Source organism: Solanum verrucosum, unplaced genomic scaffold, assembly GCF_900185275.1.
Source record: "Solanum verrucosum unplaced genomic scaffold, falcon-dt-bn FXZP01000102.1, whole genome shotgun sequence".
Taxonomy (NCBI): domain Eukaryota; kingdom Viridiplantae; phylum Streptophyta; class Magnoliopsida; order Solanales; family Solanaceae; genus Solanum; species Solanum verrucosum.
The window spans coordinates 1,001,766-1,062,710 of NW_026019930.1; the positions used below are offsets into that span (position 1 = coordinate 1,001,766).

The 60,945-nt window shown below is 30.9% G+C and overlaps 6 protein-coding genes across 8 annotated transcripts; 3 read left to right on the plus strand and 3 right to left on the minus strand.

Annotated features, from left to right (window-relative positions):
* Positions 1 to 511: 511 nt before the first annotated feature.
* Positions 512 to 6,197, minus strand: LOC125828349 (uncharacterized protein C23H3.12c). The gene is made up of 8 exons (XM_049507664.1): positions 5,825 to 6,197; positions 5,663 to 5,727; positions 5,489 to 5,587; positions 4,184 to 4,231; positions 2,639 to 2,708; positions 2,404 to 2,475; positions 1,681 to 1,812; positions 512 to 1,074 (listed from the first exon to the last, which is right to left on the minus strand). Exons 1-8 carry the CDS (start codon positions 6,023 to 6,025, stop codon positions 931 to 933), a joined length of 831 nt encoding a protein of 276 aa, XP_049363621.1. The 5' UTR covers positions 6,026 to 6,197; the 3' UTR covers positions 512 to 930.
* Positions 6,198 to 7,640: 1,443 nt separating this feature from the next.
* On the minus strand, positions 7,641 to 11,089 carry LOC125828192 (O-fucosyltransferase 36-like). The gene is made up of 3 exons (XM_049507517.1): positions 9,650 to 11,089; positions 9,327 to 9,576; positions 7,641 to 7,817 (listed from the first exon to the last, which is right to left on the minus strand). Exons 1-3 carry the CDS (start codon positions 10,918 to 10,920, stop codon positions 7,641 to 7,643), a joined length of 1,698 nt encoding a protein of 565 aa, XP_049363474.1. The 5' UTR covers positions 10,921 to 11,089.
* Positions 11,090 to 26,094: 15,005 nt separating this feature from the next.
* On the plus strand, positions 26,095 to 26,985 carry LOC125831516 (RING-H2 finger protein ATL3-like). Its single transcript, XM_049510693.1, has one exon. It carries the CDS (start codon positions 26,095 to 26,097, stop codon positions 26,983 to 26,985), a length of 891 nt encoding a protein of 296 aa, XP_049366650.1.
* A 5,441-nt stretch (positions 26,986 to 32,426) lies between these two features.
* LOC125830392 (ubiquitin-conjugating enzyme E2 34-like) lies at positions 32,427 to 38,395 on the minus strand. 2 transcript variants are annotated; one of them, XM_049509590.1, is made up of 10 exons: positions 38,242 to 38,395; positions 35,893 to 36,007; positions 35,402 to 35,456; positions 34,957 to 34,995; positions 34,700 to 34,763; positions 34,514 to 34,575; positions 34,380 to 34,419; positions 34,038 to 34,065; positions 33,036 to 33,127; positions 32,427 to 32,849 (listed from the first exon to the last, which is right to left on the minus strand). In XM_049509590.1, exons 2-10 carry the CDS (start codon positions 35,947 to 35,949, stop codon positions 32,591 to 32,593), a joined length of 696 nt encoding a protein of 231 aa, XP_049365547.1. In that variant the 5' UTR covers positions 35,950 to 36,007; positions 38,242 to 38,395; the 3' UTR covers positions 32,427 to 32,590. The 2 variants fall into 2 exon arrangements, with proteins under 2 accessions (XP_049365547.1, XP_049365540.1); XM_049509583.1 differs by having other exon boundaries at positions 38,201 to 38,382.
* Positions 38,396 to 45,459: 7,064 nt separating this feature from the next.
* Positions 45,460 to 49,952, plus strand: LOC125830100 (alanine aminotransferase 2-like). The gene is made up of 15 exons (XM_049509315.1): positions 45,460 to 45,682; positions 46,133 to 46,183; positions 46,311 to 46,361; positions 46,598 to 46,663; positions 46,747 to 46,808; positions 46,941 to 47,019; positions 47,112 to 47,216; positions 47,320 to 47,430; positions 47,676 to 47,813; positions 48,039 to 48,113; positions 48,311 to 48,431; positions 48,568 to 48,722; positions 48,942 to 49,016; positions 49,199 to 49,402; positions 49,586 to 49,952. The coding sequence occupies exons 1-15, from the start codon at positions 45,461 to 45,463 to the stop codon at positions 49,700 to 49,702; spliced, it is 1,632 nt and encodes a 543-aa protein (XP_049365272.1). The 5' UTR covers position 45,460; the 3' UTR covers positions 49,703 to 49,952.
* A 3,040-nt stretch (positions 49,953 to 52,992) lies between these two features.
* LOC125830455 (uncharacterized) lies at positions 52,993 to 60,681 on the plus strand. 2 transcript variants are annotated; one of them, XM_049509661.1, is made up of 2 exons: positions 52,993 to 53,325; positions 60,311 to 60,681. In XM_049509661.1, exons 1-2 carry the CDS (start codon positions 53,048 to 53,050, stop codon positions 60,516 to 60,518), a joined length of 486 nt encoding a protein of 161 aa, XP_049365618.1. In that variant the 5' UTR covers positions 52,993 to 53,047; the 3' UTR covers positions 60,519 to 60,681. The 2 variants fall into 2 exon arrangements, with proteins under 2 accessions (XP_049365618.1, XP_049365613.1); XM_049509656.1 differs by lacking the exon at positions 60,311 to 60,681 and adding an exon at positions 54,262 to 54,469 and having other exon boundaries at positions 53,048 to 53,325.
* The last annotated feature ends 264 nt before the right edge of the window (positions 60,682 to 60,945 follow it).

A 60,945-nucleotide genomic window follows, 5' to 3' on the forward strand; every position in this document is an offset into this window, starting at 1 on the left:
AGAACAATATTGCTTGTCTTGATATTTGTTGGCTGCTATAGAAAAATATGGTTATAAAGAACATATAATCCATCATAACATGAAATTTGATTTCAAAGAAAAAACTTGATTGTTATAATAAGATGTTTTACGAGGATAGTTGTTATGAAAGAGAACTGGTTGTGCTTAGTTGAAGTTCAACTTGTAGTGCATCCCTTACTTGTGATTATAATTATTTTACTAATCCTCCCCCTTTCAAGTTTTTGATTTGAAAATTTGGGAACAACACTGGACTAGTTTTGAACCATATGCATTAACTTATTCTTCTGTTCGAAACTGTGTACTTCTTCTGCTTCCTTTCTGCGGCTAACAAAACAAGATATCTTATGAGACAGTTTAAAAGATGCTCAAGCATGCACATCTGAAGTCTGAACTTGAAAACTATCAATTACATCCAACATTCAGAGTCAAGAGCCTAAACGCTCTAATACAGATTTGGTTAATATGAAGCCACAATTTTGAAACTAAGCTTCTTCACAACCACTAAAACAAAATGAAGAGTTATAGCTTTCAAGTTCACTGCACTAAGCTATAATTCTACGAAGATATTATTGCAGGAAATGTCATAACTGAATCAAAGAAACCTACAGGTAACATGTATGTTAGTGACGGTGGATGCAGATTCCTAATTTTTGTCTTGCCGATTCCAAGATATGTAGCAACTCACAAGGGAACAAATGTATTGAACCAGGGCAGCTTTGAGCTTCCCAGCATCTATAGAAAATACAGAAGAAAAACATTTTGTTGAGTACTCCTGAAACAGTAGTGAAGATTAATATGAATCTCTTGGTTCCCCATAGTCTTATAGGGGTCTGGGAAGCTGCTAAAATTCTCATGACCAGTTCTTTCAAGATTGATATGGAATGACTTGCGGCACTTGGGAAAAGTCAGCTACAGTGAGTGCTTGTATTTGATAACATCCATTGTGTTCAAGTTAAATCTCTGGCAGATATCAGATATGGTCGACTCACTTAAACCATCATTAGATTCTCCAGATTGAATAAGCTTTTGAAGGTCTTCTGATGGCAATAATACCTGTGAATACCACCAAGTGCAAGACTCCAGTTAATATGGATTACTCCAGTTAATATGCATAAATAAACCAATGACTCCAACCATTAGCTACAACATGATCCATCAATACATGCTTTGCAAACATGGAAGCAAGTATAGAACGTTAAGTGTCACAGAATAGAACAACTCAATAAGCAGAATGCGCGAGAGAGAGAGAGAGAGGAAGTGGTACAAAGAGATACCTAGACTGAAAGTAAGATCAGGTTTAAAGAGCAAAAGTGTGTAACTGAAACACTATTAATTTGATGATGCATGGATCTGCCAAACTTCTTTTACATGCATCTATCTAAATAAAGGTATACATGCAGACTTAAGGACCAATCATACTACCATTATATCCAACAAGAGGGTGACTAAAGAAAAACTGCTGAAAAGGAAGTAGCAAAGAAAGGAAGACGAGAAAATTTTGGTGATTGTCCTAATTGGGTTCCATAAAGACGGACAAATTTGAATACGATGTACGAAAGATTAATGATGCATGCATCCACCTGCAGAAAGGAAGCAGAAACAAAGGAAGACAAGAAAATTTTAATAATAGTCTCAGCTAAGTTCCAAGTGATATTCTACCCATGGTGGACTAATGCAGTTGTTCGTTCTCTGAGGGTCATCTTTTACATTTGTACTCTTGTCTGTTGTTCCCTTATCTGACTTCTGTTGATGGGAGCTGTTTGTAACTAATCGAAGAAGATTTTCACTTCCCTGAAGATCCAAAAAATGTAAAGGTAATTAGCAACCTAAGCAGCAGGAGCTCTTACAAAGAGAAGATAAAATATCGAAGCAACATAGTAAATACAAAAATCAATAACAAGACTGTCTTGTAAGCTATATGCACATATCAATTTTCTTTTTATTTTTTGATGAAGCAAGCACATATCGAATTTTGGGGGCACACATTAAACATCTAGTACCTTTCAGCTATATTTTTATTTTGTATAGTGTCGACCTGGGATGAATTTCAAATGGGGAATAACATGGTCTATGAGGATCATAGAGCCGACCCCCACTTGTTTGTAACTGAGAGCACAATTGTTCATATAGAACACATTAAACTTCGCGGTTAAATGATTTGAAGAGTGGAAGGATGGGAAGAAATGTAACTGGACAAATACACAGAGAGCTGTGCAATGAAATGGAATCACATGGACTCTATAATTGTGATCCCAGTATATGAGAGCATGCACGTGTATGTATGTCTAGTTTTGCTACCAAAAAGAGAAACTATTTACAACTTTCCACTATAAAGGCATGCGGCAATTCTCAACATTTTAATCAGTTCAAAATATTAGTCACCTGAAGAGCTCTCCAGTGAGAGTACGTCCGAAATAAGACCCAAAAGAAAGGTATATTAGGCAAGGGTAGCACCTGCATGACATGAAAATAAATTGAGAAAAGCAAGAGAATCACAACACTATAAATCAAGAGGATCACATAAAAAGAGGCGCAAGTAAGAAAATGGTACATCTCAATATGATCAGAAAGAGAACTAAATATAAGACTTGACATTTCATAAATAGTGTATCAATACCATGAAAAATGATGTCAGTGGAAGCAATGTAGCTGATCCATACAAGTACTTCTTGTGGATGATAGCCCCCCTGGTAATAAAATCATACATTAATATGAAATGTACAGGAGGAAAGAGTTTTTGAATTATGTTATATTACAACACCAAACAACATAGGAAACTATCATCCTTAAAATAGCAAAATACTAATTCAGGGTTCAAAAAGAGAAAAGTTGACTGGGTGACTTTGGTCAATGTTAAAAGGATTTTTTCGATCGTCCCTTGACATAACTTCAATTAGATTCAAGCCAATGATATGGTCATTAAGAAAACAGATAGTCATTTATGATATTCATGCCCCAGTGACACTAGGAAGTTCTTTTCTGCAAAATAAAATGCATTGTCAAGGATTAGTATCTCAAATAGTGAAATAAGGTTCAGGATCTATTTTGAGATATAGAATCCAGATTCACACAACAAAAATATGAGCTACACGTGTTTACTGGCAGGAGGCTGAATCTGCTCACATTATTGTTCATATCCAAATCTGAGATGAAAGGAAGTGCCTAAAAGCACTTTCTAACCATCTGACAAGGGTAAATGATTTTGCCTGGCCACCAGAATTAAATTATCGTGTGTTATTTTATATCCATCTTCATTTGTCCTAGTAGATTATGAATGCACAAAACTCTCACCTTAATTAGAATATGTTCTTCCACAGAAGAAAGAGATTTTAAATCCCCCAACCAAGTGTGGTCGGGATATTAACTCTTTGGCTGACTTTCAAGCATCTGGTTTGTTCTGCAGTGAATATTTACTAGAAAAGTTGCAGTAGTGCAGAAACCACCACATAGAAAGAAAGGCAACTTATAGGAAAACATATGAGTAAACAGAATAGGCTAAAAGAATTGTTTACTGGTAAAAACATTCAGAAAAAGGATCACAAATGGAAGATCAAAACGAAATTGTTAATTATTGGCAGTGGTGACACAGAGCAAAGCATCTAGGAAGAATTCTCAAAAAAAAAGTTGAAAAGGTAAAATATAATAGAAATCAAAGCAGGAAGATTATATTGAAGTATTAATAACAAAGTTAGTGAATCATAATTTTGAAGTTAAACTTGACTTCTTGGATTTTATTAAGAGAGGTAAGGAGTAGCTTTATTGGTATTAACTATTAAGTGTGTCAAACATTTGGGAAGGCCCATAGTGCAATTGGAATAGGAGGATTAAAGTTGTTTTCTTTTCTAAGTGGACAATCATGATCTTACGGTTCATAGCTTATTGGCTTCTCAATCCCGTAATTATAAATGGTAGAAAACAATGGTAAATCTTCTGTTACATTGGGATAGATGCCAGCCGAAACAAGAGATATATTCCTTAGGCTTAAAATATATGACATCCTAACTAAAATTAGAAACTTTTATAGAGTGGTTAAGAAATCACGAAAGAGGAAGAAATATGCAACGAATTGCAGGACTACAAGACCTCATGAGAAAGTGAAAATATGATGTTTTAAAAAGAAGAAAAAAAAAAACAATAAATAAATAAGCATTGTATACCCTACCTCGAGGCGATATGACGTAGCCTCCGCCGAACAAGCTGTCCATTTAAACTGTGCAGAAAAAAAAAAGACAAGATTGGTGCAAACAGCCAGATAACATACAATCTAAAGGTAGAGGTGCTCATGTAATGTGCCTTTCCCCTTTCTTTTCTTTTAAGCACATGTACACTCAGAGGCAAAAAGGTAAAACATGGTACATAAACTGAAGAAATTCAAACGACCCTATGGATAGAAAATGTAAAGGATCTTTTGAATGTGGATAGAAATTTATTCTTTTTAAAAAAGCTTTTCTCCTGGATAAAAAGTGCACCTTGACATCAACTTATCAAAGTCCAAACAGAGATATTGAAGCGAAATTAATTGTTTCCAATTTTATTCAGCAAAAGCACGTGAAACCATTGCTTTCTCTAAGCAACTCTGATTCTATAAAGCCATGACATGTCATGAGAACTTGGAAATAAGATCACATTCATCTGACTATATGACTTACTTAGAGATATTGAAGCGAAATTAATTGTTTCCAATTTTATTCAGCAAAAGCACGTGAAGCCATTGCTTTCTCTAAGCAACTCTGATTCTATAAAGCCATGACATGTCATGAGAACACGAATAAGATCACATTCATCTGACTATATGACTTACTCTAAATCCAATAATTTTTTATTCTCATTACTGATGAAAACTACCATTTTCATTTTCTGCTGATCCACTTCGACCAATTAGACTGTTAAATTTACCAGCTCTTGTCAAGCTTAGATGAGTTAAAATTATTTGTCTAATAATTTTTTTCTTAAAAAGTTGGATCTCTATCAAACATTTGTTTAAAATCATGTATCAACACCACGTTTTTATACACTCATCAGTTCATAAAATAGGATCTATAATCATTCAGATTTGTACAACTAAAAGGAACACTTGCATTACACAGAAACAATCCTGCACCACATATATCAATCTCAATGATGTAGAGAGGTCGATTGGTAGGATGTATTAGTCATAATACTATCTAATCCTTTGTTTGATAAGATTTTCAGCCTATGTGTATTAGTTATACACTCTATTCAGTACTATAGGGTATAAACTTAATACTACATAGCAAATCATGGTATTCGCAATATAAGAACTATTAGTACATGGATAGGCATGGTTAAAGACAAAACTGCCCTTGATACACCAAACCAAGCACTGAATAACAAAACAATTCCACCATAACTGATCACAGCATTACTACAGGAAATTCAGTATTATTCTCATACACTCTACCAAATACCTCTAAAAGACAAAAAGAGAGAGAGAAGGGGTCCATACCTTGAGGGATAGGTGATGTCGACACGCGTTACCTCCTTAGAAATGGATTTCAAAAAGATCTCCGAAGGCTTAACACGAGAAAGAAGCGTCAACCCTAGCCTAACATCACAAATCGTTAATTCGTTTCAGTATCATTAGCTACATTGTAGTATTCGAAGAAAAACTAAAGATTACCCGTGAAGTCTGTTCTTTAAACTTCCTGCAGGCGCTTTTTCCAAACTAGTCCAAGCTTTGTTCATCTGATTATTATAACAAACACAACAGCAATTCCTCATTCCATTACCTCAATATTAGAACGTAAATTCAACCAAAGCACAAAAAAAAATGAAAAAAAACCTTATCGGAGGCAAAATCAACGACGACTTCGATATTCGCGGCGGGTGAATCATGACTAGATTTGGAGGAAATCTTCTTCCAGAGGTCTTTCAATGTAGAAGGAGTATTAGAAGATTGAGCTTCAGATTGCGATGATTCAATCGATCGACTGAAACACCAATTCCTTCCCCTGATTGGGAACACTACCAATCTCGCCTTCATGATTCGTTTTCAGTACACAAATTTCAACGAAATGAAGAAGGAAGATTGTTCGATTCGGAAGAAGAGTGCAGATTGATTTGAGGGAAATGGAGGCGGTGAGAGTAGTAATAAGGAGCTTAAAAAACTGCCAAGTTGTAACGGTTTTCGGAGAAATGAAAAGCACACCGAAAGTGAATGAAGCGCTGAAATATAAATGAAGGAAGGAAGCAGCGGCAGCACAGACCATTCACCAGACCTAAGGGATCATTTTAGTTCATCGGAAGGTTCGGCAGGTTATTTTTAACGAATTAATTTATTCATTTTTGATTACTTTATGATATGTATGATTAAAATATTTTATTGGCAATCGTGTCAAAGGTATCATTTTCTAAAAAAATTTGGTACGATTTGATCAATTTTTGAGTTTTTAAATGTTATTTATCTGTTATCGTAATTGATAAAATTCTATAGAAGTAAATATTCAAAAATTGGAATATAACATTGAATGAAAATATTTTTTCCTTTATAATATCCTACCGTACAAATAACAGAATCTATAATTAAATATACAAAATAAATATTACGAAAATCTAGCTTTAAAGTATAGTAGCTTATAAGCTAGAAACATCGCCGATGGATTGAGCATGCATTTTATTGCTATATTGGAATTTAAAATTTAAATAATCACGAAAAATAAACTAGTGTTGAGTACTTTTTTGGTGTAGCTTCAACAATACATTTTGGATATCATATTATACTTCTTTTTCACAAAATGTCAAGTGTCATCGTCCAAAATTTTAATACTTACTATTTAATGTTTAACATATTATATATATAATTTGATATACGGTTTTGTTCGAAAAAATTTCAATTATTTTTGAAGAAATAAAGAATCTAGTCTAATTAGATATAGTTATAGAGTTAAATTGAAACCTTTGACTTATTTAAAAATCCTAAAAATCGATTTGATACATTGCGATTCAATTGGTTCAATTGTTTTTAAAATAATCATTAACACTACTAGTTAGTTAGTGGGATAAATATAGTAGTTTCAAAATATTCATAAGATTATTTTATCTTGTATTTGTAATGAGTACTCCATAGTTAGTCCAAAATTATTTTATCATATCATTTTAATATAAATAAAAAAATAATTCCATAAGGTATCCCAATGCATAGGCTATCTTGAAAAAATAATCATCTTTCTAAATTTGGAAATACTTCAATTTAAATTTGTATCTTATCAAATTGTATTCTAAATCACCAAAAGAAGACCTGGTTTTGTAGCCATTTTTTCACAAAAAGGAAAAATTCGCCACTTGGTTAAATATTTGAAGGATTGAACATGTGAGGTAATGTTAAGTATATAGATTTTGTACACTGGTAAACTACAATGCATAAGATCAAACGAAATCAATCTATCTCAACTAATAAAACAGCATGGTCAACTTGAATGGTTATTTCCCCTAGACTAATGTAGATACACTAGATCACATATCAAAAGAATCAGGCCAATATGCCTTCTGGGGTAATTAACTCAGGCATGGTAACTTGTTAAGAAGACCTCCTAAATCTTCCAGCTTCAGTAGCAGAATGTGTTACCTGATAACAAGAAAAACTCCACAATTAATCAGATTCATTCATCGTCTGCAATGAAACTGGGAACTTCACCCCGGCATAAATACTCATCACAAAGTGATGATGTTCCCCAGTCCTTCCTAAGACGTAAGATGTCCTCCGTGAAAGTAGAGCCCATTGATCCAATAAACACCTCAGACATAGCACAAATGGTCTTGTCCAGCATAGCTTCCACCTTCACGAAGATTAAAAAAACATATAAGGGAATGCAACAAGAAAAGCAAAAAGGGAATGTTCTAATGACTTATGACCCTCTGTTAATATTTACAACAATATTTGTCAAGGTATTGTCTGCTTTGTTCTGACCTCTCTGGCCTCCTCAAGGCTTTTGTGAGTCACTGGTATGTCCCTTTGCATTTGAACTCAAAAGGCGTCTCAACTGAATCCTAAACTCGTCCTTATATGACTATCCTAACTCTTCCCTCCAATTCTAATGTGAGATTTGCCTAAGGCAAGTTCCACAGCAAATCCAATCAACACGACAAATTTCACAGCAAAGGAGGTGTAACAGCCAGCTGGCTATGATATAACCTGTCATTGCCTATTCTCAATTGTCAAAGCATTGTCAACTTTAGACTTTGCCGCCTCAAGGCTTGGGCCTCACGCTTTTATCTACTTAGACTTTGACCCAAAAGGCTCCTCGATAGTTGAATCATGACCTCACTCTTATATTACCCTAACATTTTCCTCCCATTTCAATTAAAACCCTTTTCAAGTTCAACCGTCAACAGTCCGTAGGGTAAAACATATTTGGAACTCCCGTAAGATCCAAGGAATAGAGTTGAATGAATCATCTCCGTTTAGTTCTGATTTGGAGGTAAAATTAAGCCTTTTAATGGATGTTCAGTCGATTAAGATTTTATTTTACAAACATAAACGACCTAGTAAAAACAACTCACCTATTTATATAATACTACTTGGGTCCCAATTCAAATGTCCTAGCTTCCTTTCTCGTCCATCACACAGTTCTATCATTTTCCAAAAATGAAATTCCTTTCTTTTAAAGGTGGCACAAAGTGACAATACTACTTCCATTTCATAGAACAGGGAAGAGGGAGTTAAGTAACCATGAATGGACAATGAACGATGGCTAGCAAATAAATGAAATCAAAAGAATCAGATTGGGTCTACTCTCATTTTTGGATTGATTAGTGTATGGCTTACTTGAAACTTACTTTCACCTTCTAGGTTTTAGCTAAACCCAAACTACCGCTGAAACTAACTTGATCTGTCTAAAGTTGAAGCCAATGCAATAACAATGTGGAGTTGATTTCATGTTTGAAGCAACTTTGTTTTTAGTTGTAACCATTGCATCTTCTTGATGTCTTTCTAATGCAATCTAATTACTTCACCAAAAAAAAATAACAATGTGGAGTTGATCAATCATTTTCCAATTTTAGGCTGAAACAACTCAAGAAAATTAGATCAGACTCACTGTAGCCTTCCCTACGTTTAATAGGATGTCTATTTAACTTCAATCAAGACCAAGGTCGATTCCAATGAGTCAATTTGCTACTTGATAAATAAAGATTAAGAGAAAAGGCAGGGTCAGATTAATAGTGCAAAGAAGTTCCAGTATTAAAGTGATCAACTGGTTTTCTCCAGCAATTGATATATAAACTGGTATCAGTATTTTGCATGAATATCAACCAGATGCATTTCCAGGGGCTAGACTCTAACTCACCTGACGATCTCCTTCGAGACCATGTCTGTACAATAAAGCATCCCATTTCTCAGCTGAATTCTGAGCAGGCCTTCTAACAAGTGGCACAGTTTTGCCATTGACAGCAACAAGTGATTGAAGTATACCAGTTTCACTTTCTGCAGCATCTGTGGAAAGATAAATTACTGGGGCAGTGGCCCTTTCAACCACACGATTAATACAATCTGCAGCTTGAGGAACAGGGTAGAAGCAACTAGGTTTTTTGGCATTGCTGTCAAATAGATAAGTAAAGTCAGGCAAGGAACTATGTCACAATAAATCACACAGATGAGAAACAAACATACCAGAACTTTAAGAAACCATGTCTGCGGAAATGAAGAGCAATAAAGTTCTTTCCCAAGAACGTTTGGATGAAACGCTGGGCAGTGAGCAATATAAGACGACTTGGTTCAACGAGTGTCTTGCATTTGTGCGAAATGGGGCCACCAGGTTGCATTACCCATTTCTTTTCCACATTGGCAAAAAATACATCACCAATTGCAATAACATCATCATCCAAAGAAAACTTTGTCATAATGTCTTGAACAGTCTTTGGCTTCGGGTTCTTAATATCCTCATCCCAAGCAGATTCGAGCTTATTCATGGAAACCCCTAATGACTTCAACTTCTTAACATGCTCGTCATCCAGAAAACAAGGCTGTGGTTGAGAGAAATAGCAAATGAACTTATCTATGTGCATATGACCCTTTTGACTTTTTGCAAATTCCTCAAAAGTTACAACCACTTTCCTCCCCAAGCATTTGTTGATATGATCAATATCTAACACTCGACGAAATTCATAATCTACTCGTGAGCTAGGAATGATCAAAATGCGGTTAAGCAGAGCAGCAAAAAACATATGCTTTTCCAAACAAATTAAATGGTTTGACATCTGTCCTGATGCACATATTGCAAACAGATACTTATCCGACCTCGGTTCCCACTCAATTGTTCTCCTGTCAGATAATTTATAATCCATCTTCCTACACCTATGCAAACCACCATAATCGTCCAGACTAGGATCGGTAGCATTATCGGATGCATTTAATAAGTTACCTAATTGATGAGACGACAAGAGTGCTTGCTGAATTTGCTTATTCAGTGAAATCTGACTGATCAACTCCAATTTCAATTCTTCAGAAAGCACAGAAGAAAATAAGGACGTTGAAACAAAATTACTATTGTTAGCGACAGTAGCATTCAAGGAATTATCAATCAGTGTGTTGTTCCACAGCTTGAAGAGCCCTAATTGTTGCTGTCTAAGCAGATACAGAGCCCGCAATTCGGACTCTCGCATAAGATTGACGGAGTCATTATTCATAACGCCGGTTTTAGAGACGTTATCAACGTCGGTGGTGTAGAAACGGATGAATATGAAGACTGTAACAACAATAATTGTTAAGAAATAGCAGCACTTACTGCAGCTGGAATTGAAGGGGCGAGTATCCGCAATTTCGTCGTCAATTTGAAATGCCGTACGCACCGGAGATTCGGAAAGGTTGTTTCCCCGTTCTCTCTGCGCGATCAGGTTCTCTTGATCCTCTTCTTCGTTGGAGGGATCTCTCTCCATCATCATGACGGGAAATCAAATGCGCATTAGCAATATTTGAGAATTTTCCTTGACAATCCTGCCGTACAGAAAAGTGCGAAGTGTGTATCTAACAGTTGTAGCAGCTTTTCGATGGAACTGAGACTGCCGGAATGTGATCGGAGAAGAAGAAAAGGAGTCGGAGCAACGTGTGTGTGGTTAGAGTGCAAGTGTAAAGTGAACAATAGGCATCTTCGTGATTCGTGAAGCTAGGAGGAGGTGTTTGGTTACCAGTCGTTTGGTTCATGCAATTAATACTCTACTAAAAATCAAATTTCAGTACCAAATATAGTGTCATATCCATTTAATTAAAAAAAAAAAATAGTCATATAATTTAGGAAAATAGTCGAAAATACCTTCAAGTATAGGAAATTGAATAAAAATGTAATCTAAAAATATACTCCTTCCATTCAATAATATTTATCCACTATAACTTTACATACTATTAAGAAATTATAAATAAAAAGGTAATTTTACTATATATAATAAATACAGTATCTTGAAGAATGTAATAGAGAAATAACTATAATTAATGATAATGATAAATTAGGAATTAAATATAAAATTATCTATTGATTTCATAAAGTGGACAAATATTGTTGGACATCCCAAAATAATATAGTGGACAATTATTGTTGGACGGAGAGAATGTTTCTTAATAATTGTCATTTCACAAAATCAACACATAATTGACATTATTCTTCTTATTTTTATCCTTGAGAATTATTAGTCTTATCTTGAAAGTATGAATTTGACAAAGAAAAACTAAATGATTAATACATATTCATTGGTCAATTTAATTAATTGAAATAAATTAATTTATGTTCATTTATTGAAAATTTGACTTGAAGAGATCACTAGATAAGGGTACAAGGGTAAACTTACCTAGTTTTTTTCCAAGAGTAGTGAAATCTAAAATAATGACATAGAAATAGGAATGGAGAGAGGAATAATTGGTCCAAAAATATTTCTATTATTACTTAATGGATCTAAAAAACATTTTTTCTAAATAAATAAATTCTTTTTTTAATATTCAAAAGACTAATAAAAAAATTAAGACAAAAAAAGTTTATACATATTATATAAATCAGGAAACTTATCCGCACTTCGTGCGATATAACAACAATTTAAAATGTAATTTTTATAAATTAAGTAGAAATAAAAAAGACAAATTATGTTTTGATTAGAGCAAAAATTTGAGTTTTTTCTTAAATAAAATATTTAAGAAGAAAATAGTATCTTTACATTAAGTTGACATCAGATAAAACGATTATTTTTATAAAAAAAAAATTTGACATGATAATGTTATAACATTTTTAAAAGTGGAATTACCAAATTAAGATTTTAATACAATATCATATCCACTCCCAGTTAACTTTAATTCAAACACGATATCATTCATTCATTAAAGTAATTAACTTTTATTTAAAAATCAATCGAAGAATTAAATAGACAATATATAAGTATTCACGAATTTTAATCAATTTCGTGTAGATAAGGAAATTGTGAATACATTATTTATGATTGCTCCCATAATAATTTATTGAAAATTATACTTCTAATAATTTCATATTTATTATTTCATTTTAAAAAAAAAATACAAAAATTCTTAACCTAAAGCCGTCTAAGAAGAGAAAATAGATCTTATTTTTCACTTAAAAAAATGAATTTATATAATCAATTATTTTCTTTAAATTGGGCATAATTCAAAATTTTATTTTATAGAAATGCAAAATAATACTCAAAACCAATATACCAATAACTAAAATTTTAAAATAAATAAATAAAAGAAAGTTAAAAAGAACAAAGAAAGGAAAAAAGTGATTTAAGGAAATAATATAAATAACATTAATGATGAAATGATTTAAATTTTGAAAAAATGCACAATAGATTAACTTCCAAGACAATTTTTTAAGCAATTATATTTAAAATATATATATATATATATATATATATATATATATATAAGAGAAAATGTCAAAAAAAAAAAAATTTGATGAGATTAAATAAATATCTTAAGTAAGAAGTGTGTCATTATTTTCTATTTTTAACTTTATTATTTGGTATGGGTATAGTTGTATAGATATTTAGCATAAGAATCTAATTTTTTAATAAAAAATAAAACCAAAATACGTTAATATATATATATTTACAAAGTTATAGTAACTAATTTCTTGTAATAAATAAATAAATAAAGTAAAAAAAAAAAAAATTAAAAAAAGTGATTTCAGAAAATGATATAAATGACATTAATTATCAGATTAAGGTAAGAAAGTAAGAAAATTAATATAATTGTTGATGAACAAAATTTTTAAAAAAATATAGTCACCTTTGATATTTTGTAAAATTTTAAAGTGAGACTTTTGGTCTTTTAAAATAAAAAATAATGTCAAAAGAACTAAAATAGTTATATATATATATATATATATATACTAGTTATTAGGTTCCTGCGCCAGCGCGGGCCCAATGTATATTACTTCCTCCGTCTCATTTTATGTGAGGTAGTTTGATTCGCCACGGAGTTTAAAAAAGAAATGAAGACTTTTAAAATTTGTGGTCCAAAATGAATGATATAAATTTGTATGACTGTAAATTATTTCATTAAGGGTAAAAAAAATATTTTATAATCAAATTGTTACTTAATATAGAAATGTGACATTCTTTTGGGACTGACTAAAAAGGAGAGTAAATAACATAAATTGGGAGTAGTTCTTTGTTTCAATTTATGTGACACCGATGAAATTTGGAGAGTTATATAATTTTTTGTATGTGATTTTGTTAAATATATTTTGAAGTTGTTAATTTATTGTGATTTATAGCACTTCTTATATCATTTTCAAATAATATATATTACTCTTTCTGTTCCATTTTATGTGAAGTAGGTACTTTTACGAAACTCAACTAAATTTCTTATATGATTCTTAAATATTTTTAGTTGTTATTTTACTTTAATTTACGTTACTTTTTATGTTATTTTCAAACAAACTTCTTTTGTTTCAATATGGAATTAAAGAGTCAATAAAATTTCTTTTATGATTTTTAATTATGTTTTTTTAATATCTTATATTATTACATTGTGATTTTTAAGTACTTTTTATGTAACTTTTAAATCTAGAACAAATTAAAAGAAAAACAAGGAAAAATTTAAATGAAGAAAGTACTAAAATTTTCAAATAATCATATTTCTATATTAAATGTTAAAAACTTTAAAACTCCACATATATGCAGAAAATCATATACGGAAGACAAAATAATTTTTAAAATATATATTAAAGCTCTTTCTAATAATATCACATATTTATTCTATTTTTCAAATAATATATATTTCTCACTCAATCTCAATTACGCAGTACATATGAAATTTCGAGAGTTAATCAAATTCTTAGTACTATTTTAAACTATATTTTAGTACTATTTATATAATTTTCAAATAATATATGTTACTCACTTTATTATATTATGCAATACATGTGAAATTTCAAGAATTAACCAAAATTTTAATATTTTAAATTGATTTTTAGTACTATTTTTGTAGTAAATAGAGGAAGTTGAAGAAGAAGGGCAAATCGGTCAATTGACTGACTAACCCTAAGCTCCTAAACATTCTTACTTCTAAATGGAAGCACGGGCACAATATCCGTTAAATTGTTAATTATTATGATTTATAATTTTTTTTACATTATTTTCAAATAATATATGTTATGTATTTTTAAATACTTTAAGTTGTGATTAATAATATTCTTAACGTAATTTCAAATAATATATGTTACTCCATTTGTCCCAATTTATGTGACACATGTGAAATTTTGAGAGTTAATATGTTTTTCAAATATTGTAAGTTGTTAACTATTGTGGTTTATGGTATTCCTAATGTAATTTTTGAAATAATATATGTTATTCCCTTCGTCTTAATTATACAATTCGCGTAAAATTTTGAGAGTTAATCGAATCTGTAATATTTTAAATTTATTTTTTAGTACTATTTAAAAAGGAAAAAATTAAAATATTACTATATAAGAAGAGTAGTAATTATATAGTAATTTTTCAAATAATATATGTTATTCCCTTCGTCTTAATTATAGAAATTATAGAATTCGCGTAAAATTTTGAGAGTTAATCGAATTTGTGATATTTTAAATTTTTTTTTTAGTACTATTTAAAAAGGAAAAAATTAAAATATAATGAAAGAGGAGTGTATAAAAGTAGGTGGGCCATCTTTGTGATAGGTGGGCCATCTTCAAAAACCAAATATAAAAGTAGGTGGGCCATCTTGGTGCCACGTGTCGAAGGAATTGTCCAAATGCTACAATTATTTGGTGGCCCAAATTCAAGCCCAAGATGAGGAATTTTAAGGTCCAATTTCGTGCAAAAAAGGTCAAGAAGAGTCCAAGAATCAGCCACAACAAGAGTTGCTTTCTGCCCAAGTTTTGAGAGAAGACTAGTCAAACTTTCCAAGATTGTCAAGATTCTTTTCCTAGTTGGGATTTACCTTATTTATTTATTTATATATAGGTTATTAATATTTTCCTTAGTCTATTTATGGTCTCCTAAGTACCATTTAATGCTTTCCTAGAAGTACTAAATTTGTTCCTAGTTAGGTTACTTTATTTCCTTTCTAGAGTAGGATTCCTTGTAATTGTTTTTTTAGGGTTTGGCTTCTTGGACGTTTTTCCCTTCTCCTATATATAGGAGTCCTTTTCATTCATTAAAGACAATTTAGATTGATATTAAGAATATTTGAGAGAGTTCTTTGAACCTTTGTGACTTGTTCTTTGAGAATTTATCTTTAAACCTTTACTAGTTTCATAGTTTAAGGTATAAAGTAACTTCTTCTTGTGATATCTTTGGTTTCTTTTTGGTATTCTTTAGAAGGTGATTAGTTTCTACATACTAATTATTGTCTTTAGTTACTCATAAAGCGGTCAAGATCCGAATCTATCGTTTTGATTCGTTTTCTCAAGTAAAGGCGTTAGATTTCTTCCATAAATCTATACGTTGTTACTTGGATCTTTTCAAGGCCTTAGAACATCTAATCTTTGGAAATTCGTGGATCTTTCCTTCGAATTTTCCATATCTTTATTTAGTTTTTTTTGTTTCTTTTCTTTGTGCTTCCGCATTCTAATATTTAATTCTCTATTTGTGATCTCCCTTAACCTTGTTGTTATCAAGTGGTATATTCACTCTTCTTATATAGTAATTCTTTATTTTAAGAATATAAAGTATAATTAAAGATAAATAAAAGAAAATAAAACAAACATTAATTAAATGTTGTACATGAGAAAAAAACGGAAAAAAATAAATTATAAAACGGAATTAGAAGAGTAAAAAATTTAAAGAAATAATCCAAGCACTAATTTAGGATCCTTTGAAATCACAATAAAGAAAAAATTACTGTGCAACAACCTTTTAAGAAAAAATTCTTTTTGAAGAGAAACATTTGTTACATTGCCTTTCTCTTTATATCAATATCTTGAAGAATCATGAGATACTATCTCGTTCTCTTTTCATAAAGAAATCATATTCTATCATCATAAGAAGATGACAAAGTTAAGGTGTCCATTTTTGTTGATCTTAATTATTTATTATTTATAGGCTAAATGTAAAACATTTTGGGAATTTCTTTTTATATGTATATATATTTGTATTGTAGAATGATTTTGAAAAATAAAATTCTTAACATCTTCAGATTCCTAATAATTTTATTTTTGCACTGTTTTAGTCTTGATTATTAATTTTGTATTTCTTTTATCCTTAAGCTTTAAACACATAATTTAGATTATTAATTTTTAGGATAATGGTTTGAAAAATACCTCAACTTTGATCAAATTTGTTGTTGTGATACTAAACTTTCATGAGGACCTATTACCTCCCTAGACTATTTAATAGTGTATTTTTTACCCCCTGAATTATTTAATAGTGTATTTTAAAGGTATATATGTGCCCACGTGGACACATTACTATTTCTAATTTTGCATTATTTTTTATGTCCACGTGGGCAAATATATATGTTTAAAATATGATATTAAATGGTCTAGGGAGGTAATAGGTCCTCATGAAAGTTTAGTATCGCAACAACAAATTCGACCAAAGTTGGATATTTTTAGACCCTTATCCCTTAATTTTTTTAAAAAGAGGAAAATGCTGCGATTTCTAGTTACTCAATCATATAAAATATCATACTAAATAAGATATTAGATTAACTCTTGCATAAAATTAATTTCAATTTTTATATATCTAATGCTTACCTTCAATGATTTGACTATTATTTTACGCTAAGTTGACGAAATTTTGTCCATTCTGAGATCTCTTATCTTCATCTCTAAATTTGCTTCCTTGGAGCTTTGTCATTTATGTTTTTCTTTTTCCGTTGCTTGTTATTTTTCTCTCCTTCATGATTTTTCTTTTATTTATTTTGTTGTTGAATTTTTTTCTCTTTGATACGTGCATGTTCAATGAAACTTGTTTGATGTTCCTGAAAATTTTAAAAGTAAAGAAAGGAAGAAAAACAATTTAAACAAAGAAGATGTTAGAAACACAATCATAAAAAGAAATGAAATATTGAAAGGAGTCTCAACAATGAACAAATCAATATTAGTTGGTGATTTAACTTTTACCATATTTTTTGAAACGATTTATGATTTTTTTACCTTATTTTAAATATTAGAGAAAACTCTTAGACATTCTCTCATATAGGTTATCAATATCTATTTATTTTTCTTTTAATTTCTAATATTTATGTGCGTCAGTTATAAGTATTAAAAAAAAACATAACTGTCACTAATAGATTTAACATATTTGTTCCTTCATAAAGGAAGAAAAGTTTTAAAAATAAGAAAAAAAGATAAATAGAATACTGGCCATAGAGAGGTGCCACATAGGATTGCTTAGATTCAGCTTTATATATATATATATCGGAAAAGGGTCAAAATTGTCCTTGAACTATGTGAAATGGACCACTTATACCCTTCGTTACATTTTGGGATAAAAAATGTCCCTGCTGTTATCTAAGAGACCACAAATACCCTCAAGAGTTAACACCCCAAACTTTTATTGACGTGGCAAGCCACGTGGGACTAATCCTTCCACCTAGCGTTGCCAACTAGGATTCACTACAAAAGAACTAGACCTTTAGCGGCAACAACAGTCGCCACAGAAGCCCAGCCGTCACTAAAAGTTTTTAACATTAAATTCTAATTTTGTGTTTTTTTTTCATTGTTTTTAAAAAATAAAAAATGATATCGATTAAGTAGGAGTTTGAAGACACTGTATGTTTTATTTTTATGTCATATGTAAATGTATAAAATGTACAATGATGCATTATATAGTAGGAGATTTGAATCGAGAAGTAATTTTGATGATTTTTCGTAATAATATTGTGTGTTTTTAATATTGATATTGCAAGTTATTTATTTTAGAAAATTAGGTTGCAATCAAAAATTAGTTATCATATTTTTTTGTTGAAAAAATAGGATTTACTAGCGAATGGTTGTTGGAGCCTTAGTCACCACTAAAAATCACTCATAACCTTTAAGTGGCAATATTTTGGGAATTTGTGGCGACTTTGTCGCCACTAAAGGTCAAGTTCTTTTGTAGTGAATCTTAGTTGGCAATGTTTAGGTGGAGGGATTAGTCCCACGTGGCTTGCCACGTCACTAAAAATTTGGGGTGTTAACTCTTGAGGGTATTTGTGGTCTCCTGGGATAACGACGGGGGTATTTTTGATCCCAAAATGTAATGGAAATAAAAATAAAAAGTAATTTTAGATAAAATCGTATGTTATCCGTTTCTTCTTCTTCTTTTTTTTTTCTTATTAATTGTTGTATTAATATTATACTTCAGTATTTTTTTCATTTCTGTTGTAGTAATTAAAATAATGCTTAGAAAGTGGTTTTTGAATTTCAAATATAAAAAATACATTAAATTAAATGGACCTTGATAAATAATGGCATGTCCTGACTATTGCAAAATGAATTTGTCACATTCATTCATAGTTGATGATTGAGATTTATTCTTTAAAATAAAATATATGGAAAACTTATATTTCAAATTTAAATCTATTTAAAGAGAGTTGAGTTTTGGAGTATTAAAACTCGAAGCTTTTTATAATTTTTAAGAAAACATTTTATTTTTGTATTTTTTTATTTCGACGGAACATATCACACGTAGGGCTGCTTATCGAATGGATCGGATAATTTTGTTTAACTGTTTGGCTCATCAGATATCAAATTTTTAAATTTACTAATCCGCTATTCAGCATAAACTATCAATTGGTTTGGTAACAAATTTGCAATTATCGAACGATTATTGGAAGATGTATCGGCCAACCTCTAATTTCTACGGTACCTTTTTTTTCCGATGAATGCACCTTACAAAAAGGATGACCTTTTTAGAACAAGATCAAATGGATAGATAGATCCAGATTTTCGACTGCTTGTCCTATTTTCGTTGTTGCTGCATACTTTTCATGTACTTGTGTTCAGTGTTTTTCTGAGTTTGTTGACTTGCTCTCTATTCTTTAAAGTAAAATAAATAATTGTAGAAAAGTAAATAGATTTTCATGGATTTACGGCCTTAGCCTTTAGGAGCCAGAACTAACAAATTAAAATTATATAACTACTCTTACATATCATGCAAAACATTAAATGAGGCTAATGTACCTAGAATAAAATATAAGTATTGTAACACTTACTGAGTTAACGATTACCCGATAAGGAATTTGAATAATTCTCTCTCACACCAATAAATCATTAATTATAAAAAAATAATTTATTCTCCAAGACTCCAACCATTTATTTGATAACCCAATATCCATAAAAAAAAATTGACTTATCAATTGCGGTTCAATTTTGAACCCCCTAAATTCATACATAAGTGAAATTTAGCCCATTTTCATATACACTTCTCTTTTAATCTTATCTGTACACTACATTGACGAGCCGAAGTGCAGGCATATTTATCCTCCTTTGGATTCTACATGCACGCTTCATTTTCAATAGACATAATACATAAATACGATTTTTAATTTGATTTTAGCGGATAACTATGCCATCTAACTTTGAGTTTGCACAAGTAGACACTTAAACTTATATAAAATTGAACAAGTAGACACACGTGTCCTACGTGACATAATACACGTCGGACGCCACGTAGGACACAAAATTGTCATGTAGGATGTCATGTAGGACGAATTTGTCTATTTGTTCAATTTTATACAAGTTTAAGTGTCTACTTGTGCACACCCAAAGTTAAAAGTCATAGTTGCCAACTGACGTCAAGTTAATGTCATGTTTATGTATTATGCCTTTGCAATATTTGTACCCAAGGATTAACATTAGTGTTAATTAAACATACATACTTGGTTCTTCAAGAGACGAGAAAATGCACAACCGTTACGAAATGACAATTTTTAGAAAAAATGTCTGAAGTTTGACTTTATCAAAGATTATAATTTTAATAAGAAATTTTTGGAAGTTAGCACTAGCTAACCAGATCAAGTGGAAAAAAGAAACCGATGAAGTATCAGTAAAATAAAGTGTTTGAAGTTTGGCCTTGACAAATCATCATATCGAACTTCAGATAAAAACATTTAATATTTGACCTTTATAAGATCACGCATCAATAAAAATGTTTGAAGTCAAACACAATTTTTCATAACTTTCAGTTACGTGTTAGATGTAAACTTTTATAACTTTCAATTTGCGTATATCTAAGTTATTTCCGAAACAAATGACTTAAAAGAAAAAGAAATACCTTGGAATATAAATTCAAGGACAAATTACTTAACTACACTCCTTTACTTACCTTAATATCCATTTATCCCTACTTATTTCAAAAATTTCAAAAATCCCTTATTTACCTATGTATCCGGTGCACAACGCTATGTATCCCGCTATGTGAAATGTATCAAACGCTATGTATCCCGCATGTATCCCGTGCACAACGCTATGTATCCCACATGTATCCCGTGCACAACGCTATGTATCCCGCTATGTAAAATGTATCAAACCTAATGTATCCCGTGCACAACGCTATGTATCTCGCAAACATCATTTTTAAGGAATTTTTGGTAAATAGAAAACTAGAAGGGATAGGATGTTATTTAGTACTTATAATATGTGGTTCCTATAATTTATACTAAATTCAATGATAATCCCAAACACAATTGTTTTGTGCATAGATTATTGTCTACATCGCAAACCGAATGTCTACTGAATTTTGTGCCTAATTATGTTGGGCCGCCAAGAATTTTGTATCCAATGGTCACATATATTGGATCTACTATTACATGTGCATTTACTTCCTTTAATTTGCACCAAGGACAAACCATTATATATTTCTTCTCTACTCTCTTTCTCCTTAATTACTTGACAATTTTTTAATCGACACAGTTATTAAGAAAATACTAATTGACATAGTGAATTTACCATTTTATTCCTATTAATTATGAAGTGGATGAACTACAAATTTGAGATGTTCAAAAAGTTTTACCTTTTTCAAAGTAATTAATTGAGGGTATAATAGGTAAAAAAAAATGTTCTTTTTTGATTTGTCAAAATGGACAAGTAATTAGGAACAATTCAAAAAGGAAATGTGTCCAAGTAATTAGGGACAATGGAGTAAGAAGCAACACTTGTCTATTTCATGGTCCTTTTTTTTTTTTTTTTTGGTATTTTGTGTTCAAGGGTATTTTGTAGTTTTCTTGACTATTTTTTTTTTTCATAATTGAAAATCTAACTTTACTCATGCTTGACTAAGGGCCCGTTTGGCCATGCGATATGGTATCATGATATGGAATCATGATATGGTATCATGAGATGAAATTGAAGGTTTGTTTGGACATGCGATATGGAATTTTTGTGTTGTATATTTTCTCATAAACATAAAAATCCCACAAGTTGTAAAACTATTAAAATAACCCCAATTGTTTATTCAATCTTATCAAATAAACAAAAATTATAAAATCGCATAATAAATTATTACAAAGTTATTTGTTCTTCAGTTAAATAATTGTTTCATCTAACTTTAATTTAATTAAAAAAAATTGAACATAAATTGTACTTGATATGCTCATATCTCTCAACTACTCTTACAAATAACCTATAAAGTAGAAAAAAAGCATATTAGTGAGTAAATATTAACTTAGAAGTTAAATGCACTAAGATAAAAATTAACAAACATCACTAACTTCTAACTATTTACAAGAAAAATCAATAGTTAAATATTATTGAATAACGAAATTTTAAAAAGTTACCACAAGTTTGAGTCAAAAGCACTTCTAATAAAATTTAATCAAAAAAATTATAACTAGTCCACTTGACTAAATATTAATAACTAATTGATCAAATTTTCCCAAGTCCTCAATCAATTGGACTTGATATCCTTCAGTCATGTGAATGAACATCTTGCAAATACTAAGATTAAGAAAGTGCGGCACCGCCAATGAAAATTGTCTTTTATCAATATTATGCTTAGTCATAAGATTAAGACGTTTTTTTTTATTATGAAAAACCAAAAAAGTATTACTCCCTTCGTTCTCATTTATATTCACCAAATGAATTTCTACTTTATCATTTATATTCACCAAATTTAAAGTGATAATAAATTTTATATTGATGAGAATAATAAATTTTAAAAAGTAATGATGTGATTATAAATTTTATTTACATATGAAACAAATGGTTAGTAGATATAAATGTGGGTTGTTTTAACAAAATATAAACTCATGGATCAATTATTGTATTAAAATATCTCAAATCATGATATGGAATCACATGGTTTTTGGAGAATATGGTATAACATCTCATGAGATGGAATCAGCGTAAAATCGCATGTCCAAACGCTGATTCCATCTCACGACACCATATCGTGATATGGTATCGCATGGCCAAACGCCTACTAAGTCTTGAATCTGTGTATTGACCGTTCACTTTCTCAGTAGCAAAAATACGTTTATTTGTGCTTATCCCTCACACCAAACAAGCCCTAAAAGTAGAAGGATAAGAAATAAATTGTTGATTTTCTTATGAATTTGTATAAACGTAATACTATATACACGTACCTTAAATATATACACACATATATCAAAAAAATGTTAAATATTTTATAAACATTCATTTTAGTGAATATCGTATAGTAACTTCAAATAACTAATCTTTAAGTTCTAATTCCTAGATTTGTTTCGAATTAATAAGCACACATGAGTTCGACACATACAAAATTCAATATTTTTTGCCTAAATCTTATATTAATACTTAAAAAAAACCATATGATATATCTAAACAATTTACCCACAACCCAATAATCTATCTTTTCTAAACATAATTAATAATATACTAGCTCCACCTCCACTCTTTCCCATGAAAGAATGCATCAAACTTAATGTCTCTAATTCATACATATGGTGGGAGTCTTTTCCTTGATTTATTGAAGAAAAGGTAAAAGTCCATATACTACATGAGGAATTAAGCCTAACATAGAAATAGGAGGAGGCTAAAAGGGAAATGAGTGGGTTCGGTGTTAGGAGGGAAAAATTATTATAGTACTAAGTAAACATCATCATGTTGTCCATTACTATATATTTGGTGGAAAACAAATCATATTAAAAAGCATAAATATAGGGATGGACAAGGATTTCTCTTTGACTTTCTCTTCCTCCAAACATCATGCCACACATAACACATAATATTGGTCGTTAGTTCGGCGCAAATTTGTAAGTATATATTAGCGGAATCGGAATTTTTAGTTTTTACTAAGAGGACTAGTTTAAAATATAAAAATATAAATACACAAGGAGAATTCAAAATAAGCAGTGGCATAGCTACATTGATCCAAGAATGATCACTAAAACACCCTTCGTTGAAAAATTTATGCATATAGGTTCATAATATCTTTTTTTACAGCCGCAAGGGCATGATTGAGTGGTTGGGAGGTGAGTTTTCCATATTGGAGACCTGGGACCGAATCCTGCCTATTCGGCCATGAACTCGTCGCATGAGGCTTGTCTAGTGCAGTTTATATCTTCTCTGTGGTTTGCGAAAAAAGAGACAATTTTTTAGAGATATATGTGAAGATTTTGAATATTTTTTTAAAAAAATTCTAATTTCGCCACGAATTACACTAAGTTAAATGTATACCAGAAATTATCTATTTATATGGTCAAATTTTCCAAGCAAAGAAATGTCAATTGTCTCATGTAGCACAAGAATGGCTCCTCACTCTTTGCAAAAGCTTTGGTATGGGGCAATGGTTCTTTTAACAGAAATGTACTATGTTGTGAGTCAAGTCAAAATAAGAGTTCATTAAAAGAGGTGACAATAATTTGTAAATTAATTTTTGAAGTAGGATAAAATAGTACATTTGCTTCACTCTTTGGTCAACAAACATGTTAAAACTGAATTCTGACATTTTTGAACAAGGAATTTATGAGATTCATGTAACTAGAATTTCTTTTCTACAAAAAAAGTCATTTGTCAATATTTCTACTTGAAATATAAGTACACATTAACTAACATTTTTCAGATAAAAGAATTATTTGATGAAAAAGAATGGAGTATTTGACTTCTAAAAATTTAAAGTATAACCGTGCTCTTTAATTTGATTTCAGTTGATATTTATTTCTTCCAACTTTAAATGTATATAAATAGACACTTATATTTATATAAAGTTAAACAAAATAGATATATGCGTCTTACCTGACATACTATGAATCAGTTTGAAAGTATCTCAGGTAAATTGTCACATAAAATATCTTTATTTTTACACATAAATTAATATTTTCTCTTATTCAATTTATGAATGGTCATACAAAATCAATTCCTCAAGAAATAATTTAATATCATATTTTATAGGAAAATTATTTTCATGATCCAGCAACCAAACGACCCCTTATGGCTCCCAAATTTCATTTGAAAACAGAAGTGGAAAGGGAATCTCGTCACAATTTCTCATTTTGTTGATGGTTGTTGAAAGTCGTCAAACATTCAAACCTAACTACGACTGTTATAGTGAAAGATAAATAGAATTCCTCGATTTTTAATTAAAAGTCTCAAATCAAATAGTATTGATTTATTTTTTGGGTTAGCGATCACTTTTTCCTCAATTTAGTCCAAATTTCAAAATAAATACAGGAGCAAGAAAATCAAAATAAAAAGGTTCAAAACTATGGTCAAAGTTAGGAATGGACATGATACAGTACATGTTGAATTATCATAATCGAACTTTTTGATACCGCGATTCCATATTATGTAATTGGTATGTATTTTAATTTTTTTAAGGGAAAAGAGTCTGATATACCCCTCAACTTTGTCATTTGGAGTTGATATGTCTCTCGTTATGAAAGTGACTCATATATATCCTTACCGTTATACAAACGGCTCACATATACCCCTACCGTTACAAAATGAGCTCACATATACCCTTCATTTAACGAAGTGAAAAAATTAGTTTCAAATTTATATTTTTGATTTTTGATTTTTAAATCATTTAAGGGTATATATGATTTTTCTAGCAAATTTCAAGGTATGTTATATTTTTTTCGGACATAAATTATTTTTTAACTGCTTGATTATCATTATTTGAGTTTCTTATTCTTATTTTATTTTTTTCTTTCATTCCTTAGTGTAAAGAAAAAAATTTAAAACTATTTTTTCGGATATATTGTAATTTATTTTTTGTATTTGAAGAAAAAAATTGGGTCATCTATAATAAATTTTACAAGAATATTAGCGAAACTTAAATAAATTTGATCATCAAAATAATAAATCTAAATTAGTCATTAAAACAAAAAAAAAGTCATTTCCTTCTACTCTTTTCTTCTTCTTCTTCTTCTTCTTCTTCTTCTACACTTTTTCTCCCTTTCCTAATTAGACCTTTTTTTTGTCTTCTTCAAACCTCAACTCTATACATATATACCACTATCTAGCATATTTCCATCTTCATCTTTTCTCTTTCTACTTTTTTTTTTTTTTAATTTCTGGGTTTGTTCTGAATCCTAAAACTCTTACAGTTGGGTGTTCTGATCGATTTTCAGAGTGTGCAGATCCAATTACACGAAGAAGAATATTAATAGCTTAGTTGTTAGAGTGTGGAGGATTCTGAGTATTTGGTAAATCCAGAATTGCATTCAACTTTCTGGATTAGCTCAAAAAAAATAGTTTTCTAAAAATGGCAGATGTTTTGCAAACCAATGGTAAACTGGATAATCCAAGTATGATTGAGCTGACTGGGAAAATCCTAGTGGTAGCTGTCATAGTTCTCTTTCTTGTAGTGATGTTGGTCTTCTTTCTCCATCTTTACTCAAAATGGTTCTGGAACCAACGCCGGCAAGCGGACAACCACCGCAATGCCGCCACACGGCAGCGGCGGCGGCGCCGTCGTTTCGACTTTTCTCCAGGTCATGAAGTTAATGTTACATCTGTTCTCAACAGGGGGCTTGACCCTGTTCTTCTTAAAACAATTCCTGTAGTTTTATTCAATCACGAAGAATTCAAAGATGGATTGGAATGTGCTGTTTGTCTTTGCGATGTTTCTGAAGGTGAAATGGCGAGACTTTTGCCTAAATGCAATCATGGGTTTCATGTAGATTGCATTGATATGTGGTTTCAATCTCATTCTACATGCCCGCTTTGTCGAAACCCAGTCATGTTACAAGAATCAACAATGGAAAACTTACTTAGAACACCAGTAGAAGAAGAGGATTCAGCTGAGGTGATAAATTTTCCAACTAATGTGTTGTTTTGGGGAAATGAGACTCAAGTGAGCACAATGGGTTCAAATAATTTGGAGGAAGATTTGCAGGGTACTAATTCTCCTCATCCACCAACACCAGTAGCAACACCATCATCGTCATCCTCGTTAGATTCTACGAGTGATAGGCCTTGTGTTTCATTGGTAATCGATATTCCAAGGCAGATTAACGAAGTAGTAGAAGAGGAAGAAGATAAATCTCCAATGCCCACAAGATTGAGGACTTTGAAAAGGCTCTTGAGTAGGGATAAGAGGGCTAATCCTTCTAGTCCAAGAATTAATGTAGATTTAGAACAAGGAGGCACATGAGGTGAAACTGTTTTTTTTTTTTTTTTTGGATGTAAATTGCAAATGAGTGAGAGATCTTTGATGTTTGCTGCAAAATTTGGACTCTCAAAAAATGTTGCGGGCACCCGGATCCTTCAAAAATGCACTACTTTTGAAAGATCCGACATATGACTGATGAACTCTCATTCGTTTGTTATTCTTGATGCAGATGTGAAGTTTGACACTTTTCATGTTCTTATAGGCAGTAAATATATAATGTATATGTATATACAAGGCAAATCCATTGGTGGCCACCTAAAGTTGGCATCAATTTTCACTTAGACACCTTAATTAGGTTTTGTTCATTTTAGACACGCCCAACTGTGTCAATTTGACACTTTCTGCTGAGATGGTATAGCAAGTGTGATACATTCACTAGACGCGCGTGAGAGCCTCATTTTACCAAATTTTAATTTTTTTTCTTCTTCTTCTTCTTCCCCATTTTTTGGCTACCATTTTCCAAGCTTAAACTCTTTCCATGGTGAAGTAAATTTGGCGATGTCACAAACAAAAAGTGAATTCTAGCGCCCATAAATTTTAAGCTTAAATACTTTCACTTATTTTGTTGTCCTTCTTCCTCATCAAAATAATTTGAGAAAATCAACATAAATTTCAAGAAGAAAAAAACACTCAGAAATGGCAAGAAATCGTATTTTCAATTATCAAATCCTACATTCACAACAAACAATTTTAGCGTTTCAATCCATTTGTATGCCTTCTCACATCATAATCACAGAAAAAGTCCAAATCAAATAGATAAGCTATATAATTTTTATAGAAAATTTAGGACTCCATATTTATGTACCAAAGAACCAAATTTTGACTTGCATTGACCAAGAAATCCAGCAAAAAAGAAACAAAAAAAAAAACCCCAAAAAGGTCAAGCAAATGCATTACCACATTCATCAAATCAAGCATTCAAACATCAATCTATTAGAAGAAAGACGTTCTTATCTCACAACATTCACAAAGTGACAAAAACAAACAAAAAAAAAGCTTTTCTTTTGACACATTTGGGTGGGGGAGGGTCGGGGGTGGTGGTGGGTGGAGAAGAAAATCTGAGTGAGAGAGGGGTTGGGGTTTGAGGTGGGGGTGGGTAGTAGAGAAGACAATTTGGGGGTGGTGTGGGTATAATTTTCTTTTTATTAAAAAGTTTTTTTTTAAAAAATTATTTAGTTAAAGAAATGCCACATGTCAATGAGTCATTGGTAGTTTTTTTCCTACTCAAGATTCATCATTTAATATTTATTTTTTTATATATGTCACGTGTCTTTATTTAATTCGTCACTTTTACATGTCATCAGCGAGTGTGTTACACACACCTTACAAATTTGGCAGATTGTCGAAAATGTGTCAAAATGACACATTTGAGCATGACATGAGGTGTCTAAAATGAACAAAGCCTAGTTAAGGTGTCTAAGTGAAAATTGATGCCAACTTTAGGTGGCCACCGATGGGTTAGACCTATAAACAACAATGCAGTGGGCTTCTCTTTTTGAGAATGAAACAATTTATCTTTCTTTTACAGAAGAGTATTTCAGTTACTTTGTTGAAAAATATCAATGCATTTTTTGTTGCAAAAAGAAACAATCAAACCAAGAGTGATCAAGCCAAATTATACAGTAGATATTAAGAAGGCTATATTGACCAAACAAATTTCATTTAGGTACTTGAAATCTTACTCGTTTTAATTGAGCATCTAGACACTTTCGGTTCAAATTATGAAATTGTTTTCTTGCGTATGTTCTGTTATGCTAATTACATGGATACGTTAAGGAAAAATACACCATATACACATTTAAGAGACAACATTATGAGTTTTAAACCTACTCTTAAAAAATTCTTACTTATAACAGTTTAATCAAGGGTTATAACATATCAATTAAATTTAACTTTATTTAAAAATCAATTAAAATTTACTTTATTAAATGATTAATCTTTTTATATTTTTATATTATTAATTATTTAATTATATTGATTGCAGTTCCTTTTATATAATTAATAGGTGAGAGAAATAATATTAATGAGAGAGAATCAATTTGTAATTATCTATTAACCTTTTAAGGGATTTTTTAACTTATTCAAATAACTTTTATTTATTAATGACTATTGGGGCCTTTAATTTTTTTAAAAAAAATAAATTTATCCGTATATTTTAACATGTAATTTTCTCTCTCTTTAATCTTTTTTTTTTTTTTTTTGCTTTTCTTGATGTTTTTTTTATTGTTTTTTTTTAATCGGATTTTTTTAGAATTAAGAATTCTATATTTTGAAAATTTGATTTCGTTTTTTATTTTAATTAATCTAAAACTTGATTTCTTGAGAAAATAAAAACCGTTTTACGTAAGTTTTGAACTTGTTTTTGGTGTGTTTTTCTATATCTAAAATATTGTTTTGTTGGTGAAATAAGTATATTTAATTCTAAAATTTGTTGATATATATGGATAATATGAGATCATAAAATCTTTAATAAGGATTTCTTAAGTTTTAGCTTAAATATGATAAAAAGAATCACACTTGAATACGGAATATGAATTGAAGAGAGAGGAAAATATAGAACTTGTATTAATTATTGCAGTTTAGACTTTTAATTACGTGTTTTGATTTTTGGGTGATGTATATTTCTTTTGCTACAATTTCTGACAACAATATATAATATGCATTGTTTTACAACCAGATTTATTCTTTCCGAATTTATACCCGTTGGATACTAATTTTATACATTTTTATATTTTGTCTTTGTTCTAAAATTTCAAGTTGGATACCAAGTGTATATAAATTGGATAAAATATTAACTTGTTTTAGATTGTCTAATTTGATTGAAATATCAGTTACATTTTGTTTTTTTCATTTTCAATTGGGATATTTGTTGGATACCAATTGAATACAACATTAACTTGTTTAGGTTGTCTAATTTGATTGAAATCTCAACCACGTGTTGATTTTTCAATTTTCCAATGGGAGATCAATTCAATACTAAATTTATACAAATTGGATACAATATTAACTAGTTTTACGTTGCCTATTTCAGTTGAAATCTCAATTACATGTTTTTTTTTCAATTTTACCACTGGAACGTTAGTTGGATACCAAATGCATACCAATTTCATACTAAGATTTGACTTAATTTTTCCAGTCAATATCAATCGCATACAAACATTACCTATTTTTTGAGTATACATTTGAGAAACACTGAATACACAAATGATTAACTAGCACACATAATAAATATTCTGAAATTATAATTCATTAACTTAAAAGACAAAATAAATCAAAACATGAGTTTGCCACAATAAAACAACCAAATAAAAATAAAAATAAATTGTCTTTTTTTCAGAAGGGTAATTTGAACATGTCTTCCTATTATGTTCCTCCCGACGACATGTACTACACGTAATCTTAGACTTTTTGAATTTTACATCAGCAAACCATTTACAAGTTGTGATCTCCGTATAGTTCTTTTTGAACCATGCGACAATAATTTATGCTCCGACACTTTTTGAATTGCATATTTTTCTGTTTTATCATAAATTATTGTGTCAATATTATATCATACAAAAGTACAAAGAACTTTTATACATATGTTATATCAATATACAAATTTCATACCATTTTTATGCTTACAAAACTCATACAAAACATAAAATACATATGTTATTTTAAAACAATTTCATGTGTTATTACAGAATACAAAAGTAAAAACATATATGTTATATCAGTATACAAATTTCATACAATTCTTATTCACACATTTCTTATATATTTCCTGCCAAAAGTTATCAATTATTCATATCAGGATCATGCCACTAGAATACCAAAATAATTCCAACTTAGAAATATTAATTTTCATTTCTTTAATAAACAATATACCAAATTCATTACATTATTATTCTCAAAATTCATTACAATATAATGCCAAAAAAATCCAATCAAACCAAAAATCGTATGAAAACATTATCGATTGTCATACATGCTTGGTATTATAAGTATACAAATTCCAAAGAAAAAATTATCTATTTTTTAACCAAAAATATACCAAAAAAAAATGCCTCAGACAAATAATGAACAAATTCAATGTTCATACCAAAATATAACATTATACATTTTTAAAAAAACACCATAATTCAAATTATTATACACAACAAAAAATCTGAAATCAATATACAAATTTCATATAATTATCATGCACATTTTTCATACCTATTTCATGCCAAAATTATACCTATTTCATTACATAAGTCGTCACTTTTTCACAGCAGAATCATGCCACTATAATACCAAAATAATACCACTTTTACCTATTAATTGTCATTTATTAGACAAATAGTATACGAAATTCATTCAAATATAATTCTAAAATCGTACTAACATGGTATAACCAATATACCAAATTCAAATAAATTTTATGTAATTTTTTAACCAGAAACATACAAAAAATGAATGTTCAAACAAAAATCTACACCAATTTCAAACAAATTTTATGTAATTTCAAAAGTGAATATTCATACCAAAAATGCCATAATTAAAACTATTATTCACAAACAAAATCTGAATATTTTTTTTTCCAGAATCACTGTTCATAATTTTTTTGAACGTTTGACTTGTATTACAATACAAATAAAAAATCGCAAAGAACACTAACCTAAAGGATCGCATCTATCACTATGTTTTATTAATACTAATAAGAAGTTGTTCAGAAAATAAAGATTATTGAATAAAAACGAATATGAATTAGATGAGAGTGACAAGATTTCTGGAAAAAAATCGAAGAGAGAGAAACATGAAAGAAAATGGATGAAATCAGAATTTTTAATTAATTTTAACAAATTAGAGTGACATAAGGAAACTAAATATTCTTAATTAGTTTGAATTTCCTTAATTTATGCTAATTAGTAATTATCTTCAATCAATTCAAATTTAATTAACACACTTATTTCAGTTTGTTTACGTTTTTTTTTTCAGAAACGAATTATTTTATTTATTTTTTTTTTTTCAATTTTTTTTTTTACAATTATTTAAAAAAAGCCTATTTTTACTGTTATAACTTGAAAATATTAGTCTAATATATGTCATATATGAAATTTTCACGTAAGTTAACCACTTATAATAGTATATCACCTTAACCTCAAGAATATTCTAACTGAGGATGATGTATACAATTAAAGGAGATGACATATTTAGGTGATTAACTTTTTACATAATGAACATTTTAGATTACACACCAAACGTGTTACCAAAATTTAAACAAGAAATATATGATAACATGTGCTCAATTAAAACAAGTCAGCAATTGAAATGTCTAAATAAAATTTGGTGAGGGGTTGTCGATTGAAAGTAATGCTTTATGATGCTATTCTACATCATAGAAGCCAGTGTCCTCGAGGATTGCCACATTAACTATTTAATGGAGATGCTAACCAATGTGAAATTAAATTTTCTTTTCTAAACTTGCATTAACCAAATGTTGGCAAACCTAGAGATATATGACAAACCTAGAACATTTTGCACTTACAGGTGATTACACAACCACAGAATTTAGATACTTTGTTCTAAAGAATAGCAAGTTCCCTGCTAATGAAACTCACCATCAAAGCTGAAGTAGCGGCAGAGCCATTACAACACCAAATATTGATACTAGCAACAGCAACAACCAAGTTGGCAAAGATTTCCTTCGTTGGTTCTCCATGTCCTTATGGGGATCTATGCTATTCAAACCATCCAACAAGGGTGAGGAAATTTCCGCTTGAGTTGGCATGGATGACACCTGCTCCTGATCTGGTTGCACCAGGAGCTGCTGCTCTTCATACTTCTCCACATACTCTGGAAACAATTTTCTAAAGGTAGGGCTGTGATGCAAAATTAGTTAGTTAAAAGGGATCAAATAGAAGGAGCTGTGGAAGCAATTGACATTACTGTGAAAATAGTAGATCAATTATCATGTAACAGATTTTGAACTGCATGAACTATACAGCTTAAGGCAATTATCTGAAACAAATACAAGGTATGCAGCGTTGAACTCGTACTTGACTCACTTTTTACAATTGAAAGCAAGAGAAGCCTTAGCAAGCTTCTGTTTCTCAGCAACTGTTGTTGTTACACTGCCTGTGGTAGGGCTGGTGTCCATCTGCAGGATGGGAGACATAAAAGTTGCCACTAATGCAAATGAATGTATGGGAAGCAAAAAGAGATTTTGAACTATAGGATATACAGAAAGGAATATTTCATGGATCTGGTTTTCAAGATATCTACGATAAGCATTGTGGACAATGCAGGCCTAATATGGACCGGTTATTCAGCATACTAAAATATAGGGGTTCCATATTCATGAAAAGCCAGATTTGAAATGATCCATGTTGCGGAACCAAGACAACCTATCTTACTAACAATAAGAAAGGGTTAAGGACCTCCAACGCCTATAAATAGAAGCTTCTTGAAGTCTCTAGACAGAGAGGAGCAACAAAGTCAGAAAAAATTGAGTGTAACCATGGATTCTTTTCTATCCAAAAAGAGGTACTATTATACAATCACAGAAAGAATATACAAATTAATCCACCATAAGGTCTCTTCACATCTCTCTCTTTGTGTGTGTGTGGGGGGGGGGGGGGGGGGAAGAGAGGCTGGACAGACAGTAAGAATGCTTGAGCAACAGTGTCAAGAAGCAGTAACCATTTCGAAAGATAGAAAAGAGAAAGGTGTCCTAACAGACGGGCTGGGTAACTGAGAGGGTTACTGCAGTTTTCTAAGCAGGCAAAGGGAAATATAGGAAGAATTCAAGGCAGCTCCCACCTCTCCTTTGCACCATTCGAAGGTGGCTTTGCGTTATGTTAAATAGGTCAGTGGGATGAGATAGGATTTAATTTCAGCCTATAGCTGGTGGATTTCTAAATAAGGACCATATTTTGTTTGGTGCTGCTTGATGTGTAAAGACAGAAGAACCTAACTGTCATACACATGAAAGAAATGAGCATTAACTAAAAAAAAAGAGCGCAATTCAGAAAATAAATCAGCAATGAAAATGAAATCAGGTCCTTTACCATAAAAGAGAGCAGTCCAGTGAGTATGCTGCAGGAGAGTGGAGGAAGATCAATCCAAATGAAGAAATATGACTAAGAAGCAAACATAGTAAAGCTAAATATTCAACTTATTTCGGAAAAACAAAAATACAGGTTTTTGCTACTTTGTTCTGAAAAGTAATCAGAAAAATACTTCATAAGTTCAAATCACATTTTTGTTATACAAAAAGTGGAAATAAGTTTGGTGGGCAAAACAAAGATTTTCAGACAAATTTGACTGAAAAAGAGGAGAGCTATGGGATGGCGAGACAAATAAAGTCACCATATGTTTTACTCTTTGATAAGTATATTGTAAGTTATTACCTTGACACAGACCACATAGGGTTCCAGCTCTCTGGGTGAACTGTGAAGCAATATGGCATAACGAAGGTCAGGAACACCAAATCCATTCAAAACAACAAACAATAGTAACTATAATGCACTCTATAAACACTTACAATCACTCATAGATAAACAAATTTTCTTTTGCGTCATAAACCTTCCATTTGGAGTAACCATGCTACAGACAAAGCAAACATAGTTGATGTGATTCCAAATAACAAAAAGAAAAACCTTACTGAGACACATTGCTCAAAGAGTAGAAACAAGTCTGGGAGAATCAAACTGATTTGAATATAGATTACCTGATTCCAGGAGGTTTAAATGGATATTCTGGAGGAAACTTGATCTTACCATAATATAATCCACCTTATTATTGAAGTTGGCAGCATTTCACAAGCAACAACCAAAAGAGAAAGACTAACTCAGAGAAAAATGACTAAGTATTCAAAGGTGATAAAAAAGAGTGTCAGATGATAAGGTTTGGGAAGAAGGTGCATCACATTACAGTATTAGTGCATTGTCAAAATAAATATCAAAGTCAGTTAGGGAAAGTAGAAACCTGCAAAAGGTGTTCCTTCACTCCCCTCCAAAACGTAATCTGGACATGAGATTTAGGTAAAAGTGGGAAGATTAGGAAAAGCAAAGCAAACAGGTAATGAGTCATCTGACGAAAAGAAGCTGAAACTATAGCACATTGGCAAGTAAGCCGAGAAAAATATATGCACTAGAAGAAGAGCATCAGTTCATACATGCCAATTTCATTCCTTTATCGGTAGTTCATTTAGGTGATTTGTATCAATTTAGTTCCGTATTAGACTGCCTTATGATAGTGTATTTAGATGCATGGGGCACAAACAAGTGAAAACAAAAATTCATGCAAAGGAATAAGACAATCTGCTTATTTGGGAGAAAGAAAAGGAACTAGACAAAGTTCATGGAAACCAATTTGTTCAACTAAATATATTGACAAATACAGGTTGAGAGAACAAGCAGCAGAGACTTACGCCACTCAAGAATATCATTTGGAGAAGGGCGGGCCACAACATGGGAGACAGGTTCCTGCAATATCACAGGCTTCATCACTTTCTGAGGACTCAGATCAGAGTATAAATGTCCAAACACACATGGGAAGAAGAGTCTAATTAAGAAAGGCACAGTACTTGTTGTCCAATACCCATAAGTCCACGAAATAAAACTTAGGTTCAATTTGTATAGGAAATAATAATAGAAGTGCCATGCTTTCACCTCTGGCAATCAGGAAGAGAAAAGCACAACTTCAACTAAATTAACATATATTAAGCTACAATAAATTCCAAAGGTAATGTCATAAGGGGCAAGAAGATGAAAGCCAAAACTAGAGTTCATAGTATGTAAGATCCAATGTCGTTAACCTGCACTTAAGGACATATTCATTTTCATGGGAAGTAAAGGAAGCTGCCTTGTAATGCAACAGATTTATGTATAATATATTCACTGAAGGAACAAAGATACATACTTTACAAAGTGCTCTATATTCCTTCTGGAGTCGCTTTACACATGCCTTTTCTGCCATGTCTAAGCTTCAAAATGCAAGGAAACTACAGGATGATGCTTGGAGTTTCACTTATTCTCTGTAAACATATGAGATTTGAATATAAAAACAAAAAAATTAAAGGGGAAAAAATTAAGAATGACGTAGGTATATGATACTTAAAAACATGGCCAAAGAAAAATTAAGTCAATATCAATCAGTGCAGAAACATAAAGAAAAAGAGGCTAAAGTATATAATCTTATCTTCCAGCTAAGAATGGTCATCAATCCCACAAGAACAAACACTTAGAAAGTGGTGAAGCCAGGAACTGAAGGGGGGAAGGAACTTATATACAGAAGGATTAATATGAATTTTCAGAAGTTAGAGGGGATATCAGTAGATTTCTAAGGCACCTCCAAACTTCCCAAAATCCCAAAGGACAAAAGGCTGTAATCTCAAGTTTTGGTGACGGACACTGGTCAGCCTCTCCCCAATAAAATTCACCAGGTACATCATCCAGGCGAAGCAGCGAACTTTTTTCTTTTCTTTACGAGAGATAGAGTCTGTCTACAACAGAATTGAATTTTGTTTTTGATTTGTTGGAAAAGAAATTAGCTATCTGTTGAGAGGTCTGTCAATGTTCTTAATAAGAGGGATCAACACCTTTCAATCCCCTTCTCATTAGCACTCAAGGGAAAAATATCTCGACATAATTGAATAGAAGTATAACAATATATAATAAACCAGCTATTCGAGCATCATAGTGTATGAAGTGTGTCTCAAAACAATCATATTAGAGGATAAACATGTGAACATAGAATCATTGGCGAACTATAAAATACAATTGGAGCCACTCTACAGCTTGGCTGAAGCAGTTGATATCCATCTTTTCTACATAGAAATCTATTGCATAAGAAAAGTAGAACGCCAAGAAATGCATGATCTGTTATCACACATGACATTTTGGTGAACCAAAGTCTTTCAAACTACCCGAGAACCAATTCTTTGATTATTCACAATATTTTATAGTGGAAACAATCAAATATACCCTTGTTCTATTTGATATAGTTCAATATACCCTTCCTCTGAGTACCATTCAATTATGACCCCACCCTTATATTTTGCCACTAATGCCTTGTTTGGAAGGTTGTTACTCATTGTATTGTTAGTTTAAATACAATATTTATTTTGATTGTTACTTAAATGTTATCGTAAAGTATCATTTAAATCCATCGTTAGGTAACGACAGAAAGTTTCATTTTGTGTAAGGACCGATTTGATGTGATTGCGTGGTTACCTTAATATTTTCTTCTCATTTTATCTTTACTTATTATTTAATAATCTTATTATATTCTTTACACTACCGTTTCATAGTAGCTCTATCCATACTATACTTTTGTTGGTATATCATTCAAATTATTGACGTGTGACATTATGTAACGACGGAGAATGATGTAGTCTATCCAAACATTGTATTCATTAAAACATACATGATACAATACAATACATTATGAAATCGTACGGAACAACCATCCAAACAGAGTGTAAATGGTTGTTATGTACAGTTTTGTAATGAATAGTTTGGATAGATTGTATTTTCTCCGTCACATATCAACGATTCAAATGATAAATCTACAAGGAAAGTAGAATATGGATTACAGCTACTATAAAAAGGTATGATAAAGAATAAAATAGAATTATTAAATAACAAATAAAGACAAAATTAGGAAAAAAATATTATAAGATAATGACGCGAACACACCAAATCTTTCATTACACAAAATAAGACTTTTTGTCATTAACTAATGATGTATTTGAACATACACTACAATAAAATTTAATTAACAATCAAAACAAATATAATACTTAAACTAACAATACAATCCGTTAACAACTATCCAAACAAAGTGTAGTTTACCGTTAATTAATTTAGACTGAGTGACACTATGCCAAGCTCATAAGCAAATAAATTATCCCCAGTTTCAAATTACAAACTCATACCCGACCCAACAATTCAACAACAACAATATACCTAAATCCCATGAATGGAGTCCGACAAGGGTAGAGTGTCCAAAAATAAACTCATACCCGACCCGAAACCAGTTATTTCACTTGTTCTCTTTTCCTTCCAACCTCCATCAATGGAACCCTCTACTCTCTCGCTCTCTCTACATTCTCCTTTCTCTCATCAATCACATATCAATGACAGAAAAAGGATCCACAGTCACTTCTATAGGACTATCAATTCAATCAAAAGCAGAATTCAACAAACTAGATTGCAAAATAACTCACAATTATAGAGTCGAAGGGAAGTGTAGGAACAAATAGATTACCGCACTGAAAAGGGGAATTGAAATTGAGAATCTCAAATTCCCAAGTGGAGCTTTGACCCTTTATTGAAATTTTTCTGACTCTTTTTCTGCAGCCCACATCAGTACTATCAGATTTTTCCTATTTGGGAAAAACAAAAAATAAGGTGCTTATTCGTGTTTTACTTTACTTTGCCATTTATTTGGGGCCGTTGCCATATGGTTGAAATTTTGTTGGCCCATGTTGCTCTCACGGCTCTCACTCAGGGGGCCCACATCTAAGGTTTCGAATGGTCGCACACCCATTGATTTTGTATCGGATAATATATATTTTCATAGAAATTTAAATAAATGGTATAAATTAAATAGTAAACACTCGGTAACAAGCAGTTGCTTGGTATAGTGGTTATTTGTGGGTGCTCAAAGTTGTACATTACATTTGTTGTGACTAAGTTCTCGATTTCCAATGTGATAAATTCCTGAATTCGTCATTAGGTTCTATTCATTTTTACTTATCAATATTTAATATATTTTCTTAAATATATGCATGCCAATTTTCGTCACTAGGCTCTTACTTCATTCTCATGTCTTTTTCTTTTTATATCTGATCTTTTAGGTGAGTTTAATTAAAATTAAAATAGGTATTGTCGACAAACAAATCGGTGAAAAAGACCGTACTTATTTAGATTCAATATTTTTCTCATAACATGTGATGATAAGGAAAACTCATAACATGTGATGATGAGGAAATGTTGATTTCAAAGTCAATATCACTTTCATCATTTTTTTTTGACGCACCTATTTTATTTCTTATTAAACGCACCAAAAAAATAGAATATACAAAGAAAAATTCTTCGAGATATGAAGTAAGTAATTCATTAAACATTTGATGAAGCAAATCTTGAAACATTTTTATTATAAGGATTAAATAGTCTCTTGGAGAAATATTAGCACCAAAAAAAGATTGTAATAGGAGTAATAAAACAAGAAATTTGACTATTTCACTAGAAAGAACAGTTGAATTGTCATTGCATTGGCCCATGGTTAATAGAAAAAATCTTCATTTCCTTTGGATTTGTAAACTTTTTTTTTTCTATTTTATCATTACTCTTCGTGTTTCTCTTTTTAAATAAATACTAACAACAACAACAACATACCCAGTGAAATTTCACTAAGTGGGATCTGGGGAGGGTAGAGTGTACGCAGACTTTGCCACTACCTCGTGGAGGTAGAGAGGCTGTTTTCGAAAGACCCTCAGCTCAAGTACATCAAATCCAAGTAAAAGGAGAGGAAAACAGTGTATACAACATAACATCCAATAAGAAAGATAGTATATAATCAACAAATGAGACAATAACATTAGTAAAATAATGTGAGAAGTGAAACGCAGTAAACAACATAAGGCTATAGGTATCACAGACAAGAACTGCAAGTGCAAGGCTAGGACTACTACAAACGCTAACAACCCATACCTTCGCAAGGAAAGACAACACGCTAACCTTACTAACCTTCAACCTTAATACGCGACCTCCACTCCTTCCTATCTAGAGTCATGTCCTCGGTAATGTGAAGCTGAACCAAGTCTTGTCTAATCACCTCTCCCTAATACTTCTTAGGCCTACCTCTACCCCTCCGCGTACCCTCTACAACCAGCCTCTCACACCTCCTCACTGGGGCGTCTGCGCACCGCCTCTTCACATGTCCAAACCATCTCAGTCTCGCTTCCCTCAGCTTGTCCACCGCAGAGGCCACTCTCACCTTCTCCTGGATAACCTCATTCCTAATCTCATCGCTCCTAGTGTGCCCACACATCCATCTCAACATCCTTATCTCCGCAACATGCATTTTTGGAACATGTGAGTTCTTGACTGGCCAACACTCCGCTCCATACAACAAGGCCGGTCTAACTACCACTCTGTAGAACTTACCTTTAAGTCTAGGTGGAATTTTCTTATCACACAAGACTCCAAAGGCAAGCCTCCATTTCATCCGGGCAACCCCAATGCGATGTGTGACATCATCGTCAATGTCTCCACTTCCTTGGATTACAGACCCAAGATACTTAAAACTTTCTTTCTTAGGAATGATTTGTGTAGCGTCTCACTTCCACATCTGCCTCATCCAACGCATCACTGAATTTGCACCCCAAATATTCTGTTTTGGTCCTACTCAACCTGAACCCTTTGGACTCCAGCATTTGTCTCCACACCTCCAACCTCGCATTAACTCTGTCCCACGTCTCATCAATCAGTACTATGTCATCCGCAAATAACATACACCATGGGACCTTCTCCTGAATAGACCGCGTCAACTCATCCATCACCAAAGCAAATAGAAAAGGGCTAAGGACTGATCCTTGGTGCAACCCCATCTCAACTGGGAAATGTTCCGAGTCTCCTCCAACCGTTAAATACTATTAGCTAAAATTCTAAGTTGTTCGAATTTTTTTTTTTAAAATAATTTACTGATGTTGAAATATTTGAAAAATTATATTTAGAGAATCTAGTATGCACCCAACGGGATCATCGAATAATCAAAGCAACACATATGTTTAGGCAATGATGAAACAAAAGTATAATGCTTCTCCATATTCATTTTCTTTTCGAAGTTTAAAACTTTGATACATAAATTCATATTTATATATAAAAAGAAATTATCATTTTAAATTTTATAAAAAAAAACTCATGTTCAACCTCATTTTTAATTTTTAAGTTCCCATTCAAATATACATATGTCGTTAGTAAAATAATTCATATCTATCCTTAAAAAATTAATGGACCTCCATATCATTTTGACTTATTTTAAACTTAGGAAAAAGGACCAAAATTCATTCTAAAATATAAAAAATGGGACAATTTTACTGTTGTTGATATATAGTGCAAATATACCTCTATCGTTAAATAAAATCTCACATCTATCTTAAAAGCTAACCTACCTTCAATTCCATTTTTTTCATGTGATGCGGTGGAGGGTGATACTACTTAATTCTTTTGGAACATGCCTATTTTAATTATATGCAAACGCAAAATCAACATGAGTCAAGATTTTAATATGATTTCTTATTTGTTAGTTATAATGTTTTTTTCATTAAATCCTAATGTCACACATAAGGCATAGATGTCTCAACATCGATAAAAAAAAATCATGATTGTGCATGTATCTTACTTTCAAATATTTGATGATATTATGAAAACGTAAAGTAGAACAAAACTCATAATTAAAAATTTGATAGTATCTAAATCTTAAATCGACAATTTTATAAAATTAATAGAGTGAGAGAGAATTACCGATTCAACATTAATAGCTACTCTGCCCATGAAACATGTTGTCCAACGAAGAAAACTTGCAAATCTCAAGCTCTAAGAGAGTTGGTTTCGGCAAATGAGATGAAACGAGGAGAAAAGATATGAAAGAAACTAGAACTAGGATTTCAATATATAGACCTCCAACTTTTTTCATATGGAAAATAATTTAATATATAATCAATTTTTTTTATCGTTATAGATTATATATTATTTATACATGTGACACATTTTTATTGACCGTTGACTTGATAGGCATGTTGTGTTATTGACCGTTGACTCTTGATGTGACTTTATGTACTACGTCATTTGACACGTAGCACTAAACTAAACTTCTAGAAAGAGTTTCAAATTGAAACTATTGACACCGGATGGCCCAAAAAGCTTAAAAGATTTTAGCCCTTTTAAAATAATTTCATATTGTAGCCCTTTTCAACTAATTCCAAAACATATATAAAAACAGTATCATTATTGTATAGAAAATGTATCAATTATCATGATTGTACATGTATAAAAAATGTACTATATGTATAGAACCTGTATAATCCCTATAGTATGTATATAGAAAATGTATTATTATTGTATAATTGATGTATAATAAATCTATATTAATTAATTAATTGATTAATCATAAGAGAGAAGTATTGAAAACACTCCTGAAATTGGCGTGAATTATTAGTGAAGGAATAATTTTAGCAAAATAGACGTGAATGATATTTTTAGACCTTTTTCTATTGTTCAGGAGTAGTTTTAAGACTATCAATAGTTCGGAAACGAAACTAATAATTCTCGCCAAGTTCAAGGTGTTTCAATCATTCTCTTTGCTTTTAATTAAGAGTGTCACACTCCTACAAGAGTTTGAAACCACTTGGTATGTCATATGACAGATCGAGAGTGTATTAAAGTTTAAGTAGAGGATATTTTTAAGATTATCAATATTTTGAAAATGAAATTAATAATTTGCGTTAGATTAAAGTATATTTTCATTACTTCTGATTTCAAACATTCTATCAAAAACTTATCTAGCAATATATACCCAGTCACCCAATATTATCTTTTATTACATATTCATCAATCCATTTGCCCACATTATTATTTTTTATAAAGGGAAAAAACATGGATCATTTTTCATACTAACGACCAAATATTTGAGATTGACTCAGCTAAAGGGACAAAAACAAAAATAATCAAGGAAATAGAAATGAGAAGCATATTATATATGCAACCAATCGACAATGTGCTGTTCTGGAAATGCAAGTTTATATATAATTATTAATATTGGGTCATAAAGAATTTAAGGATTTCGTCCTAGTTAAATGTGAGATCCTTCTCATCAACACCTCATTCACACTTAGATTCGTACATTCTTTATGAATTTAGAATTCTACTATTATATCCAAAGTATGAAACTCAAGAATTCTACTATTATGTCCAAAGTATGAAACTCAAAAACCAAGAATATTACAAATTCTTGCATGGTCTAAAAGGTGTCCATCGAACACACTAAATCCAACTCTAATATCATATTCAATTAGGTTTTAAATCTAATTCACAACATCCTAAAAAATTAGCTTATAAAAAGTATAAAATTCTTGTCTCTATCTGATATGGATTCATTTTTCATTTGAGATGTTAAATGAACGGGTTGAGTTGAAATTGGAGATATTAGAATGAGTTGAAAATAGAAATTGGGTTGGATCTTGATTTGCCCAAATTTACGTTGGGCTCAAATGGGCATAAAATGGGTTGGGTCTTGACCCGCCCAATTTGACCCGTTTAATCTCAATATAATGTTATTTAAGTTTTATAACCACATTTTAAATTTCAACTTAAATTTTTTTTAAAATAAAGAAGTTACAAATGTATAGATAAATTCTAAAAAATATAAGATAGATGGTAATCCATACCTTCCATTTGGGAACATACATTACATCAATGCAAATAAAGAGTCTTAAAATAGGTTAAAATTGGAGATTAAATTAGGTTCAATTGAGAATTCTCTTAAAATGGTTTAAGACTTGAATGAGTTGAGATTAAACTGTATTCAAATTTCTTGAACCCAACCCTTAAAATTATGAACGGATTGGATGGATTACCTATAGTTGAACTCATTTTTAACACCCCTAATTTTCATCAATATAGTGTAGTACTCCCTCCGTTTAAAAAAGAATGACCTAGTTTGACTTGGAACGAGTTTAAGAAAAGAAATAAGACTTTTTCAATTTTGTGGTTCTAAATTAAAGTTATGTCAAATGTACAAAAATGTTCTTTAATCTTGTGACATTAAACATGTCACGTGAAAAATTGAAGTTAAAATGTTGCCAAAAAAGAAAAAGAATCATTCTTTTTGAAACATATTAAAAAAGAAATTGAGTCATTATTTTTGAAACAGGAAGCAGTTTTGCGTGGATTTTGATACGTGGGGAAAAAAACAATAGAACAAATTCACTAGTTTTGGGATATTACTTTTATTTTATGGAAAAACCAACCTGGAAAGGAGCAAATAGAAAGGGAAATAAAACAAACTTGCTAAAGAATGAAAAGTCAATTTTAGACTTTTCGCGCAGATAGAAAAGGACGAAAATACTTTAATTATTTGCGGAGAATGGGGTGAAGTCTACCGTTCTATATTCTAGAACTAGAAAATGTATTCCTACTCCAAATTTAATAATAATAAAAAATGAGGTATAAATTACAAAGATCAAATTGATATGGTTGACTTAATTAAAGCATGGTTAAAATAATATTTGTATAAATAAATTAATAGCTTATAAATTTTTTTTAATTAATTATACACATTAGTTTTAATATATTGTAAAAACTAAAAAAGATAATGTATATAATTAGATGATCTAACATATTTAAATGATTAACTTATTTACATAATAAAACGTATAAGAATATGAGCATAAGCCTTCTCAAATTTAAGTTCAAAAGTGTCAAATATAAACATTTATCCAAATGTTCAATTAGATGTATCGTAGCTTAAGTGTTTAAAGAAAATGTACTGACAGACTTAGAAATTATCAATACATTTAACTTTTAACTTCTAATAAAAAATGAGTCAAAATTCAAAAATACTCGTTAACTATGAGAAATAAAAAAAAAAATCCATTTGAATTGGTCCAAAATACACTCTTATTACTTTGGAATTACTCATATTTATCAACAAAATAATTTTTTATTATACAACTTTTTATCGCCAAACTCCTTTTTTATTTTATTTTGTTTTTTTAAAAAATTTCATCCTCGGTATTTGTATGGGAGTCCTAATCAAATTCGAAGTGTACAATGTCCTCAGTTTGGGGGTGATGCTTCCAACAATATTTTAACCGTATTACAAATTAATCTGAAATTTCAGATTAAAAATGAAACGGTCTCATCACTACTTTACCACCCACGATAGTGCTAAACTGATCATTTACCAACTTCTAAAGAGGTGGGAGGGAAAAATAGAAAAAGAAAAAAAAATAATAGAGAGAAATATTTAAAACACCTCTGAACTTAACGTAAATTATTAGTTCTGTCTTCGAACTATTGACAGACTTAAAAATATTTCTATACTTGACCAACTAAACTTAAACACATTTCCGATTTGCTACCGAACATATCAAGTGGTCTCAAATTCTTATAGAAGCACAAGACTCTTAATAAAAAGCTGGAAGAAGTATTAAGAATATTTCTAAGCTTGACTATAATTTAGGAAGGGTAGGTTTCAGAAGTTGCTAAATCAAAGGAATATTTAAGTTCAATTAATCAGATAAATAAATATTTTAAAATATGTCAATAATTCAGAGATAAATCTAATAATTCATGTCGGTTTATGCCCCAGAACATGAGCATTGGAATTGTCTTCTTCGATACGCGTGCTTGCGTTAAAGGAGGTTTGCTTATTCAATCTTGACCATTCATACCTTTTTATTGCCCCTTTCTTCTTTAAAATGCGTAGATTCATATCACACAAAACCATAAATCTCATCAGCCAAACCACAACTAGTTCTATTTCGTCTTCTTCTCCTTCTCCAAATTCTCCATCACTTTCTCCTAATTCTCCATTAACTTCTCTTCTTCGTTTCTTCTCCACTCTTCATCCTTCTTCTCCTGATTCAATGGCTTCCGATTATTCAGCAACTCCCATCACTATGGATAACATTAATCCAAAGGTAACAACATATGTATTTTTTTTTTTGTCAGGTTAGTCGAATTTTGTATTGGAATGAAATCAGTTCCAATTGAGAAATCGGTACCGATCAAGGATTTGATGCATATTTTATTTCTGCGTTATTATTATACCAAATTACTACTTGTTTATATTGTGAAATCGTAACGGTTCTGTTCCGATTCAATCTCTTAGGAGAAGTAGGAATTCTTTGCGTATTTGTTCTTTGGATAATGATAAGGTGACTAACCTGGTAATTGGTGATGTGAAAATCATTAGAGAGTTATGGATCTTGTTAGAAAGTTTACATGATACATGACTTCTTGTTGCATTCAGTATTTGATTTAAAGCTTTCTTACAGCAACTCAAAATGATGTGATTTTTGGTAGTTTACTTGTATATTATGTTACTTGACTGATACAACTTTATTTCTGGTCAATTTTGTTGGTTTCAGGTTTTGAAATGTGAGTATGCTGTTCGTGGAGAGATTGTATCAATTGCTCAGGTAGTTCATGTTTTTTTTGTTGACTTTTGTAAACTGAATATGGACTTCTGTTGATTGAGCCATTATATTATCTGGATCTGCTGAAGAATTTGTTAATTGTCCTTGCACATTTTTCTTTTTGATGCAGACATTGCAGCAAAACCTCAAGGATAATCCAGGTTCTCATCCCTTTGATGAGGTACAAACTCTTGTAACCTGGTTTTCGTCTTCACGTTTTTGCTTTACAATGGATGCTTTATAAATACTTCATTTATCATTTATGTAATTGATGCTGGTCTCTGAACTATATCTTCAATAGAACTATTCTTACCGAGCTTTACATAGGTCATAAGTTGATGACCTGAACTAGGTACTGACTAGAACGTTTTAAGTTTTCTTAGTTTATTCTGTACTCATTCATCAGATTACATGCAGATCTTATATTGCAATATTGGAAATCCTCAATCACTGGCTCAGCAGCCTATCACTTTCTTTAGAGAGGTGGGCGTAAATTACTCTATTTTTTCTCCCCAAAAATTAATTGACTCATCCAGTGATTTCTAAGGTGGACTTTTCTATATTAGGTCCTTGCATTATGTGATCATCCATCCATTTTGGACAAAAGTGAAACACAAGGTCTATTCAGGTATGAAGTTTGTCTAAGGAGTTTCTGTTTATGCTTTAGAAAGAGGAGATCTTTTCAATATACAATATGAAACTGGTTGTAGACTTTGAGACATTGCAATAGCTGTCTTTCATTCTTTCTTTGCTTTTGTAGTGCGGATGCCATAGAACGAGCTTTCCAGATCCTTGAACAAATTCCTGGGAGAGCAACTGGTGCATACAGCCACAGTCAGGTGACTGTCTTCTCATGAGATTGTTCCATTTTTGTGGAGTGTTATGTAGGTTCGATAAATATAAAACTTTTTATTGTGTTCTCTATATATAGGGTATCAAAGGATTACGGGACACAATCGCTTCTGGTATGAAAGCTCGTGATGGTTTCCCTGCTGATCCAAATGATCTTTTCTTGACTGATGGTGCAAGCCCAGCGGTAGGTTAAATGTATATCCTTGTTATTTTCACAGCTTTGTGGGAAATGGTTTATTGCAAATATGACGTAGTTGGTATTTTTGGTTCTTTACCTTTTTATTCAGGTTCACATGATGATGCAGCTGCTCATCAGGTCAGAGAATGATGGAATTCTCTGTCCCATTCCCCAGTATCCTCTTTACTCTGCTTCGATTGCCCTCCATGGTGGAACTCTTGTAAGTTCTGTTGCTTCAAATAAAATTGATTTATGATAGTTGCATAGTTGGCTGAAATTGTTGAAAAATGTCTATAGAAATATTACGGAAGGCCTAGTTTGACTGCTCTTGTGAGAGTTTCTTGTGAAAGTACAACTAGTGCATGCATTGATCTGCTCAACTTATGCTTGAAAGACCCTTTATTGATTCTTGAAAGATAATTCATTGGGAAGTTCTTAATATTTGCATTTCATCTTGTTTTGTAGGTTCCTTATTATCTTGATGAACAAACAGGATGGGGGCTTGAGATCTCAGAGCTTGAGCATCAGTTGAAAACTGCAAAATCCAAGGGTATTGATGTTAGGGCTTTGGTTGTGATCAATCCGGGCAACCCAACTGGGCAGGTAGGTGTTAAATAGATTTTGGAAGGCTCATCTATGATTTTTCTTCAGAATTAGGAACATAATATACTTCTCTGACTAGAGACTGTTGCAATGGAATATGATTCCTTCTCCCGCTTCCCCAAAAAGTTTAAAAAGAGAGGATAAAAGATGACAATTAAAAATAGTCAAAAAATTCCTACCTAACCTTTTCATATGGCATGAATATTTTCCTATGCATAACTATAGGTTCTTGGTGAGGCCAACCAACGGGAAATTGTAGAATTCTGCAAGAAGGAAGGACTTGTCCTTCTGGCTGATGAAGTAAGTCAATTTTATCCTCTAAAATGCTTCTATGCTTGATATGACAAATTCTTTTGCTTCGTCAAGAGCTTGATTATCAGCGGCTCTAAACTTGTTTTTAAATGTTTCACTATCAGATTTTGCATTACGGAGAAATCTAGGGTTGTATTAAACTTCAACATTGTAATTCTCTTTCATAATTGGTTGAACTCATACAGGTCTATCAAGAAAATGTTTATGTGCCTGACAAGAAATTTCACTCATTTAAGAAAATTTCCCGCTCTATGGGATATGGGGAAACGGATATATCCTTGGTGTCTTTTCAGTCTGTGTCCAAAGGTACATGTTTCACTTTATCTTGCCTCTTTAATTTCTTTGGGTAGTGGGTCAGGGTGGTTTAGGGGGATAGGAAGTTATATTCTTCCAATGCAAATAATTTTTGTTCTAATCTTTTTATATATATTGGTGGCTTTAGGGTTCTATGGAGAGTGTGGAAAGCGAGGAGGTTACATGGAGGTCACTGGTTTTAGCCCTGAAGTGAGGGAGCAGATATACAAATTGGCGTCTGTCAATTTGTGTTCCAACATCTCTGGTCAGATACTTGCAAGCCTCATCATGAGTCCCCCAAAGGTTAGTATTGGCCCTATGTTGCTCGGACTCTCCAACAATGAAGCCTTATCTGTGTCAGATACTCCAAAAATGCACTACTTTTGGAGGATCCAACACACCCAGTGGCAATTTTTGAAGAGTCTGAGCTCATATAGTATTGCTTTATCTCTATAGTATGTTCCTGGCTGTCATATTCCCCAAAGAGGAAAAGGTTAATGCTGAAAGCATGGTTTTATACAGGTAGGAGATGAATCATACGAGTCTTTTTCTGCCGAGAAAGAAGCGATACTCTCGTCCTTGGCGAGACGTGCTAAGGTTAGTGAGAACTGACATATAGGACAAACTTGACCTGATTATCTGAACCTGACTATAAAACCTGTTGATATAGCAAGCAAAGATGATGTTTGTAATTTGCCCAACTGAGTTCTTTTAGCTTCAACTTTTTAAATGATCTAATTCTCGTCTTTTTTGCACATCTATTTTAACAATTCCAACAGACGCTAGAAGATGCACTGAATAGTTTGGAAGGAGTGACATGCAATAGGGCAGAAGGGGCTATGTATCTTTTTCCATGTATTAATTTACCCGATAAAGCAATAAAAGCAGCAGAAGAAGCTAAAACTGCACCAGACGCTTTTTATGCTAAACACCTTCTTAATGCCACTGGAATTGTTGTTGTTCCAGGTTCTGGATTCCGTCAGGTAATTCTTACATTTATAGCTATGGTAAATGTCATTATTAATACTGATAATTTTTGTAATTATTTACCATTTTCAACAAATTTACATGACTCTTTCACTTAAATAGTGAAATATTGTTGAAGGAAAAATAGGCATTTTTAATCTTCTCTTACACCTTAGTATTTGGTTCTTGCTCGTGTATAGGTTCCTGGAACCTGGCATTTTAGGTGCACAATATTACCACAAGAAGAGAAGATACCAGCTATCGTATCTCGTCTTACAGAATTCCATAAAAAGTTCATGGATGAATTCCGCGGCTAAGGAATCAGAGAGTACCTCCTACCTGAAACCTAATAACAGAGAATTTGGAATAAGCAGTGCCTGTTGACTCATGCCTGCAAATGTTTTGTCTGCCTACTTCTATAGTAGAACTGCAAGGACTGTAATGTCTCAAATTTGTTGGGTTTATTTCTCATTTTCTAGTTGGGATTTGCTTGTAATTATTGATGCTTCAGCTCATAACAGTGTAGCCTATTTAATTTATCCCAGCCTAGACATTCAGGCGATAATATCTCAGATGATTATTAACTTTGAATAGTTCACTTAGAAATTCACTCAACTATTGGTATTTTACTTGGAAAATTACTCAATTATTGAAATTTTACTTAAAAAGTCACCAATCAATTTAAATGTGTTTTTCATTAAATTTTGTTGAAATCTAATTTTATTTTAAACTTTTTCTTTAAGAAATAAGAAGATATCTGTTTTAATTATCTTACTAATTCACTCCAATTATTTAATTATATTTTTTTGAACTGTAGCAATAGAGAAAAACAAAAAAATATTTTCCATTTTAGCATTAGTTTAGTGGAATTAAATAAGCTGAAAAATGATCCAACAAAAGGACATCGGAATTGATCAGAACTAATCCACAATACCAATCTTTTATCGTTAAAAAAAATTGGTTTAAAACTAAAAATTATATTTCAACAAAATTTAATAAAATAATTAAATGAGAATTTTATTATTTTTGAATATTATAATTTATTTAGTTGGGTGACTTTCTAAGTAAAATATAAATAATTGTGTGACTTTTGAGTTATAAAATAAAGTTGAGTCACTTTCTAAGTAAAAGTTGAGTGACTTTCTAAGTGAAATATTCAAAGTTGAGTGACCATTTGAGATATTAACTCGACATTCAGTGGAAACTTTCCACACAAGTCAAACTTTTGAAGATAAAATTAGTATTTGTTCAAAGAGTTGTCAATATGAATCTGGCTCAATATTATTTTAGTGAAATGGGTTAAGTCGAAATCCCATAGGGTGGTTAAAAACGTTCCTCCTTAATCTTGGTATTAATGAATACGACATATAAATAAAGTGCAATAAAAAAGTTAAAAGAGGTAAAATTAGTATTTATTATCAAAAAAGACAAGTAATATAATACGAAAGAAGTATAAAACAATAATAATATTGAATACTACACTTTAAATTCTACTTTGAATATTGACTAATTCTATATAGCACTACTATATATAATCTCTGCGTTTGGCCTCGTAAATTTTCTACTAGTGGGTAGAAATTCGTCTCGTAACTCCACGACATCGATGGTATCGAAGTGAGTTTCTGGTATTCAATTTCCAGTTTTAGGATCTCTCATCGAAAATACATCTTTCTCTACACCTTTCGACGTAGGAGTAGGAGGCGAAGACGATTCGATCAATTTCTTGATATTTGAAACCATAGTCCGCACTTTAAAATTATCTACCGTGTATCTCCTGAGATTGAGAAGGAGAACATTGGCGAAGGGAACCCTAGACATTATTTCTGAAGAGTATATTGACAAGTTATGTATAAATTTGAAAGTTTAATTTTAACAATATGTGTTTTGATTGATGGTTAAAAGAATATTTAACTTTATAATATATACAAGCAAGGCTGGCTGAATTAGTAACCTAATAGGACTTGGGTTATGAGAATTTAAAAGGAATCACAATTATTATCTTATTTTAGGCACGTTACTTAAATATATCATTAAACTGGTTTTGTTAATGAATTAACTGATTTTCTATTCATATATACTTATCTATAATTTAGCTAATCTTTATGGAATTAAGTGAAAGAGCCCACTCAACTTATAAACATATTACTAGTTTTAGTTTTTTTTTTAAAAAAAAGAATAATATGTGCAAAACAATTGACACAATTAATGATTGGTCACGGTTGGTACCCTCTTTGAATTAATATTATCTTTTTGACATTTTATTAGTTGGTCACGATTGATAACCTTTCTTAGATTCAGGCCACAATTTATTACACTCAAGTAAATATTAAACTATTTGCTCTGATACTACTAAATTATATTTTGTATTTTTTTTTTTTATAATGAACATAAAGAAAAATAAAAACACAAGTTAAATGGAGTATTTGATAATTTGACGTAACATTTGGTTTGCCTATAGGATTTTAATCATATCTTGTCCTACAATACGTACATACATTTAATGTGCTTCCAATTGAATGGTCCTTATTTTCCTCACGATTTAATCACATATGGCCCCCCATATTGCACCTAACAAAATGGTTTTTTTTTAATTGCACCTAAACAAATGTAAAATTTGGTTTTGGAGTTAAAATGTGGAAATTTGTGCTTGGATATAAATTTTTTAGGTTGTTGAAAATAAAAATTAGGGTAGTCCAAATACATGTAACCCGCACAATTTGTCAAAATTTTAAGGGTTGGACTCAAGATAAATTTTAACCCGTTTTAAGACTCTTTATTTGCATTGATGTAATGTATGTTACTCAGTGGCGGAGCCAGTATTTTTAATAAGGGGGTTCAAAATCTGAGAAGTAAACACATGAACTAGTGAAAGGTGGTTCGACATCTATTATACATACCTAAAAAATAATTTTAACCATGTATAGATAGTAATATTTTCCGCCGAGGGGGTTAGGATGAACCCCCTAAGTATATGCTGCCTCTGCCCCTGATGTTACTATATTGATGATATGAATTACTATTTGTTTTATATCTTTTAGGATTTATCAATTCATTTGTAATTTTTTTAAAAAATAATATTTTTGAGCTGAAATTCAAATTGTAGTTATAAAAGTTAAATAACAATATGTTAAAATTATTGAGATTAAGTGAATTAAATTGAGCAGATCATGACCAACCTGATTTTTAGTTCATTTGAGCCCAAAGTAAACTTGGACGGATCAAGACCCAACCTAATATCTTTTTCAACCTATTTAATACTCCCCGTCCAACAATAGTTATACACTATACTATTTTGGAATGTCCAACAAATACTAGTTCATTTTATGAAATCAATGAGTAAGATACACTTAATTTCTAATTTATCCTTATCATAAATTATAATCATTTTCCTATTACATTTTTCGTGACATTGTATTTATTATATTCAATATGTGATATAGTAAAATCACTCTTCTAATTATATTTCTTAAAAAGTGTGCAAAATCAATAATGGACAACTATTATTGAACAGAGAGAATATTTCCAATTTCAATCCAACCGCTCATTTGACACCCCTAATAAAAATGTGTACATTTTCCCAATTAATTTGTTGTACAATCACTTCTCTTGCCCTTATATCTGCTTCTTTCCCTTACTGGTTTTTCAACAACCAAATATATCAAATGGGCTTTACAAAATTGAAAGAAGAGCACAAGTGTTCTAAAGCTCATCATGAAGTTAAAAGCAAGCAAAGAGATATAGTTTCATCATTTTCTCATCAGAAGTATTTAAAAGATCCCAATTTTCTAAAATCTAGAAAAATTAAATTCATAATTTTCCTTATGAATCAAATTAGAGGTCAATATTCTTGCAATGCTCTTTACTACTATAATTGTTTTCTCAAATGTTGTTTCTTCTGTCATAAGCCTCTTAACCTTCACAAGGAAGTTTACATGTACAGGTATGTAATTCTGCGTTTCAGCTAATGTGATACTTTCTTTTTTAGTTGTCCAAAAAAGCTCAAATGTGCCATCGAATTTGGAGAAAAAGGTTCATTTATGCCATAAGTTACAAGTTTGTCTCATCTATATCATTTATGTTTGAGAAGAAGCTCATTCATGCCATTATTTGTCTGAAATGGCATAGATGAGCCAAACTTTAAACGGATAGCATAAATGAGTCTTTCTCAAAGTTAATTGACATATTTGAGTCTTTTCCCTTTTATAAATAGCACCTCCTCGCCCTCCCACGATATATGTGTGTTATTGCAAAGATTTGGCCACAATTTAAGTGTCATTTTAGCCATTTTTCCTATTTAGATATTTAGAAATAATTTGATTTTAAAATTTATTTTATTCTTAATGAGAGAATTTTAACCACGCATATATCTTTTAATTTGTTTTAGACTACATTTTTTGAAAATCATTTCTTAATTTTTAGACATTGTACACAATTACATTTAAACTCTATAGAGTGAAAGATAGTCAGTTGAACTCGGTACACAAATGACATGTATAAATGTTGAATACATTTAACAAAACTCTTAACTTCACTACTGATTCAATAATGTCACATAAATTAGGACACATTTATTTTTCATCAGAGTTAACTAACTTTTATTCGTTCATAAATTTTAAAGTTAAACCTTGAAAATATTGAGTTTTTGAAATTAATATTGGAACTTGAAATTGTGTTAATTCGACATACATTTTACTTGAAAAACTTTGATGTTTTGTAAGTGGAAGTGTTGCCTGTTTGAAAACTTAAAAATATCTTAAGATTAAAATTTTAAAAGCTAATTTAAAATTTATGATCAAACGCTAGCTCAATATTGCTTAATTGATAGACATCTTAATCAATCAGTGCACTTAATTTATGATTGGATTAACTAATGCAGGGGTGAGCTGGGTTTCTGTAATGTGGATTGCCGGAATAGACAGATATACTTGGATGAATTGAAAAAAATTGAGACTTTTACTAAAAAAATGCTAGCATCTTTTATCCATCGGCGTCGACAGGTTGACCGGAGTACTCAAATTACCGTTCCGTCGGGGGATTACCGGCGGCGTGGTGCTAAGAATCAAGTTACATTCACCTTTTCATAGTCCATAGAAATTAGTGATGGACTAATTTTGTAGGCTTTTTTTTTTTTGATGGACTAAGAATGAAATTCTGGTGGTTACTAGCAATTTAGGGATCAACAAATTAGCGACTCGTAAGGTTTTGTTAGAGACGAATTTAGAATTTTGAAGAATTTTTTTTGTTTGTTTATCAAGTAAATTTGACCCGTGTATATACTATTTATTATTTTTTCATAAAATAATTTTAAATACACAATATACTTTTTGATGAAGAATTTAATTATTTCTAATAAACTAGTGAACTTTATACATTATTCATTAAGCTCATTTTTTAAATAGAAAGTCATGAATCCAAACTTATTTATTAAAAAAAATAACTATGAATTAATAGTTGAGTGACTTTCTAAGTGAAATATCAATAATTGAGTGACTTTTTGAGTTATAAAATAAAGTTGAGTCAATTTCTAAGTAAACTATTCAAAGTTGAGTGACCATTTGAGATATTAACTCGTCATTCCATGGAAACATACACAAGTTAAACTTTTGAAGACAAATTAGTATTTGTTCAAAGAGTTGTCAATATGAATCTGGCTCAATATTATTTTAGTGAAATGAGTTGAGTCGAAATCCCATAGGGTGGTTAAAAACGTTCCTCCTTGATTAATCTTGTTGGTATTAATGAATACACCATATAAATAAAGTGCAATAAAAAAAGGATAACTAATATAATACGAAAGAAGTATAAAATTGAAAACTACTCTTTAAATATTCTACTTTGAATATTGACGAATTCTATATAACACTATACTACTATATATAATCTATGCGTTTGGCCTTGTATATTTTCTACTGGTGGGTAGAAATTTGTCTCGTAACTTCATGACATCAATGGTATCGAAGTGAGTTTCTGGTATCCAATTTCCAATTTTAGGATCTCTCATCCAAATTACATCTCAATCGAAGGAGGCGGAGGCGGAGACGGAGACGATTCGATCAATTTCTTGATATTCGAAACAATAGTCCGCACTTTAAAATTATCTATTGTGTATCTCCTGAGATTGAGAAGGAGAACATTGGTGAAGGGAACCCTAGACATATTATGTATGAAGAGTATATTGAAAAGTTACAGATTGAGATGAATGTATAAGTTTGAAAGTTTAATTTAACAATATGTGTTTTGATTGATGGTTAAAAGAATATTAAACTTTATAATATATATTTAGGCAAGCCTGGTTACGTTGAATTAGTAACCTGATAGGATTTGGATTATGAGAAGAGACAAGTAAAGTTACGTATCTAATAGGACTTGGATTATGGCAATTTAAAAGGAATCACAATTATTATCTTAATTTAGGCATGCACCTTACTTAAATATATCATCAAACAAATAAATAAATATGTGAAGGACAATTAACACATAATTATTGTCATTGCTTGAGAATTAATGATTGGTCACGGTTGGTATCCTCTTTAAATTCTCATCAATGTAATGACACTCTTGATCACGATTAATACCCCTCTTAGATTCAGGCCACAATTTTTTTTAACTCTAGTAAATATTAAACTATTTGCTCTAATACTAAATGATATAAATTAAATAAAAGGGTTACAAAAGACTAATACTATTTTAGATACTTAGAAAAGCCACTCAACTTATATATAAATTCATTAATATCAATCTTTTTATTCAAGGACTATTAATTACATAACATTAAAAAATAAAAACTTAATTTGAAAAGGGAAAAGACAAAAAAATCATTAATGTTTATCAATTTGCTATATATCAAAGAGAGCACAATTTACCCTCTTTCTATCTCAAAATAAATGTTATTTTAGCAAAAAATATGTCCACTAAAAGAATTGCTAAGATAACACTTATTTCGAGACGAAGGAACAAGAAGACAAGAACTCGATCAATTTTTAGGTCCCTTCATTTTTAAATGTTTACTCACACCAATTGATAGTGGTGATTGTAAAATTTGAAAATGGGTTTATTTGTGTGTGTAATGGATAAATCGGGTTGGTTAAACGGGTAATGGGTGGGTATTTGCATTTTGAGTTAAATAATTGATCAGATCGGGTTGAGCCGTAGGATTGCGCCGTGTGTACCAAATAAGTCTTCCATTAGTGGGAGGAGCAAATGTGCACTGGTTTTGGACGGTAAGGGCACTAATGAACGAAAAGTATGACGGAGGGTATTTGTATACCATTAACGATAGTTTGGGAGTATATTTGTCCTTTTTCCAATTAATTAATTGTTTCCTAGTTTTTCCTAAAATTAGGTGGCTACTTCCTTTTACCCCTTTCCCTTTTAAAATTCTTTTATTCTTTTAAAATTAATTAATTTTTAAGTCACTGCGACGTTGCGCCTTTAAGGGATGTCAACAATAGTGATGATGATTAATAAAAAAAAATCATGTTTGTGCTTTATTGCAATACAAATTTTTAAAAAATTATTTTATCTTTATACGTATTTTTTTGTTTATTGTGCATTAATATGATGAGTTTGTTTGTTTTTTTTTATTATATAATTATGCATATTTGACAAGTTTATCTTGTGTTGCTTAAATTTTTACATTGAATAGATGAATTTTCGACGAATATTATGTATGATAAATAATGCAAAAGTTACATTTTTATACAAAATTTACTTCTACGACTTTGCTACAATAAACCTTTAGCTCGATGACCATTTGTGTTCTTTTCATTTTGTTCCAAAAATCAAACACATCCTATAATATATTTAATATTGTATGATATATTTATTATTTTAAATTACAATTATAATCAATAACAAAAAATACACACTACATTGAATTATTTCAATAGTTATTATTGCATTGCTTAAACTGTAATTTAATACTAACTAGAACTTAAAATTTAAATCTATTTGAATTTAAAAATTAGAAAGGATTTTTAAAATAGTTTTGATATTTGGATATAAGAAATGATTTATTTAAATATTTAACTAATTTTTTTCTCATCGCAAAGAGCGAACATATTACTAGTACGTACATACATTCAGTGGCGGAGTCAGAATTTTTAATTAGGGGGTTCAAAATCTGAAAAAATAGACACACGAAGTAGCCTAAGGGGGTTCAACATCTACTATATATACATAAAAAAATATTTTAACCATGTAAAAATAATATAATTTTCCGCCGAAGGGGGGTCGGATGACCCCCTAAAGATAGGGTGGCTCCGCCACTGCATACATTATTGTGCTTCCAATTGAGTAGTCCTTGTTTTCCTCACGATTTAATCACTTGTTGCTTCCAATTGAGTGGTCCTTATTTTCCTCACGATTTAATCACATGTAGCCCCCCATATTTCATGTAACAAAATGTTAGATTTGGTTTTGGAGTTGAAATGTGGATATAAATTTTTAGATTGTTGAAAAACAAATCAGGGGTATCAAAAATGAGTCCAAATATATGTAACCCACTCAATTTGTTAGAATTTTAAGGGTTGGCTCAAGATAATTTGAATTGGGTTCAATCTCACTCATTTAAGCCTTAACCCATTTTAAGAGTCTATTTCTAAAAACCTCTAAAATCCCTTACTTCTTTCCTAACTCTAAATTATTTTATAATGTATTTGAGCTAGTTTTTAATGTATCCTAGCTACATATTATGTATCCGATTTATTTTATAATGTATCCGAGCTAGTTTTTAATGTATCCAAGCTACATATTATGTATCCGGTTTGTTTTACTTTTTCAGGGATTAATGTAATTACAAACTAAATAGGGATAGATTGTAATTTCATATTAAAACTATGTGATTCCTAAAATTTATAATGTATGTTGTTTCTATATTGAAGATATGAATCACTGTCTGTTTTATATCTTTTAGAATTTTTTTATCCATTTGTAACTTTTTTAAAAAAAAAAAATTTGAGTTGAAATTTAAATTATAGTTATAAAAGTTAAATAACATTATGTTAATGTTATTGAGATTAAGCGGATTAAATTGAGCGGATCATGACCAATTCGATTTTAGCTCATTTGAGCCCCAAAGTAAATTTGGGCAGGGCAAGACCCAATCAAATTTCTATTTCAACATATTTTAATACTCCCTCCGTCCAACAATAATTGTAAACTATACTAATTTGAAATGTCCAACAATATTTGTCCATTTTATAAAATCAATGAATAATTTTACACTTAATTCCTAATTTATCCTTATCATAAATTATAGTCATTTCCTTATTACATTTTTTAAGACATTGTATTTATTATTTTCAACATGTGAAGTAAGATTACCCTTCTATTTATAATTTTTTAAAATATGTGAAAAGTCAATAATGAACAATTATTATTAAACAGACAGAGTATTTCCAATTTCAATCCAACCACTCATTTGACACCCTTTATAAAAATGTGTACATTTTCCCAGTTAATTTGTTGTACAATCACTTCTCTTGCCCTTATATATTCATCTTTCCCGTACTGATTTTTCAACGAACCAAATATATCAAATGGGCTTTACAAAATTGAAAGAAGAGCATACAGTTTTATCATTTTCTCATCAGAAGTATTTAAAAGATCCCAGTTTTCTAAAATCTAAAAAAATTAAATCCATAATTTTTCTTATGAATCATATTAGAGATCAATATTCTTGCAATGCTCTTTACTACTACAAGTGTTTTCTCAAATGTTGTTTCTTCTGTCATAAGCCTCTTCACCTTCACAAGGAAGTTTACATGTACAAGTATGTAATTCTGCATTTTAGTTTATGCGATACTTTCTTTTTTAGTTGTCCAAAAAAGCTCAAATGTGCAATCAAATTTTGAGAAACGGTTCATTTATGCCATCAGTTACAAGTTTGTCTCATCTATATCATTTCTGTTTGAGAAGAAGCTCATTTATGCCATTATTTGTCTGAAATGACATAGATGAGCCAAACTTTAAACGGATGGCATAGATGAACCTCTTCTCAAAGTTCGATAGCATATTTGAGCATTTTCCTTTTAAAAGAATTATTTAATTAATGACGTGGCCGAATCATAATTGACCACGTGTAAAAAATTATTTTGCAAAACCAAAACTTTTTTTTAGTTAACATAAAAAATGGCATGAATGAGCCTTTTCTCAAACGAAAATGGCATAGATGAGCCAAACTTTAAACATATGACATAAATGAGTCTTCCTCAAAGTTCATTGCCATATTTGAGTCTTTTCCCTTTTAAAAATAACGCCTCCTCGCCCTCCCACAATATATGTGTGTTATTGCAAAGATTTGGCTATAATTTAGGTGTCATTTTAGCCATTTTTCCTATTTAGATATTTAGAAATAATTTGATTTTAAAATTTATTTTATTCTTAATGAGAGAATTTTAACCACGCATATATCTTTTAATTTGTTTTAGACTACATTTTTTGAAAATCATTTCTTAATTTTTAGACATTGTACACAATTACATATAAAGCTCTATGGAGTGAAAGATAGTCAGCTGAACTCATTGCACAAATGACATATGTATAAATGTTGAATACATTTAACAAAACTCTTAACTTCACTATTGGTTCAGTAATGTCACATAAATTAGGACACATTTATTTTTCATCAGAGTTAACTAACTTTTATTCGTTCATAAATTTTAAAGTTAAACCTTGAAAATATTGAGTTTTTGAAATTAATATTGGAACTTGAAATTGTGTTAATTCGACATACATTTTACTTGAAAAATTTTGATGTTTTGTGAGTGGAAGTGTTGCCTGTTTGAAAACTTAAAAATATCTTAAGATTAAAATTTTAAAAGCTAATTTAAAATTTATGATCAAACGCTAGCTCAATATTGCTTAATTGATAGACATCTTAATCAATTAGTGCACTTAATTTATGATTGGATTAACTAATGCAGGGGTGAGCTGGGTTTCTGTAATGTGGATTGCCGGAATAGACAGATATACTTGGATGAATTGAAAAAAATTGAGACTTTTACTAAAAAAATGTTAGCATCTTTTATCCATCGGCGTCGACAGGTTGGCCGGAGTACTCAAATTACCGTTCCGTCGGGGGATTACCGGCGGCGTGGTGCTAAGAATCAAGTTACATTCACCTTTTCATAGTCCATAGAAATTTATGATGGACTAATTTTGTAGCTAAACAGAAAAAATTGTCGCTATTTTTTTTATTTGATGGACTAAGAATGAAATTCTGGTGGCTACTAGCAAATTAGAGATCAACAATTAGCGACTTATCAGTTTTTGTTAGAGACGAATATAGAATTTTGAAGAATTTTTTTTATTTGTTTATCAAGTAAATTTGTCCCGTGTATATACTATTCCCTCCGTCCCTATTTAGTTGTCCATATTTCCTCTTTTAGTTGTCTCTATTTAGTTGTCCACTTTGACAAATCAAGAAAAGACAACAAATTTTTTCCTATTATACCCTTATTTAAAGTGAAAAGTTATCATAAATAAAGTAAATAAATTTATGAACTTTCCAGCATTGATTAGTATCTTGAGTGAATTTATTTTGAAATTGTAAATTGTA

Coding starts and splice junctions, on each gene's coding strand:
- LOC125828349 (XM_049507664.1), bottom strand. CDS start 6,025: ATGAAGGCGAGATTGGTAGTGTTCCCAATCAGGGGAAGGAATTGGTGT. Junction 2,709..4,183: donor CTACGTCATATCGCCTCGAG/GTAGGGTATACA, acceptor TTTTATTACCAG/GGGGGCTATCATCCACAAGA. Junction 1,075..1,680: donor ACTGCATTAGTCCACCATGG/GTAGAATATCAC, acceptor TGGTATTCACAG/GTATTATTGCCATCAGAAGA.
- LOC125828192 (XM_049507517.1), bottom strand. CDS start 10,920: ATGATGATGGAGAGAGATCCCTCCAACGAAGAAGAGGATCAAGAGAAC. Junction 9,577..9,649: donor CATGGTTTCTTAAAGTTCTG/GTATGTTTGTTT, acceptor TCTATTTGACAG/CAATGCCAAAAAACCTAGTT. Junction 7,818..9,326: donor GTCTCGAAGGAGATCGTCAG/GTGAGTTAGAGT, acceptor ATCTTCGTGAAG/GTGGAAGCTATGCTGGACAA.
- LOC125831516 (XM_049510693.1), top strand. CDS start 26,095: ATGGCAGATGTTTTGCAAACCAATGGTAAACTGGATAATCCAAGTATG.
- LOC125830392 (XM_049509590.1), bottom strand. CDS start 35,949: ATGGCAGAAAAGGCATGTGTAAAGCGACTCCAGAAGGAATATAGAGCA. Junction 34,996..35,401: donor AAATGATATTCTTGAGTGGC/GTAAGTCTCTGC, acceptor TCTCATGTCCAG/ATTACGTTTTGGAGGGGAGT. Junction 34,420..34,513: donor TTGTTTATCTATGAGTGATT/GTAAGTGTTTAT, acceptor ATTGCTTCACAG/TTCACCCAGAGAGCTGGAAC.
- LOC125830100 (XM_049509315.1), top strand. CDS start 45,461: ATGCGTAGATTCATATCACACAAAACCATAAATCTCATCAGCCAAACC. Junction 46,362..46,597: donor GTTCTCATCCCTTTGATGAG/GTACAAACTCTT, acceptor GATTACATGCAG/ATCTTATATTGCAATATTGG. Junction 46,809..46,940: donor GAAACACAAGGTCTATTCAG/GTATGAAGTTTG, acceptor TTGCTTTTGTAG/TGCGGATGCCATAGAACGAG.
- LOC125830455 (XM_049509661.1), top strand. CDS start 53,048: ATGGGCTTTACAAAATTGAAAGAAGAGCACAAGTGTTCTAAAGCTCAT. Junction 53,326..60,310: donor AAGGAAGTTTACATGTACAG/GTATGTAATTCT, acceptor TAACTAATGCAG/GGGTGAGCTGGGTTTCTGTA.